At 39.7% G+C, this 72089-nt stretch overlaps 1 protein-coding gene and 2 pseudogenes across 2 annotated transcripts; 1 reads left to right on the forward strand and 2 right to left on the reverse strand.

Annotated features, from left to right (window-relative positions):
* The first annotated feature begins 3991 nt into the window (after window positions 1-3991).
* On the forward strand, window positions 3992-11919 carry LOC128577855 (WD repeat and SOCS box-containing protein 1-like). The gene is made up of 2 exons (XM_053580214.1): window positions 3992-4125; window positions 11580-11919. Exons 1-2 carry the CDS (start codon window positions 3992-3994, stop codon window positions 11917-11919), a joined length of 474 nt encoding a protein of 157 aa, XP_053436189.1.
* A 33332-nt stretch (window positions 11920-45251) lies between these two features.
* Window positions 45252-63089, reverse strand: LOC128578145 (histone-lysine N-methyltransferase SETDB2-like; annotated as a pseudogene).
* Window positions 63090-68176: 5087 nt separating this feature from the next.
* LOC128577635 (receptor of activated protein C kinase 1-like) lies at window positions 68177-69180 on the reverse strand (annotated as a pseudogene). Its single transcript, XR_008377604.1, has one exon. The product of XR_008377604.1 is annotated as a receptor of activated protein C kinase 1-like (transcript).
* Window positions 69181-72089: the final 2909 nt, after the last annotated feature.

Genomic DNA, 72089 nt, shown 5'->3' on the forward strand with positions numbered 1-72089 from the left:
CAGTGTATGCCACAAAGAAAAGACCAGTGGACAAAGGAACACAACCAGTGAATCTCAAGTTTCCATCTCATCTCCACTGTGGCCTTTACCAGGATGGTTTATCTCCGGACAACTGAGTGCCTGTTTAACCACTGGCTGTTGCTCTGAGGCTTCGGGCTACCAACTGGCAGACTCAGAGTGGCTGCTCTGATTGGATGTTCACATTGTCGTAGCATAAGGCGCACAAGGAAGTGATGAAGCTTTGGTTTTTCAAAAATTAAAGAATGTAGCAAGGAAAGAACCAGAAACAGAAAATTCAGAATGAGTTAGAGGAATAATCTTAGTTTCTGGGGAGTCTTAGATAAGTACTGGGCCATGAAAGGGCATATATGCAAAACTGCCATGAAATGCTGAAGAAGACAAGAAACCAAAGAATGAGGCAGACAAATCCAGTGTCAGTAAAATGGTAGCGTATTGGGGAACTTACAGATGAAAGAATAGACTTAGGCGACAGCAAGATAGGTTACTCCCCACTATAATTCCCTCCACATCTAGAGTAAACTGCCAAAGGGAAAGGGTGTGCATACATCTGGAGACACAATAAAAGGAAACCCCACAGACCAGGCAAAAACACTATGTGTATCTCAGCCTATAATTTGTGCAATGGCATCAAGGTTGATTTGATCTAAGGAAGAATTTATGGTGAATACATGTTCTTACACTAAGGACAATAAACAAAGTAGGAAACAGGAGGCATTCACTGGACTCTGGTTAATGGGAAGTTAGTGTGGCAGATTTATATCCAAGATGGAGTCACTTTTGTCTCCACAGCTATAATTTCTTGAACTTTTGGATTCAGTTATTTCTGTACTGTGTTTGAGTCCTCAATTATGATTTTAAATGAACTCTCCATAATGTAGGTAATGTTGAAAAACATTATGGAATGCTTAGAAATAAAACAGAAGAAGACATTAACGAATGGAAGAATATACCATGCTCTTGAGTGGGAAGAACCAACATTGTTAAAAGGCCCATACAATTTGAAGCAAAGTACAGATTTTATACAATCCCATTAATATAGCAATATCACTCTTTGAGAAAGTGGAAAAAATATTTCTTCACTTTGTAAGGAATCAGACAAAAAAAGAGAAAAAGAATAACCTATATACCCAAGACCACAATTTGTAATAAAAACAAAACCACAGGACCACATGAGCACCAAACTTAAAGTCTCTTCTCAGAGCCACAACACCAGTCCCTAAAGAGCTGTAGCCCACCTTAGCAAGATGGCTTGTAGGTGGCATGCTGCCGATTTGGGGGGCAGGTTGCAGGTAGTGTTCCACAAACTTGAGTGGTTTGTAGAAGCCTGATAGGATGGGAGGGAGGTGAGCTGTGACATCCTGCCTATCTTTTGAACTTTTGTGTTCAGATGACCTTTTGCTTGATGGAGCATCGTGGTCATATTCTCCAAGCCAGGCAACAGGAAGCTCATAGGTTGGCTGATGCTCATTGTGATTGGTGGATGTGATTCACACACCAGGAGGAGTATTCAATCACCTTGAAGACCCTGAGGTTCTCTGACAGGCTACCCTTGGAATGTTTCATCTCATTACAGGGTAAGTTGTCCAGAGACATTGGACAACGTGAGGACAAAATTATGTCCAAACACTCAAAGTGGCCATTTTCTTTTTTCTGTTCTTTCTGGCAGCTGTCCCTACCATGGCTGAGCCTTCCTTTGGGATGTCCTCTTATGCCACCTGCCCAGGTGCCAAGAAATCACAAGAGGCCGTATCATGGAAGAGCGAGAGGCAGAATCAGCCAAGACCCCACAGTCGTCACCCCAGCCAGGCATGGGACAGTTTTGACACCTACTTCCCCAGGGTCCTAAAAATGGAGGCTGTGAGCAGCATGGATTTGTTCAATTACAACATCTTGGAGTGAATCACTGAGGAGGCCTGTCACCTGGCCCACTATGCAAGTGCTGGACTATCATAACCTCAAGAGAGATCCAGTCTACCCCACGCCTGAGGCTGTCCAGGCACATTGGCCAGCACGCCACATCCACAGCCAATAAGGCCTTCACCCGGCACACCACCCACAAGTGAGCCAAGTGAGGAACAACTAAGACTGTAACCCAAAGGCTCTTTTCAGTGCCAGACACAGTTGTTCTGAACAAACGATAGCCTATCACTAGGTGATGGGGGCACAGAGTTGTGTTTTGGGCCAGTTTGCAGATAGCTTCCTCCCAAATTGGGGACCATGGAGCTAGTGCCAGCCTGCTCATGTATGATTGAATTGCTAAGTGTTACTTCATGTGTAATATAGCAACAGATAAAATGCACAAGCAGATATAAAAGTCAAGTATATCCTAAGCACATTTCCCCCACATTCCCAGTCTTTGAAATTTGTTTCAACTTGAAAATCAACATACAGACAGGGAAGAAAGAGCTAAATAATATTTTAAAAACATTATCTATGTCTCAAGCTCCCAAAAGTCTGAAGTTAATATCCTAATTCACTCTGATTGTTTAGATTCTTATCATTTCAAGCCTGAAATCTTTCCTCTTTAAAACAAAAACCTACTTGCCTTGCAATTATTTATGCATGGGGGAACTGTCCAATGAAAAGACCCCAAGTCCCAGGTTCCAGAGGCTCAGCCAGTGAGACAGTTGCAGCCTCTTGTTCCTGTTCATTTTCCCAAAGAGTGGGAAGGTTGCTTCTGCTAAAGCAGTAAGAAACTTGGCATGAAATTGAACCCAGAGGTTGTGGAGAAACAGTGACTTTTTTACACGTCCTGTTGGCATGTTGAATTTTTTTATCACAGTGATTTGAAAAGATGAATTGAGACCTGGAAGAGGGACATGACTCTTGTTCCTTGCATCAAATCAGAAGAAGAAGAAGGTCAGCGATTAAGAGAAATAGGGTGACTTGCATTTGCTCAAACAATTTAAATGTTAATGTTTATGTCACTGTTAATATATTGTAATTTCGGTCTTCATTGTTTCATTTGCCATTGACAGAGTTGAAGGTGCCGACTTGGTCCTTAGGTGGGAGGCAGGGTACAGGGTCTATTGTTTGTATCTGACTGTGTAGTTTGATACCAGGACTTCCAGAGCTTTCCTGGCTTAACAGGGAGAAGCTGCAGTGGCCATCCCCACTTTTCCCTCCATGCCCTGGCCAGGGAGGGATGGAGCCCACATCACGTCCTTCAGGGCTTGCCATTGTCTTCTCTGTCATTGTGTCCTCATCATGTCCCCATTTCAGATGGTGCCCCATATATGTCCAGCTTTCTCTCGAGGGTCACTAAGAAAGAGGTCGTGAGATTATGGACTATAGGTGAAGTTTTAGCTGCAGCAGCTCCTGTCGACAAGAAATATGGTCATGAAAATTGGAATGTTGCTTTTGCTCCAGATGGTCTATACTTTGCATGGTTGCAAAGACATCATACAGTAAAACTTGTTCCGTGGTCCCAGTGCCTTAAGAACTTTGTCTTGAATGGCACCAAGAATGTGACAAATTCAAGCAGTTTAAGATTCTCAAGGCAAAATAGTGATGGTGGTCAGAAAAATAAGACTTGTGAACATATTATAGACTGTGGAGATATAGTCTGGAGTCTTGCTTTAGGTTTTCAGTTCCAGAAAAACAGAATCACTGTTTAAATATAGATTGGCATTGATTCATTTTTGGACAAGATCAGCTACTCCTTGCCACAGAGTTAAACAATGGTTGTATCAAAATGTGGGATGTGTATATAGGAAAACTCCTCCTTAACCTGATAGAGGTTCATCACTTCATAATGATGTGGTCAGAGATTTAACTTTGCTCCAGATGGGAGCTTGATCCAGTGTCAGCTTCAAGAGACCAAACTCTTGGAGTATGGTATGAGAAAGATGATGGAAACATGATGACATTATTGAGGGGGCATCAGAAATAGGTGTACAACTGTGCATTCTCTCAAGACCTTTCTAAGCTGTGTTTAGTTGGAGCCAGTGAAACAGTTTTCCTCTGGAATATGGATAACTATACTATGATATGGCAACTAGAAGGACATCACTATGATGTAATAGTTTGTGACTTTTCTGCTGATGGAGCATTACTGGCTACTACATCTTATGATACCCAAATGTGTATTTGGGATCCTGTTATGCCCAGGAGTCTCTCAAAGACCACACCACCAGACAAGTCAAATTTAAATAGTAGTCCTTTTATTGAAGAGCCTGCTGGCAACTGCCTCAGTGTCCCAACTTCAGGTTTCTCAGAGCAGCCCAAGTTGTCTATGGCTCTGGTCTTTATAGGGCAAAACTTTTCCAGGGGGCAAGCAAGTGTTATTACAGAAGCAAAAATAGCAGTTTGGTTAGTCATTTTACACAATACTATGATCATAAGAGTGATCAGTAATTTTTTTCTTCCTTACAAAACATGTACAAACCCTAATGTCCTAAGGGGGAATTCGGGGAAGTGAACTTATAGGTAAGGGTCATAAAGGGCATGATCATAAAAAGCTATAATTACTAGGGCTACGTGGTCAGTAACTTACATTACTGACAATTTTAGCTAAAGGCCTTTACAGTTACAATGGAGGAACAAAGAAGAGGAACTAGTTTTGAAGGAAAAAAGGAGTAAATAGTAAAATAGAGTCATGCTTTTTTTTTAACATTTCAAGATTATATTCAGATAGTATGAAGACCACCATAACATAATTATAAGGGTTGTTGTAACAAGGGTAGTTAGTGACTTTCTACACAATACTAATAATTCTAACAGTTCTAACCAGGTACACTTAAAATACAATGCAATGGCTGGGGAGGCAATTGGAACCGGTTTAATTTTTTTTCTCTTTTTTTTTTTTATTATTGGGAGTACAATAAGCCAGGTTACACTGATTGCATTTGTTAGGTAAAGTCCCTCTTGCAATCGTGTCTTGCCCCCAGAAGGTGTGGCACACACCAAGGCCCCAACCCTCTCCCTCCTTTCCTCTCTCTGCTTTTCCTCCCCCATACTATGACCTTAACTGTCATTAATTGTCCTCATATCAAAATTGAGTACATAGGATTCATGCTTCTCCATTCTTGTGATGCTTTACTAAGAATAATGTCTTCCACTTCCATCCAGGTTAATACGAAGGATGTAAAGTCTCCATTTTTTTAATAGCTGAATAGTATTCCATGGTATACATATACCACAGCTTGTAATCCATTCCTAGGATGGTGGGCATTTAGGCTGTTTCCACATTTTGGCGATTGTAAATTGAGCTGCAATTAACAGTCTAGTACAAGTGTTCTTATGATAAAAGTATTTTTTTCCTTCTGGATAGATGCCCAGTAATGGGATTGCAGGATCAAATGGGAGGTCTAGCTTGAGTGCTTTGAGGTTTCTCCATACTTCCTTCCAGAAAGGTTGTACTAGTTTGCAGTCCCACCAGCAGTGTAAAATTGTTCCCTTCTCTCCACATCCACGCCAGCATCTGCAGTTTTGAGATTTTATGATGTGGGCCATTCTCACTGGGGTTAGATGGTATCTCAGGGTGGTTTTGATCTTCATTTCTCTAATAGATAGGGATGATGAACATTTTTTCATATGTTTGTTAGCCATTCGTCTGTCATTTTTAGAAAAGGTTCCATTCATGTCTCTTGCCCATTGATATATGGGATTGTTGGCTTTTTTCATGTGCATTAATTTGAGTTCTCTATAGATCCTAGTTATCAAGCTTTTGTCTGATTCAAAATATGCAAATATCCTTTCCCATTGTGTAGGTTGTCTCTTTGCTTTGGTTGTTGTCTCCTTAGCTGTACAGAAGCTTTTCAGTTTAATGAAGTCCCATTTGTTTATTTTTGTTGTTGTTGCAATTGCCATGGCAGTTTTCTTCATGAAGTCTTTCCCCAGGCCAGTATCTTCCAGTGTTTTTCCTGTGCTTTCTTTGAGGATTTTTATGGTTTCATGCCTTAAATTTAAGTCCTTCATAAATCTTGAATCGATTTTTGTGGGTGGGGAAAGGTGTGGGTGCAGTTTCAGCCTTTTACATGTGGCTATCCAGTTCTCCCAACACCATTTATTGAATAGAGAGTCTTTCCCCCAAGGTATGATGTTGTTTGGTTTATCGAAGATTAGGTTGTTGTAAGATGTTAGTTTCATTTCTTGGTTTTCTATTTGATTCCAAGTGTCTATGTCTCTATTTTTGTGCCCGTACCATGCTGTCTTGATCACTATGGCTTTGTAGTACAGACTAAAATCTGGTATGCTGATGTCCCCAGCTTTGTTTTTATTACTAAGAACTGGCTTAGCTATACGGGTTTTCTTCTGGTTCCATACAAAACGCAGAATCATTTTTTACAAATCTTGAAAGTACGATGTTGGGATTTTGATAGGAATGTCATTGAATAGGTAGATTGCTTTGGGAAGTATAGACATTTTAACAATGTTGATTCTGCCCATCCATGAGCATGGTGTGTTCTTCCATTTGTTAAAATCCTCTGCTATTTCTTTTCTGAGGATTTCATAATTTTCTTCATAGAGGTCCTTCACATCCTTCGTTAGGCATATTCCTAGGCATTTCATTTTCTTTGAAACTATGGTGAAGGGAGTTGTGTGCTTAATTAGCTTCTCATCTTGACTGTTTTTGGCATATACAAAGGCTACTGACTTGTGGACATTGACTTTATATCCTGAAACATTACTGTATTTTTTGATGACTTCTAGGAGTCTTGTGGTTGAGTCTTTGGGATTCTCTAAGTATGATATCATGTCATCAGCAAAGAGGGAGAGTTTGACCTCCTCTGCTCCCATTTGGATTCACTTTATTTCCTTGTCTTGCCTAATTGTATTGGCTAGAACTTCCAGCACTATGTTGAATAGTAAAGGTGACAGAGGACAACCTTGTCTGGTTTCAGTTTTAAGAGGAAAAGCTTTCAGTTTTACTCCATTCAGTAAAATATTAGCTGTGGGTTTGTCATAGATAGCTTCAATCAGTTTTAGAAATGTGCCACCTATGCCTATAGTATTCAGTGTTCTAATTAGAAAAGGATGCTGGATTTTATCAAATGCTTTTTCTGCATCTATTGAGAGGATCATATGATCTTTATTTTTGACTCTGTTAATATGGTGGATAACATTTATGGACTTGCATATGTTAAACCAGCCTTGCATCCCTGGGATGAAACATACTTGATCATGATGTATGACTTTTTTGATGATAAGCTGTAATCTATTGGCTAGAATTTTGTTGAGAATTTTTGCATCTATATTCATGAGTGAGATTGCTCTGAAATTCTCCTTTTTGTTTGGGTCTTTTCCTGGTTTTGGTATTAGGGTGATGTTGGCTTCATAGAATGTTTTGGGGAAGATTCCTTCTTCCTCGATTTTTTGGAATAATTTCTGCAGTACTGGAATAAACTCTTCCTTAAAGGTTTGATAGAATTCTGGTGTGAAGCCATCTGGACCAGGGCATATTTTGATTGGAAGATTTTTTCTTGTTTCTTTAATCTCAGTGCTTGAAATTGGTCTGTTCAGGAGCTCTATTTCTTCCTGGCTAAGTCTAGGGAGAGGGTGTGACTCTAAATATTGATCCATTTCCTTCACATTGTCAAATTTCTGGGCATAGAGTTTCTGGTAGTATTCAGAGATGATCTCTTGTATCTCTGTGGGATCAGTTGTTATTTCCCCTTTATCATTTCCGATTGAGGTTACTAGAGATTTTACTTTTCTATTTCTCATTAGTCTCACCAATGGTTTATCTATTTTATTATTTTTTTCAAAAACCAACTCCTTGTTTCATTAATTTTCTGAATGATTCTTTTGTTTTCAATTTCATCGATCTCTGATTTGATTTTGGAGATTTCTTTTCTTCCACTGACATTAGGCTTAGATTGTTCTTCTTTTTCCAACTCCAGAAGATGGTTTGTGAGTTTGTTGATGCGCTGTCTTTCTGTTTTTCGAATGTAGTCATCGAAAGTGATAAATTTTCCTTTCAAAACTGCTTTTGCAGTATCCCATAGATTTTGGTAGCTTGTGTCTTCATTGTTGTTATTCTCAAGGAAGTTAATAATTTCCTGTTTTATTTCTTCCTTCACCCATCTGTTATTCAACAGAAGATTGTTTAATTTCCATGTCTTTGTGTGGGGTCAAACATATTTGTCAGAGTTGAGTTCCACCCTTAGTACCTAATGGTCTGAGAAGATACAAGGTAAAATTTCAATTCTTTTGATTCCGTTGATATTTGTTTTGTGTCCCAGGATATGATCAATTTTGGAGAATGTTCCATGGGGTGATGAGTAGAATGTGTATTCTTTATCTTTTGGATGAAGTGTTCTATATGCGTCTATCAAGCACAGTTGTTCTAGGGTCCAATTTAAATCTCTTATATCTTTGTTTAATTTCTGTTTAGAGGATCTGTCCAGCTCTGTAAGAGGAGTGTTAAAGTCCCCTGTTATGATGGTATTATTGGCTATCATATTGCTCAGGCTGAGTAAGTTGTGTTTCAAGAATCTGGGAGCATTTAAATTGGGTGCATAAATATTTAGAATTGAAACGTCTTCTTGTTGTATTTTTCCCTTGACCAATATAAAGTGACCATCTTTGTCTTTTTTGACTTTAGTTGTTTTAAATCCACATGTATCTGAAAATAAGATCGCAACTCCTCTTTTCTTCTGAATTCCATTTGCCTGAAAAGTTGTCTTCCAACCATTGACTCGGAGCTTTAATTTGTCTTTTTAAGCCATGTGTGTTTCTTGCAGACAGCAAATGGATGGCTTGTGTTTTTTAATCCAGTCAGCCAATCTATGTCTCTTCAGTGGGGAATTCAAGCCATTAACATTTATTGAGATACTTGATAAGTGTGGTAGTGTTTTATTCATCTTATTTTGTGAGAGTCTATTGCTTATTTCATCTTTTGCATTAGTGTAGAGGTTAGGTTCTGCCCTTTAATTTCTGAGTTTTTACTTTGCTGCTGATCCATTGTGATGGTCAGTGTGTAGAACAGGTTGAAGTATTTCCTGTAGAGCTGGTCTTGTTGTGGCAAATTTCCTCAATGTTTGTATTTCCATAAACGATTTGATTTCTCCATCAGTTTTAAAGCTTAGCTTAGCACGGTACAAAATTCTGGGTTGGAAATTGTTCTGTTAAGTAGATTAAAGGTAGATGACAATTGTCTTCTTGCTTGGAAAGTTTCATTAGAGAAGTCTGTGGTCACTCTGATGGATTTGCCCCTGTAGTTCAACTCACACTTACTTTTGGCAGTTTTAGAATCTTTCCTTTTGTCTTGACTTTGGACAGGTTCATCACAATGTGTCTTGGAGAAGCTCGGTTAGAGTTGAGGTGACTTGGGGTCCGATATCCCTCTGAAAGCAGAGTGTCAGAATCCTTGGTGATATTTGGGAAATTTTCTTTTATAATATTCTCTAGTATGGCTTCCATTCCTCTGGGGCATTCTTCTTCCCCTTCTGGGATTCCTATAACTTGTATGTTGGAACGCTTCATAATGTCCACTAATTCTGACAGTGAACATTCTTCTTTCTCTCTCTTCTTTTCTGTCTCTTTTACTATCTGAGTTATCTCAAGAACTTTGTCTTCTACCTCTGAAATTCTTTCTTCTGCATGGTCTAAGCTGTTGCTCATACTTTCCATTGCATCTTTAAGTTCCCCAATTGACTGCTTCAGTTCCTTCAGCTCTGCTATATCCTTTCTATATTCTTCATATCATTCATCTCTTATTTGATTCTGTTTTTGGATTTCCTTTTGGTTATTTTCCACTTTATTAGCAGTTTCCTTCATTGTTTCTACCATTTCCTTCATTGTTTTCATCATGTGTATTCTAAATTCCCTTTCTTTCATTCCTAACATTTCTTTATTGGTGGAATCCTCTGCAGTAGCTTCCTCATGGTCCCTTGGCGGGGTTGCTCTGGACTGGTTCTTCATGTTGCCTGAAGTTTTCTGCTGATTCTTCCTCATGAGTGATTTCTTTTGTCTGTTTCCTTGCCCTAATTTTCCTTTCACTTCCTCATGCTCTTTAAGTTCCCGTGCCTGTGGACTAAGGTTTGGATGAGTCCTTTTGTTATAGGACCAGAAGGATGAAAAGGTTGAAAAGCAAGAGGGGATGAAAGAAAGAAGGAAATAATGAAAGGAAAATAGAGAAAGGAGAGCTGTTGGGTACAAGGAATATTGACAAAAAGAAGAGAGGCACAGAAAGAGGGATACAGAGGAACATAGGTGTACAGTAGGGTACTTTGACACAACCTTAAAAAACCCCAATCTTTGGGTGTGCTGGTTGAGTGGTTCCCTTGAGGTCAGCAACTCTTTGCTAACCTGACCAGACACAGTACCCCACCTCCACTAAGAGTAGAGGAAAGACAAAAATGCTATAAATCAAACCAAAACATGCAAACAAAAAACTTTATGGGATAAAATTTTGTGAAAAACCAAATAATACGGGTGGAAACACTAGCAAAAATGAAGTTCTAGTTATTGAAAAATGCAGCAATGGGAAATTGTATTTATACTAGAAAACTGGAGAAAGAGAAAAATCTGTATGGAAAAGGTTGGAATTAAAAAAGAAAACAACAACAACAGCATCAAAATAATCAAAAAACAAACAAACAAAACAAAATAAAATAAAAACAACCAAAAACAAAGCAGTAATATATCTTGTTGAATATTGTCTGGGCAACAGTTGGTCTTCTGGGGTATGAGATGTTAATTACAATGCTGATACGACTGGAGGACTCTGCTGATTTCTCAAACCCCAGAGGGTAGACACCTTAAGTCTCTCTTCAGCCCTCTTAGTAGGCATTTTAAGCTTCTAAACTTGCTAAGCAGAAGCTTTCCCAGGAAAGTGCTTGTCTCTGGAATCACTGGTGAAGTGGCTATCCATGTACCCAGTGTGCCAAAATTGGTCTCACTCTGCCCCTGAGGGTTAGGGCTGTAAGGCGGCTCAGACCCTACCTTTAGGCTGCTCAGTCACTAGGTTACTAGGTCCCGCCCGATCCTTGCTCTGAAACCCCTAGGGCAGACCTTGTTGGGGCAATTCTCTCACAATGGCTCTCTGCGGCCCACAGCCAAACACTATTAGCGTCATCCGTCCAGATCAGCGGCTCAGTCTGGGGTCCCAGACAATGCCCAAAGTTCTCCGCACTCCAGCTCAAGTTCTTCCCAAGGCAGTTCAACTGAGTGCCAAGTCCAAAAACACCAAAACAGTTTACAGGTAAGGCCTTTCTGGTTTGCAGTCTCGCTGCTACTGCACTTACAGCTGTCGGCGGGATTAGACTGATCGAGCACATGCGATTACTTGCCGGTTTTCCACTGTTTTTGTCCTCCTCTTGGGGTCCAGAAGTCTCTTGCTGGCTCCCTGTATCCTCAAAGGGGTGATTATAGGCAGATCCCACCAGCCAGAGATGCCTGGAGTCTTATCTCCCCAGACTCACTGTGCCCAGATGCAAAGAAACTGTTACTCAGCCACCATCTTGCTCTCCACCGGAACTGGTTTATTTTTTTTAAGCAATAAAATGTAACAAAACAACATAATGGAGTCAGGCCTGCTTTGCCTTCCCACTCATTCTCAGAAACAAGAATTATAACAAAATGTAGTTAGGCTTCCTTCTCTTTCACTTTAGCAATCCACATAATGGAGACATTCTGATGGAATTTGGTCACAAGTTTCTTCCGCCTACTCCAATATTTGCTGGAGGAACAAATGACCAATGTGTACAATCTGTATCTTTTAGTCATGATGGACAGCATATTGCAAGGCTTACTGATGACAAAATGGTGAGGTTCTGGAGAATTGATGAGGATTATCTGGTACAAGTTGCACTTTTGAGCAATTGTCTTTGCTGTGCCTTTGCTACTGATGGCAGTGTTTCAGCTGCTGGGACACAGGATGGAAGTGTCTATTTTGGGGCCAATGCAAGGCAAGTCCCTCGCCTTCAACATTTATGTGGAATGTCAATCTGAAGAGTGATGCCCACTCAGGACGTCCAAGAGCTGGCAATTCCTTCCATCATTTTGGAGTTTCTCTATTATATTTAGAAGACTCCACCTTCCCTATTAGTAGAGACTGACAGAATACACTTTACCCAAACCTCAAGCTTTATTGACTTCAAGTATCTGTTTTTAAAGGTTTAGAAGATTTATTAAATTTGATACATTCTCGTACTGCATTTTGATCAGTCGAGCTTTTAAAACATTATTTATAGACTAGGATTATAAAAATATTCTGAAAATATCAAATGCAAATTTCTTTAATATCTAACTGTGAAAACATAAACATACATGTATATTCTTAGATATAAGCTTCTAAATGTTGAATGGACACTTTTGCTTCTACTTTTTAGTTCTGGCATCTGTATATTGCTTTGGTAGAACCACAGTATATATCTTTGCTGTAAACTGAAAACAATTTTTTTATTCTAGGACACTGAGATGTTAAATACTGGCTTAAGTTAAATTGCCTCATGCAAGATGTACTAGAGTGGGAAGGGGGCATTTCAAACTGACCCACAAATGAAACACAGTTTTTGTGTAGGAAAAGGTGGAGTTTAAATTTTTAATGTGGCATTGTTTTTGCAGTTTTTGGCTGGGGCTGGGTTTGAACCCACCACCTCTGGCATATGGGGCCAGGGCCCTAACCCATTGAGCCACAGGTGCTGCCCTAATGGCATTGTTTTAAAGAAAAAAAAAAAAAAAAACTAGATACAGGATATAACTAGAGAAAAGATGCCTTTCTCCCCTCAATCCCTTCCTCTAAATACTGCTGTGGGCCTTAATTTTGAAAAGCAGCTTGCTACTTTACCTTTTGGTATAATGTATTATAAATTTTAGTGTTTTTGGAAAATCCATTTGCTGTGTTATTACTAAACATTTGTTTTTACTAAGGGACAATTATTTTAAGATCATGGATTTTTTTTTTTTTTTTTTTTTTTGTAGAGACTGAGTCTCACTTTATGGCCCTCGGTAGAGTGCCATGGCCTCACACAGCTCACAGCAACCTCCATCTCCTGGGCTTAAGCGATTCTCTTGCCTCAGCCTCCCGAGTAGCTGGGACTACAGGCGCCCGCCACAACACCCGGCTAAGGATCATGGATTTTTTAAAACACATATTATGTTTCTGCAGGGGATGATATTGGTGATTTTACAAACAGAAACAATACAGTATATCTGCTTTTGCCTTCTGTTATTTATCTTACCTGCAGATATTAAGAATGTACTCATTATGTAAAATGTTTGATTATATATTTTTTGTTAATTTTTTAATAAAAAGCTTACAAAAAAGTATATATTGCAAATAATGTCCTAAATGTGTTAGAGAGGTTAGTACATTTTTATTTATCTCCAGTGTGAGCTTAATGACACAAACAAAGTAAATTAAGGAAAAAAGGGTAATGAAGAAATAGCATGAGATTAAGGTTCTATTTTAACGTCAATTCAGTGCTTCATGAATGCACTATGAAAGCATAGTAAACATATAGAACAAAAGAAAATAGATACTCAGCAAAGGAAAAATGTCTTTTACAGGAAATAACAGACTTTTTTTCATAAGCCCATCTGGTTAAAGTAGATATAATAAAAATCTAGTGATCTGGGTCCTTCGAGAAGCAAAAAAAGTGAAACCTTTTTTAGTCACGTCTGATTTTAAAGACTTATTTCTTTCCATGGAAAGATTATTTGGTTCTTACAGTTGGATCTGTTAACAGATTTAAAAATTTAGAGGGGCGCAGGTTATAAATTTGAAAATGAGTAGAAAATGTGCCCAAATTACTTCTTAAGGATGACCTGTATTTTGCACAAAGCAGTGCAAAAGACATCTTATCTTTAAACTGCTTGTGACTTTCTTTTCGCATTTTACTATGTATTAATATCAGCTTAATAATTTTAAAAGAAGGTACTATTATTTCCTGCACCATTTAAATATTCACTCTCCCCATCAACATATCCAATCAAGTAAAAACAGCATTTTTGGAAGATAACATTCTCTGAGATGTCCACAAAGGTTTTCTGCCATTTCTGTAGAAACCATAGTGCCAATATGAAAGGAAGATTGCAGAGTATATCAAGTAGAAGCATGTTTGAGTTTTCAGTTTGTAAGAAAGAGCAGGATGATAATACTTCATGATGAAAGGAAAATAGAGAAATGTGACTGGATTATTGACTTGGGTCACATTATAGCTACACGATTTTAAAATGACAGTGCTTCTTTCTCTTTGCCACAAACATGTCTTCTGGAAGACTGGCAATAGCCTTGTTCAGATTTGATTTCCCGTTGTATCCCACAGGAGTGCATGTAAATGTAGGAAAATCTGTCACACTCAGGAGTCATGCTATCCTTTTACAATAGTGCAGTCATTTTAAGACCCATAATTCGATCGTAGGTTGTTAAATCTTAAATTCATGATCCTTGATATTCCCTGCCTGCTGTGATTAAGGTAAAGTTGTATTCAGTTGGTCTGCACTGCCCTTGAGGCAGCAAGACCAAAACAGGCTGAATTCTGCTGTGTTGTGCTTATGGGTTGAGGCAAGTGGCAGGGGACTTGGCTGTGAGCCAGCATAGGATTAAGGAAACAGAAAGCATACGTTCAACATTGTCTCACAAGCTAGAAATCATTGTTACATTGACTCCAACCTCCAGATACATCAGAATGAATTTTTTTTTTTTTTGAAACAGAGTCTCACGATGTTGCCCTAAGTAGAGTGTCATGGCCTTATAGCTCACAGCACAAAATGAAAGTTTGTGGATGATACAGCATTTTATACAAGTCATTCTTGGGAGATTCTGACCTATGTCAGAATCTATGCATTTTAACTGGTGAATGTACAGATGATAGAACATAAATAACTACAGTAGAGTTATATGTTGATTGGCTGTTGTATGTCAGTAATAAAATCAAAGTATGCACTGGCATATACTGGGTTTTTTGTTTTTAAATTCTTTCTCCCCAGAAATAAGAGCTGTTGGCAGCAAACAATAAAATGCAAACTAGATAAATGGTCATCATAACTTTGGCTTAGTTTATGTATGATGTTTGGGAAGAATTCACGTTAGTAGGTTATCTCTACCTGCCTTTTGCACTATAAAACTTTACCATGCTGGCACCTTGGTCTCAGACTTCCAACCTCCAGAACTCTGAGAAATAAGTTTCTGTTGTTCATAAGCCAAATACTCTATGGTACTTTGTTATGACTGCCCAAATGGACTGAGACATAATAGGACCGGCAGGAAAGACGTCTTCATTTGATACAAGCTCTACCAGAGCACACAGCTTTCCTATGTTCTTCATCCATCTCTACCATTGTTTAGCAGGAATCACATAGGTTTCAAGTTCTCTCTTGTTTGAATCCCACCGAGCTCAGAAGACAAAAATTACTGTGTAATATTTGTGTAATATGTTACAAGGGTCGGCATGGAGCACTTCGGAAGCTCCCACATCAAAGGTGTCCCCACCATCTCCTTTGTGACATGAGTGTGTTTAACTTGTTTTACTAAAGTTCTGGACACGTGCAAGAAATGTTTAATTTCAGAACAATTGGAGAGTCTCTGTTTTTAAAAAAAGTTTTCTTTCTTTTTCCTCAATGGAAAACAATATAAGCTATGAATGCATTTTTGGAATTTGTTATGGTTTGCTTTGAAGCCCAAGATTTGGTCAATTTTGTTAAGTGTTATATTTCCACTTTTCAAATAAGTTTAACTCTTTTATGTAGAAACCTGCATATGATATCATTACCAGCCAGTAATGAGACAAACAATGGACAATCTCCAAATGTCAAAAATTTTCTTTAGCACATAGAACCATGGTAAGAATTTCCAAGGGGAGACAAAAAGCACAGACTGTTTCACTTTTGCCAGAGCAGAAGGTGCTGAAGAGAAAGAAGGGGGACAGTACAGGATACTTGAGAGAGCTTCCCTGAGAAGTGCAGTAGGGAATGTCCCAGAGTGCTGATCAAGGAGAAAATAAAATTTTAGTTGTTTTAAAAACATGTTTCTTTCTCTTAATAATTTTTTATTAAATCTTAACTGTGTACATAAAGACATTTATGCAGTACAAAGTGCTGATTTTATATGCAATTTGGAATGCTTACATAATATTGGTTACCATAGCCTTCAACTCACTTAATTATTGTGTTAAGACATTTAAACTCTACTCTTAATAGATTTGACATGTACCCTTGCAATACATACTGTAGGTGAGGTCCCACTAATACCCTCCCTCCACCTCCTGGGCTCCTCCCTCTCCTCTCCTCACCCACCTTTTTCCTCTTTTATCCTGGTCGATGTTTAAGAACTCTGTTGGGTTGTTGTACCTCCAGAGTTCTCCCTGGTTTGTTATGGCCTGGATTTGGGACACATGAGCCCCTCATTGGATTTTTGCTATTTTGCTCTGTGACATTAAAAAACTCTTGTAAATGATGTTGAAAAAAAAAAAAAAGCTCTGCTGTACAAGAAGATGGAGAAAATCTATCATGAACTCATGAGTAACTATCACATCATGCCTCCAGATCGTTAACATATTGGGAACAAAATATGAAAAATAAAAGGCACTTTTCTAAGCTGTCAGGTTTTGTAGGGAAAGAAGTATGGACTAGTTTTATAAGAACACATTTCACTAAATAATTTAATTTAATCATGTTCAAAATGATAATGTGTCAAAATGCTTCTGGTTGCCAGTATGACATTCAAATGTTTTTTTCAGCCTTATTTATTTATTTATTTGGTAGAGACAGAGTCTCACTTTATGGCCCTCAGTAGAGTGCCATGGCATCACACAGCTCACAGAAACCTCCAACTCCTGGGCTTAAGTAATTCTCTTGCCTCAGCCTCCCGAGTAGCTGGGACTGCAGGCGCCTGCCATAATACCCGGCTATTTTTTTTTTTTTTTTTTTTTTTTGGTTGCAGTTCAGCCGGGGTCGGGTTTGAACCTGCCACCCTCCGTATATGGGGCCGGCGCCTTACCGACTGAGCCACAGGCACCACTCTCAGCCTTATTTTTACATATCAGTCTCATGCATATTGTATTATGTCAGATCTCACTTCAAAATAAAAATTCAGTAAAGACTTTCGTTGTGCAGTTTGCGTTGTAAATTCTGAGAGCAAATGAATACACTATAATAGCGTAGTGCAGCGAACTCTCCGAGAGCCCTGCTGGTTGGGATCAATGAGAGCAAAATGATGGTGTGCTGATGAAAAGAAAGGGAAAAGAATACAACAAATGTTTTCTTGACAGGTGAATGAGGAAGTAGATATAAGTGACCTCTCATTGCTTCATGTTGTGTACCCTGACAAAATGAACTTAGGGAAATGGCTTTGCTGCTCTAATATGAAATTCTGTGAATCAAAGTGGGGAAACATGTCTTAGTATAACAAATATACCACGTTCAATGTTTTCAAGCTGACCCATATTGAGGCTATCCATTGAACATTTTGAGAAACAATTCCTCTGTTAAGGTGCATAGAAACTAACATTCCTTTCCTGAGGCCTTGGGGTTTAGAAGATACTTCTTTTATACAGGCTAAAACATTTCATCTTAGAAAATGCAAAACTTTAGGACCTGTGAGTGTGCATCACTGAAATTGGGTAAGCATCCAATAAGAGGAGCCCAAGTTCCACTCACAGCTGGCTCAGCCAGTGAGGGACCTGCAGCCCATGAGTTACAGCGATTGGCCAAAAATGTGTTACATTGCCCAGGATGAGCCAGTAAGAGCCTTCTCACATACCCTGCCTTGAAGATTGAGTAGGAAATTGATGTGTCTCCTTTTCTGATGTTGGTTTCTTTTTAATAGGTTTTTTGATATTTGTTTATTGTTTGAGACATGGTATCACAATATCACCTGGGCTAGAGTGCAATGGTCTGACCATAGCTCACTGAAGTCTCAACATCCTGGGCCCAAGTGACCCTTTTTGCTTAGCCTCCCAATCAGCTAGGAGCACAGGCCTCAGCTCCAACATTGTTCTAATTTGTTGTTTTTTAGTTTTTGTAGATACTAGGTATTTCTGTATTGCCCAGACTTCTATTTGGTACTTTTTATTGTATAAATTGAAGGTTTACAATGGGACATTTTGATGTACATGTACATAGTTGAAAAATTACTACCAGGTGTGAAAATTAACATATCCATCACCTTCCATAGTTGTGGCCCATTACCTATGTTTTGGATATGTGATGAGAGTCCCTAAAAATCAGTCTTCCACCTTATATTTAACATACAGTGCAATACCTTTATGCTCCTCCTACTTTACCTTCTATGTCTAATCTTATTATATAACATAACTGCAGGTTAATACTTTTTAACCTACATCTTCCCATTTCCTCCCTTTTCCCCATACCCAGTAATCACCATTCTATACTATTTCTGCGTATTTCACTTTTTCTTAGGTTTACACATAAACGAGATCATATAAAAGTTTTCTTTCTGTGAAAGACTCATTTCACTTAGCGTCATATCTTCTAGGTTCATCCATGTTATCATAAGTGCCAGTATCTCCCCTTTGAAAACTGAATAGTATAATGGCCTGTGTTTATATACCTATGTCCACAGGTATACATAAATATACACATCAGAATTACTTCCTCAGTTCTTCTGTCTATGCATTCTGAGGTTGTTGTTTGAATAATGTACCAGTCAACATGGGAATGCAGATACCACTTTGTCGTACTGATTTCATTTCCTTCAGAATATACCCTAAAGTGGGATTACAGGTTAAGATCACACTTCTATATTTTTATTTTTTTGAGAAACCTCCATCCTCTTCTGCATAATGTCTATGGTAATTTATGCTTCCATAAACAGTGAACAAGAGTTTTTTTTTTCCTCTCCAAACTGTCACTAACAGCTGTTGTTGCTCAACTTTTAAATAATAGCGATCCTAACAGGTATGAGGTGAGATCCTATTGTGGGTTTGATGTACATTTCCTGATGATTAGAGATGTTGATTCATGCCTCAGTCCACTTTTCCTGCTATAAAAAAACACCACAAACTGGGTAACATATAAAAAATTGCAAATTATTTTTCACAGTTCTAGAAGCTGGATGTCCAACATTAAGTTGCTAACAGGCTCTGCATGTGATGCAGGCTCCTCTCTTCCTCCAAGGTGTTGCTTTGTTCCTGAATCTTCCAGAGGTAAATTGCTATATCTGCTTGTGGGAAAACAGACAGAAGGGCACAAGGGCATGGATGCTATGTGACGTATCTTTGTTAAGGGCCTTTTTCTTATTAACAAAAGAGGAACCCATTGGACCTGATCAACTTTTCATAGTGTGAACATTTCAAAACCCAGTCTCCCTGGCTGAAAAAAAAGGCCTGATAAATGGAGTCACAGAAGACTATGAAAAACACGGTTCAAAGGCATAAATGCCTGAAAACAAAAACTATCATAAAAGCCCACAAAACCCACAAACTTCCACAAAGGCTATCCTAACTGCCCACAAAATATACTTCTGTGTAGACATCTGCCCATCCACTGCAGAGCCCACGTTGGACTACTGTCACAAATGTTATTAACCCTTTTAGCCAAAGTTAATCATCTCAAAACAAACATCTCTAGTCCTCCTCATTTTTCCTTTAATATCCTTGGTTTTTTCTTTACCTCCCTGAACAAAGACATAGTTTCTTGGTACATGTAGTCCCATTAGTGTGCCTCATTCCAAAATACATATGGTTATTTCAGAGCCTCTCTATTTGTTATTTAGGTAATTTCCAATATCATTGCATTGGAAATTAAGCTTCAACATGAATTTCTCAAGGTATAAATATTCAAACCATAACAACCAATGTTTCATATACCTGATATTTGCAAATCTTTAGAAAAATATCTCTTTATGTCTGTTTTCACTATGATATTTCCTTTCTGGCTATACTGTATTGAGGATTAGTTGTACTTTGGGGATATTAATACTTTATCGGATATAAGGCTGATATATTGGTATTTATGTTGGGTACTTCCTCCTCCCAAAAGTTGCCTCTGCTTTTGGTTCCCTTTCTTTGCAGAACTTTTTTCTTTCTGTTTCTATTGTTTGGGATTCATTGAAGGTACACTGAATTAGGTTACACTGATTACATTTGTTAGGTAAAGTCCCACTTGTAATTGTGTCCAACCTCCAAGAGGTGTATGATGCACCGTGACCCCAATCATCCTCCCTCCTCCCCTCTCCCCAGTCTCATTCCCCTACACCCCACCTGGTAGTAGATCATCTACACCCTTCATATTGGAATTTAATACACTGGATTCTTGCTTCTCCATACTTATGATGCTTTAGGAACCACAATGTGTTTCAACTTGATCTAGGTTAATACAAAAGATGTAAAATCTCCTACTTTTTTAATGGCTGAATAGTATTCCATAGTATACTTATACCACAGCTTGTTTATCCATTCCTGGGTTTATTGGCATTTAGGTTGTTTCCACAGTTTGGCTATGGTCAATTGAGCTATAATAAACAGTCTAGTGCAAATGTCCTTATGAAAAAAATACCTTTTTATCTTCTGAGTAGATGCCTAGTAGTGAGATTGCAGGATCAAATGGGAGGTCTAATTTGAGTTCTTTGGCAAGTCTCTATACATCCTCCCCCAAAACTTGTATTACTTTGTAGTCCCACAGGCAGTGTAAAAATGTTCCCTTCTCTCCACATCCACGCCAACATCTATCGTTTTGAGACTCTGTCAGGTGGGCTATTCTCACTGGGGGTTAGGTGATATTTCAGGGTGGATTTGATTTGCATTTCTTGGATGATAAGGGATAAGCAGCATTTTTTCAAATGTTTGTTATCCATTCATCTATGTTCATCAGAGAAGGCTCTGTTCATATCTCTTGCCCAGATGTAGATGGGATTGTTCACTCTTTTTCTGTTGATTAATTTGAGTTCTCTGTAGATTCTATTTATCAAACCTTTTTCAGAGCAATACCCTGCTAACAACTTTTCCCATTGTGAAAGTTGTCATTTTGCTTTACTTGTTGTGTCCTTAGCTTTGCAGAAGATTTTCACCTTAATTAAGTCTCGTTTGTTAATTTGTCTTGTTATCGCAATGGCCACTGAAGTATTCTTCATAAAATCTTTCCCCAGTCCAACATCATTAAGAGTTTTCCCCACACTTTCTTTTATGATTTTTATCATTTCATGTCTCATATTTAAGTCTCTTATCCATTGTGAGTAAATTTTCATAAGGGATGAAATGTGTGGGTCAAGTTTCTGGCTTATGCATGTGGTTATCCAGTTCTCCCAGCAATATTTGTTGAATAGATTCTTTTATCCACTGTCCACCATTGCCAGTATCATTAAACATTGTTCAGGAAGTTCTAGCCAATACAATCAGGCAAGAGAAGGAAATGAAGGGTATCCTAATGGAGGCATAAGAGGTCACTCTCTTCCCTTTTCTGATGATATGATCTTATAGTTAGAAAAACCCAGAGATTGAGCCATGAAACTCCTAGAAGTGATCAGGAAACACAGTAATGTTTCAAGGTATAAAATCAATGTCCATGAATCAGTAGCCTCTGTATACACCAACAGCAGGCAAACTGAGAAGCAAATCAAGAACACAATTTCCTTCACAGTAGCTTCAAAGAAAATTAAATACTTAGGACTATACATGATAAAAGAGATGAAAGATCTTTTTAAAGAGAATTATGAAACTTAAGAAAAGAAACTTATGAAGACATTAACAAATGGAAGATCATACCATGCTCTTGGCTGGGAAGAATCAACATTGTCCAAATGTCTATTATACTCAAAGCAATCCATAGATTCAATGCAATTCCCATTAATACACCAACATAATACTTTCAAGACTTGGAAAAAATAATTTTTTTGTTTTGTATGGAACCAGAAAGAAACTCATATAGCTAAAGAAATTCTTATCAATGAAATCAAAGCCAAGGCATCAGCCTACCAGAATTTAGGTTGTACTACAAGGCCACAGTGATCAAAACAGCATGGTATTGGCACAAAAATAGAGACAAAGACATATGGAAATGAATAGAAAACCATGAGATGAAGCTAACATCTTTTAGCCACCTAATCTTTGATAAACCATATGTTGGGGGAACATACATTGGGGGAAATAACATACACTGGGGGAAAGAATTCCTATTCAATAAAGGGTGCTGGGAGAACTGGATATCTACATGTAAAAGACTGAAAACGAACCTGCGTTATTCTCCACACACAAAAATTAATTCAAGGTGGATAAAAGATCTAAATTTAAGGTATGAAGCAATAAAAATCCTCATAGAAAGCATGGGAAAAACACATGATGATATTGGCCTGGGGAAAGACTTTATGAAGAAGATTCGGTGATAATCGCAACAACAACAAAAATAAACAAATGAGACTTCATTAAACTGAAAAGCTTCTGTACAGCTAAGGAGACAACAACCAAATCAAATAGACAAGCTACACAATTGGAAAGGATATTTTTCTATTATGAATTAGACAAAAGGTTGATAACTAGGATGTACAGATAATACAATTAATCAACATAAATGAGCTAACAATCCCCTACATCACTTGGCAGGATAAATGTATAAAACCTTCTCTAAAGAAGATAGAAGAATGGCTAACAAACTTATGAAAAAATGCTCATTATCCTTAATTATCAGAGAAAAGCAAATCAAAACCACCCTGAGATATCACCTAACCACAGTGAGAATGTGTCACAACACAAAATCTCAAAACTGCAGTTGCTGGCGTGTATGTGGACAGAAGGTAACACTTCTACATGGCTGGTGGTACTGAAAAGTAATACAATCTTTTTGGAAGGAAGTATGGAGAATCCTCAAGGAACTCAAATTAGAATTCCCATTTGAACTTGTAATCCTATTACTGGGCATCTGCCCAGAAGAAACAAAAAATTCTTATCATAAGGTTGTTTCAGTAGACTTTTTATTCCAGGTCAATTTACAATCACCAGAATATGGAAATAGTCTAAGTGCCCACCAACTCAGGAATGCATTAACAAGCTGTGATATATGTATACCATGGGCTACTATTCAGCCATTAAATAAAATGGAGACTTCACATCTTTTGTATTAAAATGGATGGAAGTGGAACACATTATTCTTAGTAAAGCTTCATAAGAATGGAGAAGCAAGAATCAATTCTGATATGTACTCAATTCTGATATGAGGATTATTGATGACTTAGTACATGGTTTGGGGTGGGGAAGGGGTTGCAAAGAGAGTGAAGGAAGAAAGGGGGTGAGTGGTCATGGGGTGCGACACACCTCTTGGGGATGGATCACAATTACAAGAGGGACTTTACCTAACAAATGCGAACAGTGTAACCTGGATTTTTGCACACTCAAGGAATCCCCAACAGCAAAAAAAAAAAAAAAGATTTTAGATGTCCTTACCACACACATGCACAAACATGCATACACTCACACAAATGTAACTATGGCAAGTGATGCATATGCTGCATTGCTTACCTGTAATAATCATTCCATAATGTACTTGTACATCAAAACATCATGCGGTATACCTTAAATATATATGATTAAAGAACAAAAGGTAGGAAAAAAGCTAACAATAGACAAACACACCAGTTTTTTATTCAATCTGCAAGGGGCATTACACAAGGAAGCTTCTACTGGCTCATCTGCAGCCATCTCCATACACTGTGGGCCAGTGGCTGTTGCTTGGGAGATGCAAGTTCTTCACTAGCTGATTCTGTGGAGAGTGGAATTTGAGCTACTGTCACTGGATGCTTCCATCATCCCACTGATGGATATTCACACATCACAAAATTTCATGTTTTTCAAAATGAAAAATTATAGTCCATACAAGAATGGAATCAGCTAAATCTTATTTATATAAAACAGTATTCTCCGTTTCTAGGCCGCTAAAAATCAGTACCGTTTCTCAAAATATCTGATTTATGTATTTCTATATTGCGTTTGTTTCCTAGACTGTGTATTCAAGTGAGTTCCTTAATACAGATCAACAGGAAAGAAAAAACTGATCATACTACAAGGTGCCCAAAAAGTCACTCCCAAGGTTTCCATACATGGGGTAAATAGGAAATTGCAGCTAAATGTTCCTTTATTTACAAAATACTTATTACATCATTTTACAAAGAGATAGCCAACACATGCAGAATATTCTGCAAATATTTTGCAAAAATTTTTAATGAAGGGAGTGGCACCTGTGGCTCAAGGAGTAGGAAGCCAGCCCCATATACCAGGGGTGGTGGGTTCGAGCCCTGTCCTGGCCAAAACTGCAAAACAGCAACAACAACAAGAACAACAACAACAAAACACAATGTTTTTGAAATAAAAAAGACTCAAATTATGTTTAAAAAAATTAATAAATGTTTGTAAATAAGTGTACATTTAGCTTCAATTTCCCATTTTTCCTTTGTATGGGAACTTTAAGGGTGGCTTTTGGAATACCCTGTATGTTTGTTCTATTAACACTATTTCTTCCAATTTTATTCCTTAATTTGTTATGAACTATTTTCTCCACCTTTATTTTTATAGTTTGTTCTTTACAACAGTAAAGCCTCTTTTTTTTTTTTTTTTTTTTAAGAGACAGAGTCTCACTTTGTAGCCCTTGGTAGGGTGCCATGACATCACAGTTCACAGCAACCTCCAGCTCTTGGGTTTAGGTGATTCTCTTGCCTCAGCCTCCCAGGTAGCTGAGACTACGGTGCCCACCACAACATCTGGCTATCTTTTTTGTTTGGTTTGGCCGGGCCAGGGTTCGAACCTGCCACCCTCGGTATATGAGTCCAGCGCCCTACACACTGAATCACAGGTGCCGCCCCGTAAAGCCTCTTATCATAATTTTGTCAGTAAAACCCGCCATTAGATTGTGATATCTCACATAATAACCTATTTTTGTCATTCACCTGCAGCAAAGTGAATAATATAGTGTACTCTTTTCCTCTTCTGGTCTTCAGCATAACCCCCCCCCTTTCCTCTAATGAGTGCCAGTCAACCTTGCACTCCCAGAATTTATTGCAACACCTAATTATTGTGCACTTACAACATCATGCTTATGATACTTCCTTTTCCTTAATTAACTTACAAATGTAAGTGACAGTAAAAAGTTCCTATTTGATTTTTAAAATGATTGCTCACATAATTCAGTATGCATGAGACCAATATGCAGGAATAACTTCGTAAAAATATTTGTATGTCATGCTGAGCAATACGAAAAGTTGAAGCAGTAACAATGAGGATGATATAAATTAAGTAATGTCATGAAATGCAGTTTTTTTGACCTGATCCACAGTTCTTTCTCTACGGCAGCTTATGATTCTGAAAAGAGCCTTTGACTTCCTATATTTTGTTCTGAATGTGCAAAACAATCTGCAGGTACCCAGCAGGGTGTTTTACCTGCACGTGATTTCATGCAAGATATTTTAGATCCCTTTCTACAACAAGCTTTCTAATATTACAAAACATAACAATAGTAAACCTGAGGAGGGGTCTCATTTCCTTTAAATCCTGACTATAATGATTCCAAGAAGAGATCTGGAGGTACAATGACCCACTGGAGTACTTAGACATTGGACAAAAACGTCTAAACCTCCCCCCCAAAAACAAAACAACAGCAGTTTAAGAGCCCTCTTGCATCATCCATTGGCCCACTTCACTGTGGCACTACCCAGGGAAGCTCTCTCTAGCCTCTTGACCTGCCTCATTCTACCTCTTGAGCACCTGGTACTCTGGCTGAGGTGGAACTATCTGTGCTTATGGTTTCCCCTTGAAGGTTCTTACTGTACTCCTATCAGCTCAAGAAGAGTTTTGACTTTTGGAGATTACCCATTGTTTTTTGTATTTGTGCCTGATAACGACATCATATACAGGTTTCTACGTCCTCAGAAAAGGGTTAGTTAAAATTATTTTAAAGGTGAAGTTGGCATACTTAACAAAATTTACCAAATATTGGGTGTTAAAGCAAATCATAACAAATTCCAAGAATGCTTTCAAGGAAGTTAAGTTCTTTCCACAAATATAAAAATGTAGAAATCAACTTTATTAAAATGAAGAACATCTATTTTGAATTTAGCAGTATGTATATACATAAAATAAATATATATGTATGTATATATGTATATATATATAAATGCTCTCTCTCTCTCTCTCTCTCTCTCTATATATATATATATATATATATATATATATATATAAACAACCAACCTACAAATAAGTTAGGAACCCAAAGAAAACACAATGGTAATTAGAAAACATTAAGATGAATAGCAACATTCATATTGCTTGTGAGAAAAAGGATCATTCCATAATAGTTCCCTTTTGCTGACCTTCCTCCTCTTAAAATTTCATGAAACGTGCAAGAAGCATATGCTCCCAGCTCCGGATTCATTCTTTGAATAGCCGTGATTAAAAACGCACAAGCCAAGAATTCATGCTGTTTCTCCCCAGTCTCAAGGCTGAGCTTCATGCACAGGTTCTTATTACTTTATTCTCAGCAACTGTCCAGCACTTTGTGACACTAGCTGTGGCTCAGAGAATGCAGGTGTCTCATTGGCTAAGGCAGCACAGACTGGGGCTTGTGCTGTTCTCATTGGAAGGGCCCATCATTCATGTACAATTACACAACATATAGTTTTTGTTTTGAAAGTAAGATTATAAACTTGAAGAAACAAGAATCAGATGAATGAGATTAAAAACAAAAGGGGAATTTCAGACTCTGGGAAATCTGAAATACTAATTGTGTCATGAAAATTTGATTTAGTTATTTCTCAATAACAAGGTTTAATTGGGATTTCATAATTCTCATATGTGCTTTTGCACTTTATCTTTGCCATATTATCCCCCCCCTCCAAAAAAAAAAGAAACTATCTTTGGAAAACTCCACTGTATACATGTAGAAGATTGAGAGTAAGAAAGGTAACTGATGTTACTATCAAAACAATCACAACCTGAATGATTTTATTATTATTATTTTTATTGTTGGGGATTAATTGAGGGTATAATAAACCAGGTTACACTGATTGCATTTGTTAGGTAAAGTCCCTCTTGCAATAGTGTTTTGCCCCCCAAAAGATGCTGCATACACCAAGGACCTGAATGATTTTTTTAAAGGCTGACCTAGTAATACAACTGACAGAAATGATCATGTACAAAAGGGATTAAATGCCAAATCATTAAATGAAATTCCTTACTGTCTTTTGGAACAAATTGCACTCCAGATATAGAATAGTTTTGACATTGTAAAGTTCACAGTAAAAATGCCTCTGCAGGATGCCACATGCCACAATCCCCACAAAAGTGATGTGACACAACCTAAGAACCTATCCCTGAACTCCAGCAGATGCCCCATGGTGGGCAACAGCTCTTTGGGGGCAACTGTGCATAGCTCTAAAAAGAGACTTTGGGTCTCAGTGTTCAGGGATCCTGAGACGGCTCACTTGTTGGTTGTGCACTGGATGACTGCCTTGTTGGCCTGGGACATGGCATGCTTACCAATGTCCCTAGGCAGCATCAGGCATAGGGCTGTCTGCATCTCTCTGATGTTGATGGTGGAGCACTTGTGGTAGTGGATTAGGCAGCTGGCTTCCTAGGTGATTCGCTGGAAGATGTCATGAAAGAACAAATCCCTGATGCTCACAGCCTCCTGACACAGGCTGAGGCCCTGGTGGAGCCACTTCAGGACCCTGGGGTAGTAGGTGGCAAAACTGTCCCCAACCTGGCTGGAGTGGGGACTACAGCACCTTGGCTCTTTCTCATTTTTGGCGGTTGATGAATCTGCCTCTTGGGGCTCCTTGGCTCCTGGGCAGGCTGCATTAGACAACATCTCAGTGAAGGCAAAGCCATGGCTGAGACAGCTTGCAGGCGCTAGGGAGCATGCAAGATGGCGCCTTTGGGCATTTGGTGGCTGTTTAGTAGCTGCTGTGTTTCGAGACATCATGGGCCAGTTGTCTGTCTGATTGGATGACACATAATTAAAGGATCCTGTCGGTGAGCCTCATGACTTCAACATGAATGGACAGTGCCCCTGGCATTTGTCTCACATCCACCAATCACAGTGGGCATCTTCAGACCTGTGTGCTTCCTCTTGCCTCATCAGGGGAAGGTGGAAATACACAAAGGGAAGTGTGACTACACACTGCCTAGGCACAGCCTTGTGTCAGATCCCCTCCATCCGTGGTAAAAAGGTCTTCCCTGAAATCAATGCTTGGTATTAAGAAGCTTGGGGAAAACTTCCCTATTTAACCAGCAAGACAGGCTACCAGGAAGGCTCTTACTGATTCATCTGCCTGGGGTCACCTCCCTATATTGTTGGCCATTGACAATGGATGACGATCCATGTGTCCTTCATTGGCTGAACCAGTGGAGAATGAAGCTTAGGCTCTTCTCTTTGGATGTTGTGGTCAACACATAGGTATTGTTTCTTAAATGTTTTGATTTAGATATGTGTGTATTGTGATTGTGTCCTAAATTATGTGTCAAATGAATTCCTCAATAGGAATCACCTTGAAAACAATGGTTGGAGTATTTTTGTTCTCTTATCAGTATTATATGTATAACTTGTTATTGATAGCAGAAAAATCATGTCTCTTTGTTTTGTCAGAAAAACACGTCGTTAGATGATGATAGCTTACTTAATACCTGTTTTCCTCATTCACCCATCACCAAGTGAATAATCTGATGTACTCTGTTCCCCTTCTGACAAGTCAGTCTTGTGGTCCCAGAAATGTTTTCACAGCCCAATTATGCTCCAGTTTTATCATCCTTTCTGTAATGCTCCTTTTTCATTTCTGAAACAAACACAAGCAACAATGAAAAGGTCCTAATTGATTTGATTTCCTAAAATGACTTCTCACAACATATAAGGTGCCTTAGACTGGCATGCAAGATTAACATCCCCCAAATATTTGTTTCTCATATTGACAAATACTAGCATTTTGAAGCACCAACATGGAGCACAATATCATTAATGATTTAGTGAAATGCATTTTTCCCTCCCTGGCTCACTGTTCTTTCTCTTAACAGCTCATGACTCTAAAAAGAACCTTTGCTTTTCTACATGTTTTCCTGAATGTGTATAACCATCTGAAAACAGATTTCGGGAATGCATTCACCCGGTATATTCCCTTCCCACAGAGATAAAAATATCTAAATCAAATTTTAAATAGGGAATCTGTGATATATTCTACTACATTTATATAGTAAGAAACCAACAGAAAGAACTAGGGCCACAAAGAAAATACAATGGAAATTAGAAGGTATTAAAAGCAACATACATATGCACATTCAAATTACTTGAGCAAAAAGAAGGAATCACTTTACTTTACTTATGCGGAACCTTCCTCTGCCTTTGATTTCATACAAGGAAAAAGAGATATGTCTTGCTCTTAGTTGTGGATTCATATTTATAAACTGCCATGATTAAAAAGAAGCCCACAACCACAGGAAAAGAATTCCTCCCCGCCCCCACTTTTGTTATCAGTGTCAGGGCTGCATTTTACATGAAGGCTCTTACTGCTTTAGCCGAGCAATAGTCTTATACATTGGGACAAGGGCTGGGGCTCAGCAACCCTAAGTCAAAAGCCCTTACCAAAATCCAGTGTCGCTCCATGAATTTTCCAGTCTACAAAACAATGAGCTTAATAAACCTCTTTTCTTATCAATTATCCAGCCTTGGGTATTCTATTAGAGGATTATAACATGAACTAAGACACAGGTTGAGTCAAGAAAAGCCTTTCTGGGGAGTTAATCCTGGAAGATAGAGGAAGAAGCTAGAGTGTTAGAGGGCCTAACATGGCCCCACAAGATCCCTCCCTTACTCCCCTCTTCCTGTTCCTCTCTTCCTAACACAAACAACACAAAGGACCTAGTTAGACACTGCCCCAGGAAACTCATGCCAAAGAACTATAACTCACCAAAGAACTCTGAGCAAGCTGTGGAATTTGCCCACTCCCTCTGTCCTCATATAAAAGTGGTCTCTACCTGCCCTGGGCATAGTCCCAAGCTGTGCCCTGCCCAGGCAGGGCTCTGTCCCTTTCAATAAACCTGCCCTGAACTTCTCTGCTTGTGATCTCCTCTGTAGAATCAGCAGGATAGCTTTCATATGCTGCCGAACACCTGGGACTTGTGGCTGTATGGCAGGAGGTTGGCAGCCAAGGCTCATCTCATGGCTGGCCTCCCTACTCATCCTAGTTTCTACATAGCCTCTTCCCAGTCATGCCCATACCCAACTCCATAGACCCACATGTTGATGAATTCTAGAGTATTTCACCCGAAGTTCCATTTAAGGGTGAGTAGGGCCCTAAACACCCAAATAGAACCTCTGTTTCCTTTCCCTTGGTTCTGTCTGTGCCTTTAAGTCCTCACATACCCCCTAATTTCTTCATTCCTTTAATCATGTCTAACTAGGTGCAGGGAGAATGGGGACTGGAGACCTCATTCTTTGCAAAGAAAAGCACCCCCCAAAAAAAGAAAAAATAAAAAGTAAGCTGAGTGAATCAGAACAAAGAAAATTCAGCTAGTTTACATTTACGCTAGCCATTGCTAGTAAGCGTCCTGCCTTTTCTGAAATTCTAGCCTGTTTGGGTACAGCTTACAAACACCTCTAATGGGAGCACTCTGAGTACAAATGGTCATAGAAGAGGCTAATATGAGACCTGCAAAGATACTGGGTCATTTCCTGCCATGTAAACAGGCAAAGCATATACCCATTGTGGAAATTTACATTTGCCTGGGGGCAGAGATCAAGGTAGTACCCTCCTGCCCTGAGATATGGGCAGAAGAGCTTATATCCATTGTCTCACAGTAAGATCCTCTGTGGTGGTGATGGGAGGAAAATTCCTCCCTCCCACGGCTTCCTCAGAGGAGATTAAAGCTGGTGGCATTTTACACACCTCCTTAGAAATCTGTGTGTGTGATGTCAAGTGGGAAGCTCTCCCAATACAAGGCTCAGATTTCAGATTTCTCAAGACTAGCCTAAAGGTTAATAATAATAACAGTAGGATCTGATATGCTCACTCAGAAACTGCTGATGTCTTTGTTCCCCCCATCATCTTACACTCTGGGCAAATAGATTTCAATAAAAGAAAAGTGAAGCAAACATTTGGTGCCATTGCCAGAATCCCACAAATGGGCAATAGACTCCTGAGCACCCACTTTTCATTCTACTCTATGTCTCATGTCTCTTTCTTTACCATCATTTCTAACTATATTTCTTCAGCCAGTCGTTGCCAGTTTTCACAGGTCTTAGCCAACCCTGCCCCTGGGATGGGACCTCAACATTAGGGATTTTTTTTTTAATTTTCAATGCTGTGCACTCTTCTGGAGTCTCAAGTACCTCAAATCATTTCATTTTTTGCTTCAGGCCAAGTGATGGACTATAGTTCACACTTCTAAAACTTAAAAGGGCCTAAAGGCTCACAGGTGTAATTTTCACATGTGGGCACCATAGTCTTTTAATAAGCAAGATGGAGAAAGGATAGAGAAAGAGTAACTATGGGACTGTCAGCAGCCCTGAAAGCAGACATGTTTTTGATAATGACGGTTACTTTAAGCCTTCCCCAGAGATTGTAGTTCAAAAGGCCCATGCAAGAAGACCATCCACTTCTACAAAAAGGAGTAGGTTTCCACCACAACTGAAATAAAATGCTCCAATAGACATCATTCACTAGAATCCCAGAAACATGTCCTCATAGCAAAAGAGAAATGCACTAGAAGGAATATTATAATCACTTCAGAACAGGAGGTTACATTCACCTTGTGGACCTAGTGATGCCCTAAATCGACATTTGCTATACCCATGAACCCATGGGGACAGGTTCCATCTAACCAACACGTCTAACTTGAAAATGGGCTCAAATACCCCTGTAAGATGCACCACAGGTTTGCGAAACTTGGTAAATGTAGAATGTAAATGTTTTGGCACAGTAACTGAGATAACTCCGGAAAGGCTACGTTAACCATTGTGATAAAAATGTGTCAAATGGTCTATGAAGCGAGTGTATGATGCCCCATGATCATATCAATGTATACAGTTATGATTTAATAAAAAAAAGAAACCAACTGTTTTATTATTTGTGAAATGTAAGATTATAATAATAAAGAAAAATTATTTAAAAAAAAAATGGGCTCCACAATGTCACACCAGGATAATCTTAAATAACTTACTCTCTAACATCACACCAGGATGGCCTTAAATAACTTACTCTCTAACACATGTAAGCAAATAAATTCTAACACATTCTGGATCCATATCCTCTTCTGTTTAAATTTTAAAGGCTGTTATTTCTCTCTCTTATCTCCATCATTAAAATAACAAAATTAAAATAAAATCCACACCCCTCCCTTAAATGTTTTTCAGTTCTCTGGAAGATAAAGTTATCTTATTCTTCTGTTTATTTCTTTCTAATGCCCTCCCCAAGCATCTTACAGGCTTAAATCTAGTCATGGCAGAGGAAGGGGCCTTTGCATCTTTTACAGGAGACCTTCTGTTTCTAACCAACAAGTCTGGTCTGTTCTGAGAGGGCATCACTTATCTCTGGGAATAAGCTACCAAGCTGTGATTTCTAAATGAGAGATCCTGGTCTAACAGCCCCTGGGGATGCTGGATCTTACCCCTCATGGACCTCCTCTCTGCAATCCTCCTGTCATGAATGATTGCCCCATATGTCATGCAATTCCTGTCCTCATTTATTGAAGACAGGGGAAAAAGTGGCAACCATACTTGCAACCCAATTTCCACCACCCCCAAACCTTCACCCAGTGGACCCCAACCCACACAGCCCTACCAACACCTGACTCATCCGGCTATCTACAACTATGACCCTATTGAGCCAGATGCAATTTCAAAAGACTGGCCATTGTCCCCATCACCCCTTTTAACAAGAGCTGGAAATGTTGGGGGGCCTAATGTTGCCTCACACTGACTCTACTCCCTCCTCCTCCTCTGCTCCTAAGACAAAGAACACAAAAACTAGTTAGTCCCACACACTGGAGAAATTGACTGCCAAAGGACCCCAACCACCACAGAGCTCTGGGCAAGCTTTGGAATTTGCCCACCCCCTATTGCCCCAAATAAAGAGGTCTGTAACTGACCCTGGTGCAGAAATTATTTTTACCCTGCCCAGGCAGCTCACAGTCCCTTTCAAAACACCTGGCCTGAACTTATCCACTCCCAGTCTCATCTCTGTGTGGCCCCGCGACACCTTTCAGTTTGTTTATGTGAGGGGGTTGATCATATGTTTTATTGGTAGCAATTTAAGGATATTAACTCAAAGAATGTATTGGGCATGCATCCTGCCTCCTCAATCAAAATAAGAGAAGGATTCAATTACTGAAGTTTCAAGTAGGATGTGTGCATCTAGATTTATAGACAGGATTGCTAGTAAGTTTTAATATGTGCTTTCTTCACTGGAATTCTTATATTATATTCTTTTTTTTTTTTTTTGGTTTTTGGCCAGGGCTGGGTTTGAACCCGCCACCTCCAGCATATGGGACCGGCGCCCTACTCCTTGAGCCATAGGCGCCACCCTATATTCTTTTAAATAAAGAGAAACTGAGATCATTTTCCTAGTATTTATTGTTTCATTTTTATGAATGGTAGTATTGGCTTTGCCTTAAAGGTCTGAAAAGAAGAAGCCTAGTAAGAATGGCCATTTTAAAGGACAGCTAGTCAATGTACTTCATCACTTTAATTACATGTAATATTCAAATTCAAGTATATATATATATATATACACTTTTTTGTTGTTGTTGAATTTGTTGTTATTATTAGTTTGTCTGTTTATTTTTTCTTATCAAAAGAATTTTTAAATCTTTTTGTTTTTTTTTCAAAATTTCCTGCCCAGATTTTTCTGTCTTTCTTTCTTCATGTTTTTATGGAAATATATTTTTTCACTGTTCCCTTCTTTACTAATAAGGACTTCATTTTGGCTACTTTTTCTGCCCCGATATTTGTTTTTTCCCCCAATTTTATCTTTTAATGTTTTGTATGTTTGTTTGGTTTGGTTTATAGTATTTTTGTTTTCCTTCTCTATTTGATGGACATGGGGTCCTGTGTGTGCTTGTGTTAGCAAAGAGCTGCAGACACCAAGGGACCCACCCAACCCAATCCCCACAGATGTTGGGATTTGTGGGTGTGGGTCAAAGTACCCTACTGTACACTACTATTACTCCTGTCTCTCCCTTTCTGTTATTCTCTTCTGTTTTCAGTCTTCCCTTTTATTCACCCTCTTTCCTTTATCTTTTTTCTCTCTCTCTTTTTTTAATCTTTTATCCCTTCTTGCTCTTCAATCTTCTCATCCTTTTAGTCTTTTACCAAAAGGACACTTCAACACCTTAGGTAAGAGCAATAGGCAGTGAAAAAAAAAAGTAGATCAAGGAAACAGACATAAAGAAAATACTCATAAGGAAGAAACAGCAGAAAAATCCTGGCAACATGAAAAACAAGACCAGAGGAACCCCCGCAAGGGATCATGAGGTAGATACTGCAAAAGATTTCATCTATAAAGAAATGTTAGAAATGAAAGAAGGGGAATTTAAATTATGGATGGTAAAAACAATGAAGTAAATTGCTGACAAAGTGGAAAATAACCAAAACAAATCCAAAAACAGTATCAAATAAGAGATGAATGATACAAAGTATATACAAAGGATATAGTAGAAGTGAAGGAATTGAAGCAGTCAGTCAAGGAACTTAAAAATGCAGTAGAAAGTTTCAGTAACGGGGGGAGGAGCAAGATGGTAAATTAGGAAGACTGTTAGGCCATGCTCTCCTAGAGCAGCTGAGAAAAGAGTTAGGCAGCATTTGGTGAGGAAAGTTTGCCTGGATCTATGGCTCGGTGTGCGCTGTGAGGCGGTGGATTGCTGGTTGCTATATGTGAAATGGTGCACTGCATTATATTAAGACAAGGATTTCATTGACAATGATTCAGGGAGCATCTGTGTACCTTAATTTGCAAAAGAAATGTTTGCAATTCTTATTTCTATACTACCCTCACAAGATTTCTCATGAGCTTCAGGAGCACTCTTTAGGCAAGATCTGTGAATAATTCCTCTGGCCTAATGAATGCCGGTTCTGAAGTTCAGACTCTTTCATGGAACTGAAGCTGAAATTGCTGCACTTTAGGAGATTTCAGTGATGTTTTTCAATGTGCTCTTGGTGTGGCCTACACCAGCTCATGTGGTCAAATGACCCTTTGCTCTAGAGGGCATCTTTCTTTTTTTTTTTTTTGTAGAGACAGAGTCTCACTTCACTGCCCTCAGTAGAGTGCCGTGGCATCACACAACTCACAGCAACCTCTAGCTCTTGGGCTTACGCAGTTCTCTTGCCTCAGCCTCCCGAGCAGCTGGGACTACAGGTGCCCGCCACAATACCCGGCTAGAGGGCATCTTTCTACCTTTACCCTTATTAGGACAGAGGAAGCCCACAGCTCTGCAGATAACCACTGTGATTGATGGATGGGATTCACAACCCAGGGGAAGGATCCAATCACAGTCTGGGCTCATGTTGACACTCTCCCAACAATGTGTTTCACTCAGTCAGACAGTTAGCTTGCCTGTTTCTTCAGGAAAGGTCCCCAACAGGGACCCCAACTGCTCCAAGCCACCATCTTCTAGTGCCTTTGTTCTTTGTTGAGAAGATGTAGTACCAGGCTTCTAGTGAAAGATGCCTCTTTGGCCATTTCATTTTAAGGACCAAGAGGGCTTCACTCTATAGCAGGGCATGGTCTTCTTGCTTATGTCTTTTGAGTAATTATTGCTGGAGAAGTTTCCAAGTGGCAGCTGGTATTGAACAACTTTTGTTCTTCTGGGGCTGCTGTCAGTCCCATTTTCTCTATATCTCTACCCTTTCTCCAGCCAATGCTGGAGAGAGGAGGGAAGTTGGTGGGTGGGGAGGAGCCCACCACAGGGGTGGGAGGGAAGCCAGCAGCAGGGCATAGAAAAGTCCCTGAAGTTGGGGTGTGTGGGGGTGAGGTGGCTGCCAGGACTGTGAGCTCCCATGGGCCCTGCCCCTGCCTGATGCCCATGATTGTGTCTTCTGGGGTGTATGGAGGAGGATGGCTTCTAGCTTCACTAATGAGGGAGCCACAAAAGCTGCTGAGTCTGCATCCTGCTGGTTCTGAGTCTTGTGCCCACAAACCTGCCTGCAAAGTGGGGATGGGTATGTGGCTGTTGGTCATGGACAGAAGGCTGTGGGAATTCCAAGGATCTGAGGTCCCAGAGGCTTTTAAGAAGATGGAGGAGTGGTAGGAGTTGGAATAATCCCTGGTGGAGGGAAGATCATGAGGAATATGGGGAAGATAGAATGGGAGGTGTTCCCATGATGATATGTATAAGGAGGGGTGAAAGTAGAGGGAAGAAATGCCTAAAGATAGGAGATTTCATTTCATCTGCCATTTTCTTGGATAAAATTAGTTAAGTTCTTTAAGATGTTAAAATTCAAGGTCCATTTTCTAATTTATATTGAAGTTGAAGGAGACATCCTTTGGGTGTCTGTTGAGGGTTCTGTAAGGGCCAACTTTCATGCCTCATATGTCCTCCCCCTACCTGGGTGGAAAAGAAATCATAGCTGGTTTCCCAAGAACCAGGGCATAGAGGAGCAAGAAATGAAGAAAGACTGAGAAAGGTCACACATCCTTATTTTTTCTGATAAAGCTTGATGTCCCTGGGACCTGAAAAACCTAAATGCAGATCCAGCACTGGACTTGAAGTGACAAATGAAAAGCAAAACAATTTGAGGTCCCTGAGAACCCAGAAGAGAACTAGCGCTAGAACCTTCTAATTAGGGGTCAATGAACAAAGTGAGGGAAATGTGGGGACATAGAGGCATGAAGTGAGTCAAGGAGTGAACCAAAAGAGGTTCTGTTTAAAGCTCTTTAGGGACCCTACTCACCCTTTAATGACAGTTCAGGTGAGCTCCTCTAAGATTCTATGACAGGCAGGTGAGCAGAATCGGGTCTGGGCACAACTGGACTAGGTTCTGAGAAAACTGGGGGGACCAGGGAAGCTAGAAGCTAGCTGCCAGTCAGGTGCCTGTCCTGAGTTTCTGGCATCATATGAAAAGTTTAAGAGGTGGTGTCCAACATGAGACTTGTTGCTGTCCACTGGCCTAGTCAGACATGGAGTCAGATACTGCAGACAAAATGAATGATTTATTCAGGGATGGCTGGTGCTTGCTCAGGCACAGCAGCAATTGGCCATCTTTACTCACTTTCTTTTTTTTTTTATTAAATCATAACTGTATACATTGATATGATCATGGGGCATCATACACTCGTTTCATAAACCATTTGACACATTTTTATCACAGTGGTTAACATAGCCTTTCTGGCGTTATCTCAGTTACTGTGCCAAAACATTTACATTCTACATTTACCAAGTTTCGCAAATACCCCTGTAAGATGCACCACAGGTGTGATCCCACCAATCCCCCTCCCTCTACCCACCCCCCCTTCCCACTTCCCCCTATTGTTAAGTTGTAGCTGTGTTATAGCTTTCATGTGAGAGTCCCAAATTAGTTTCATAGTAGGGCTGTGTACATTGGGTACTTTTTCTTCCATTCTTGGGATACTTTACTAAGAAGAATATGTTCCAGCTCCATCCATGTAAACATGAAAGAGGTAAAGTCTCCATCTTTCTTTAAGGCTGCATAGTATTCCATGGTATACATATACCACAATTTATTAATCTATCTGTGGATCGATGGGCACTTGGGCTTTTTCCATGACTTAGCTATTATGAATTGGGCTGCAATAAACATTCTGGTACAAATATCTTTGTTATGTTGTGATTTTTGGTCTTCTGGGTATATGCCCAGCAGAGGAATTACAGCATTGAATGGCAGATCTATTTTTAGATCTCTGAGTGTTCTCCATATATCTTTCCAAAAGGAATGTATTAATTTGCATTCCCACCAGCAGTGCAGAAGTGTTCCCTTTTCTCCGCATCCACGCCAACATCTCTGGTCTTGAGATTTTGTGATATAGCTAGTCTCATTGGAGTTAGATGATATATCAAAGTAGTTATGATTTGCATTTCTCTGATGATTAAAGATGATGAGCATTTTTTCATATGACTGAAGGCCTTGCGCCTGTCTTCTTCAGAGAAGTTTCTCTTCAAATCCCTTGCCCAGCCTGCGATGGGATCCCTTGTTCTTTTCTTGCTGATGCGTTTGAGTTCTCTGTGGATTCTGGTTATTAAACCTTTGTCAGAGATATACCCTGCAAATATCTTCTCCCATTCTGAGGGCTGTCTGCTTGCTCTGCTTACTGTGTTCTTAGCTGTGCAGAAGCTTTTTAGTTTGATCAAGTCCCAGTAGTGTATTTTTGAAGCTGCTTCAATTGCCCGGGGGGTTCTCCTCATGAAATACTCACCCAGACCAATTTCTTCAAGGGTTTTCCCTGCATTCTCCTCTAGTATTTTTATAGTTTCATGTTTTAAGTTTAAATCTTTAATCCAATGAGAGTCTATCTTAGTTAATGGTGAAAGGTGTGGGTCCAATTTCAGTCTTCTGCAGGTTGCCAGCCAGTTCACCCAGCACCATTTGTTAAATAGGGAATCTTTTCCCCACTGAATGTTTTTAATTGGCTTGTCAAAAATCAAATAGCGGTAAGTAGCTGGATTCATCTCTTGGTTCTCTATTCTATTCCAGATATCTACTTCTCTGTTTTTGTGCCAATACCATGCTGTTTTGATCACTATCGATTTGTAGTAAAGTCTGAGGTCTGGTAGTGTGATTCCTCCTGTTTTGTTTTTATTTCTGAGTAATGTCTTGGCTATTCGAGGTTTTTTCTGATTCCATATAAAACGAAGTAATGTTTTTTCAAGATCTTTAAAATATGACAGTGGAGCTTTAATAGGGAGTGCGTTGAAATTATATATTGCTTTGGGTAGTAAGGACATTTTGATAATGTTGATTCTTCCCAGCCATGAGCATGGTATGTTTTTCCATTTGTTAACATTTTCAGCTATTACTTTTCTTAGAGTTTCATAGTTCTCTTTATAGAGATCTTTCACGTCTTTTGTTAGGTAAATTCCCAAATATTTCATCTTCTTTGGCACTACTGTGAATGGGATAGAGTCCCTAACTGCTTTTTCAATTTGACTGTTGTTGGTGTATATAAAGGCTACCGATTTATGAATGTTGATTTTGTAACCTGAGACGCTGCTGTATTCCTTGATCACTTCTAGGAGTTTTGTAGTAGAGTCCCTAGTGTTTTCCAGATACACAATCATATCATCTGCGAAGAGCGAGAGTTTGATCTCTTCTGAACCTGTATGGATACCCTTGATCGCCTTTTCTTCCCTAATTGCGGTGGCTAAAACTTCCATTACAATGTTGAAAAGCAATGGAGACAATGGGCAGCCTTGTCTGGTTCCTGATCTGAGTGGAAATGATTCCAATTTAACTCCATTCAATATGATATTGGCTGTGGGTTTGCTGTAGATAGCCTCTATCAGTTTAAGAAAAGTCCCTTCTAGACCAATTTTCTTGAGTGTTCTGATCATGAAGGGATGCTGGATATTATCAAAAGCTTTTTCTGCATCAATTGAGAGAATCATATGGTCTTTGTTTTTTAATTTCTTTATGTGCTGAATTACATTTATAGATTTACGTATATTGAACCAATCTTGAGACCCTGGGATAAAACCAACTTGGTCATGATGTATAATTTGTTTGATGTGTTGCTGGATTCTGTTTGTTAGGATCTTGTTGAATATTTTTGCATCTATATTCATTAGTGATATTGGTCTATAATTTTCTTTTCTTGTTGGGTCTTTTCCTGGTTTGGGGATCAGGGTGATGTTTGCTTCATAGAACGTGTTGGGTAGTCTTCCTTCTTTTTCTACCTTTTGGAACAGGTTGAGTAATGTAGGTACTAATTCCTCTTTAAAGGTTTGGGAGAATTCTGACATGAAACCATCTGGTCCCGGGCTTTTCTTTTTAGGGAGGTTTTGTATAGTTGATGCTATTTCTGAACTTGATATGGGTCTGTTCAACATTTCCACTTGATTCTGGTTAAGTCTTGGAAGGTGGCGTGCTTCCAAGTATCGGTCTATTTCCTTCAGATTTTCATATTTCTGAGAATAAAGTTTCTTGTAATATTCATTAAGGATTTTTTGGATTTCTGATGAGTCTGTGGTTATTCCGTCTTTGTTGTTTCTGATTGATGATATTAGAGATTTTACTCTTTTTTTCCTGATTAGGTTGGCCAGAGGTTTATCTATTTTATTGACCTTTTCAAAAAACCAACTTTTTGATTTATTGATCTGTTGTATTATTGTTTTGTTTTCAATTTCATTTAATTCTGCTCTAATTTTGGTTATTTCTTTTCTTCTACTGGGTTTGGGGTTGGAATGTTCTTCCTTTTCCAGTTGCGTGAGATGTCCCATTAAGTTGTTAACTTCCTCTCTTTCCGTTCTCTTGAGGAAGGCTTGCAGTGCTATAAATTTCCCTCTTAGAAGTGCCTTTGCAGTGTCCCAGAGGTTCTGATAGTTTGTGTCTTCATTGTCGTTTTGTTCCAAAAGATTGGCGATTTGTTTCTTAATCTCATCTCTGACCCAGCTATCATTCAGCATAGGGTTATTTAACTTCCATGTTTTTGTATGGGTATGCAGATTCCTGTTGTTACTCAATTCAAGTTTTATTCCATGATGGTCCGAGAAGATGCATGGAATAATTTCTATTCCTTTAAATTTACTGAGGTTAGACTTGTGACCTAAAATGTGGTCAATTTTGGAGTAAGTTCTGTGGGCTGATGAGAAGTATGTGTATTCAGTTTTCTTGGGATGAAATGTTCTGTAGATGTCTGCTAAATCTCAATATTGCATGGTTAGGTTTAAATCTAAGATTTCTTTGCTCAGCTTCTTTCTGGAGGATCGATCCAGCACTGCCAAGGGAGTGTTGAAATCTCCAACGATTATGGAGCTGGCGGAAATCAAGTTACTCATGTCTGTTAGAGTTTCTCTTATAAATTGAGGTGCATTCTGGTTGGGTGCATAGATATTAATAATTGAGATCTCGTCATATTGAGTATTACCCTTAACAAATATGAAGTGACCATTCTTGTCCTTCCTTACTTTTGATGGTTTAAAGCCTACTGTATCTGCAAATAAAATTGCAACACCTGCTTTTTTCTGATTACCATTTGCCTGAAATATGGATGACCACCCTTTCACCCTGAGTCTGTATTTGTCTTTTAAGTTGAGATGTGACTCTTGCATGCAACAAATATCTGGCTTGAGTTTTTGTATCCAGTCAGCTAACCTATGTCTCTTTAGAGGACAGTTTAAGCCATTCACATTGATGGAGAGTATTGATAAGTCTGGTGGAATTTTGGGTATTGAGTTTCTCAAAGGTCCAGTGGACATTTTTAATCCTTTCGCCAGTGTGGAAGTTGGAGTTTGATCCGAGGTTTCTGAGTGAGTTTACTTTTGTGGTATAGGATTGGGTTGATCCTTGTGGAGAATAGCTCTGAGAACATCCTGAAGAGCTGGTTTACTTATGGCAAATTTTTTCAACATATGAATGTCATTGAAGTATTTAATTTCTCCATCATAGATGAAACTCAGTTTAGCTGGATACAAGATCCTGGGTTGAAAGTTTTTTTGCTTTAGGAGATTAAAAGTTGATGACCAGCCTCTTCTGGCTTGAAAAGTTGCAGCAGCGAGATCTGCAGTTATTCTAATATTCTTACCTTTGTACGTTATAGTTTTCTTTCGCTGGGCTGCTTTGAGAATCTTCTCTTTCATGTTAACTTTAGTGAAGCTAATTATGATATGTCTGGGGGATGACTTATTGGGGTTGAATCGTGCTGGGGTTCTGAAGCTGTCTGCTATCTGAATTTCAGATTCTCTAGGCATGTCTGGAAAATTTTCTTTCATAATTTCATGCAGAAGGGCCTCTGTGCCCTCGGAGGCCACTTCATCGTTCTCAGAAATTCCTATAATCCTTATGTTGCTTTTTTCCCAATTATCTGAGAGTTCTCTGAGTGAGTGATCCGTTTTTGCTCTCCATTTCTCTTCCTCCTTGAGAGATTGGGAGCGTTCGAAGACTTTATCTTCAATGTCAGAAATCCTTTCTTCTGCTTGCTCCATTCTGTTACTGAGGGATTCTACTGTATTTTTCATATCTTTGAGGGCTGTATGTTCTTGCTTCAGTGTGTCTAAGTCTTTGGTGGTTTTGTCTTTAAATTCGTTAAATTCTTGAGACAACTTTTGAATTTCTCCTCGAATTCCTAATTCCATTTTATTAATCTTGTCTTCCATCCAAATTCTGAATTCGATTTCTGACATCTCAGCCAGTTGTTTATGAATGGGATCTTCAATCACATCTGCCGTATCTTTTCTTGGGTGGGTTGATCTATTCTGGTTATTCATGTTACCAGAGTTTTTCCACTGATTGCTCCCCATCGTTATTTTACTCCCTTTGGTTTTTCCCCTGGGGTTTTATCGAGGGCCCGTACAGTGTTGTGGCCTGAGAAACTGGGGCCCTGTCTGGTGTGGTGGAGCAAAGTGGTTCTGTCTTGCTTTCAGCTGGTTTCTGTTCGATCCTATTGCAACTTCTACTGTGGCTTGAAGTCTCAGCTGTGTGGAAAAATCAGCAATTAAGTCACCCCGCCTGCCCACCTCTGGCCCCAGTTGGAAAAGGAGAATCAAACCTTCCTACAATCGCACACCCAGGGCACCGCCTGAAAAGTCCTCAGTCTATTAGCCCAGTTGAAAAGGTCCAAATCAACTGTCTCAATCGTCACTTGTCTCGGGTGGGAGAGTTCAAGAGGTCTCTGGGAACTGGATCACAGGGGCCTGGTGACTCCTCTGACACGGCTCACCCCAGTGCAGCGTGGAGTCAGGAGGAGCCACCCAGCAAACAGAGCAGTCTAGGAAGGTTGACGTCTCCTTCCCCACTTTGCCCCTCCATCGGACCCAGTCACTGGTATCTCTGCAGATGGCTAACCCAGTTGCCTGCAGTGAACAGACACTCCAGGGGTTTGCACCTGCCTGAATCACAAGGAAGTCTGCCAGGCCCCCGCAGACTGCCGCTATCTAGCAGGAGGAGATGGGGCCTGATATCTTTGAGTGTTTGATGCAGGTGATGGGAAGGAGGTGTTCACTCAGGCTTAGCCCCGTCCCTGATGGATGCTGCTAACAGAACAGAACAGAACAGAACAGACAACTTTGCGGGGTTCTGTCTCTGTTCCTGTCGAAATCGCCTACAGAAGACGGGCTGTTTTGAGTTCAAACGTCTTTGCTGCTAGAGATTTGCGTTCGAACACCTCTCTGGGTTGGCCCCGCCCTGGAAGCTTCCCGGGTTTGTGAGCCGTGTCAGGAAATCCCCCGCTCACCGGTGGTCTCCTCTGGTTGCCCAGGGAGACAGGGGGTGTGGCCTCAGAATATCCAGAAGTGGGCGTTCTGCCGTTAAAGAAAAAAACGGCTGTTGATCTACCTCCAGGGAACTGCTGCTCTGGTGTGGGCACTCAGGCGACCCTTTTCTCCTCTGTTCCACACCTCAGAGTCAGCACTGAGCGGCCGCAGTTTGTGCTGGGTCCACACCCCTCAAAAGATCCCCCAAGAATCAGAACTCTTGGGGGATGGGCCCCCAGACCCCGGTTGGGAGTGGGGGGGGAAGCTAGAGTTTCATTCAGTTTTACACAACACTACGGCCTGGGGAGGGCTCCTGCACTGCACCGCAGGGAAGTGCCACCAAGGCTTGATTTCCCCTCAGCAGAGTGCCCTCTCCTTGCTCACGTGTCCCAGAGTCAGCGCTGACCTGACGCAGCTCAGGCACTGTGCACTCCATTTGAGAAATCACCCAAGGATCCGAACTCCTGGGGGATAGGCCCTCAGACCCCGAGTGAGAGTAGGGGCTCTCAGCTCTCAGCGGGGAAGCTAGAGTCTTATTCAGTCTTGTGCCTGCCCCGTAATGTTGCCCGGGGAGGGTTGCTGCACTGCACCGCAGGGAAGTGCCGCCAAGGCGTGACTCCCCTTCAGCCCGGTGCCCTCTCCTCACTCGCGCGCCTCAGAGTCAATGCTGACCAGTCGCAACTCGGGGACTGTCCACTCCCCTTGAGAAATCACCCAAGGATCCGCATTCCTGGGGGACAGGCCTCCAGACCTCAGTGGGCGGGAGGGGAGCGCCGGGGATTCAGGGTTGCCGGCAAAGGATTCCCAAAGTTTTATTCAGTTTTATGCCCGGCAGGAGAACACCACGGCACCCCAGTAGGGGAGGTAGGTCCAGTTTTTAGAAGGTCTCTCCCTGGAGTGTAGTGGGAGGGCCTTTAATTTCTGCCCGCTTGTTCAATTGTGGGGCTCTTGAGCCGGTCTCATGGGGGAGGGGGACTCCCGTCCGCTTGGTGGTGGATTTTGTACCTTTTGTTTGCGTCCTTGTGATCACAGCTTGCCTCAGCGGTGTTGATGTGCGTTCTTCAACCTTCTCTCTTGGTGAGGCTCAAGTCCACCAGGATACTTACTAAATTCCTGTCCCTTAACTCTCCTTCTGGATGGGAGCCTCTGTTGAAAGCTGGCTTCAGTCCGCCATCTTGTCTCCCTCTGCTGGCTAATATTTCTATTTTTTTTTTAGTAAAGATGGGGTCTTGCTCATGCTCAGGCTAGTCTCAAACCTGTGAGCTCAGGTAATCCACCTGCCTTGGTCTCCCTGAGTGCTAGGAATACTGGAGTGCTCCAATGCACCTGGCTTTATTTTTTTTTAAATCAACATAATTTAAGTGTGCTGTGGAAGTTTAACTATAGGTTCAAGTGTACTGTGAGATAAAAAAAAAAAAATAGGTTGAAAAATTGCCCTAGTGTTTATTCACAGAAGTGAAACTGAAGGTATGCTCGTTTTTAACTTTACTCTATAATGCTAATTTATTTCCATAATAGTTGTACATGTATAAATATGCACTGCCATGAGCAATATACAAGCATTCCAGTTGCTCCATTTCCTGTTTCATATTAATATTGTCAGACTTTTAAATTTTCTTCAGAGATACACACACACATATATATATTGAGTTCTGGTATGACATTTGTTATCACCTAATATATAGTTTACAAATAAATTATAAATTGTACAGTAGTGTTTCACATAAAATATATATTTTCTTCCTACTCATGTAAAGTTAAACAGGGGGAAGAACAAGAGATACCCTATGCATATATAAATGCCCCTTTTGTTACTAGCATTTTTAAGTCACATCTATAAAATTAATAACAAAATAGGAGTCCCCCTAGCAAGGGAAAGCTGAGAAGAATTACCTTGATGGATCTAAACCTAAATTACTTCCACTAGTGACTGAAGATTATTTTCCAATGTTCTAATCTCAGCCTAAAAAGTAACTTCATCAACAAGTATTAGCTGCATATTTACAATATTTTTCTACAGTTATTAACCCCACATTAGCAGAGGATTTCCTTCTCAGGCACAGTTCCAGATTCATAACCATAATCCGATGTTAGTTCTGTTTTTGCTTTCATGTACCTGTTGATGAAGAATGCTATCAATGGAAAATTCCAGTTGTGTGTTTCTACAAAAATGTTCTAGTCACAAGCACATAAATGATCACTCAGGACACCAATTGGGAGTATAATCTGCAAGAGTTGGGCTTCCCATAGGTGTAGGGCAAGCACCCAGCACTTCTTGCAGACTCCTTTTTTTTTGAGAAGATACATAATGGGCAGAAAGTTTACTAACCAAAGACATATATGGGCTGTGTGCTCAGGGAAATGATCTCATAGGTGCCAAGAGAGTATGTACTCAAGGAAATGATCTCCAAAGGTGCCAAGAGAGTATGTACTTAAGGAAATTATCTCCAAAAAGACTACATGCAATTTTTCTCCACTAATACCTCAAGGAACTGCCATAAAATGCTTAATGTTTAACATTAGCCTTACTACTACAGGACTGAACTTTGCTCTGGGATTACTGAGTTGGTGGCTTTCCTTCCAAGTCACAAGAGATTTCTAAGAATGCCAGGAAATCCTCTCATTCTCTGCAATTCCTCAGATTGGTGGCTATTTTAGAAAGTATGATTTTTAATCCTCTACACATTCTGTAGGAAGAGATTTTGGCAACAACTATGAATAAGGAAGTGGCCCACATTTCCTTCTTTTGTGGCATCCAGTAAAAACACATTCTCTTTACTGAACTTTCTTAGAGAATCAGATGAAGTGTTTTTAGTTTCCTTTGGCAACTCTTCATCACAAAAGATCTGCTGTTTTTGGTATGCTGAAGATTGTTCCTCTTGGGGATTTTATATTGGAATCTTAAATTCCTTTTTCACATTTTGATAATCCAACATGGTTGCATGGTTAAATCTGCCCCCTGGTGGAGTTTCTTCTCCATGTCTAATTACATTTCTCACGTTTGATTGAAACAGTACACTGTCTTCAGAATCTTCAACTTGGTTTGAACTTGAGTCCCTTTGTACTCTCTTGGCTTTAGAGCTCAGACATTCCCAGGTGGGTTGAAATCTATCATTATTTTCTGAGGTGACAGACTCCAAGGAAACAAACTGCATCTTTTTCCCATTGCATTGAAAATTTCTGTCCTGGATTTAGAATTTGTTAATAACTGAATGATACTCAATTCTAGAAATATTGTTATACTTCATTGCTGTGACAGGCTCTTTGGAATTGCTACTGAACTTTGGTGGTCAGTCCTCAGTTCCAGCATTTCTAGGATGTGTTTCTAGTTCTAATGGGTTAATTTCAACCTCAGAATCTGAACACACAACTTCTATTTTCCTCTTTTTTGAAAATGTATTTTTCATAGTATTCTTTTCTTTCCCATTATCATCAATAGCATTGGATTTCTCAGTGTTAGCTCTTATTCGTAGTCTTCCTGAATAGATACAAACAAATGTCTCTCGGTCAATTTCATCCAGGCAGTGTACCTCTCAGCTCTTTTTCTCAGTTTTGAACACCTGTAGTTTCACTTCAGGATGATGTTTGACAACTTGGTTTTGACACAATATTTGATTGCATTTGCACAACAGACTGCATTCATAAATACCAGTAGGCACTTATCTTTGTAGTGTTTTGTGTTTATATGCAGTAGGTACTTTATTACTTGAGCATGGAGAAGTTTTAGCATTGCCTGTTGTTAGTTGAAGACATGCACACTTTGCTATGTCAATGCAGCCCTCAGAAAAGTCACATGAATCAGTAAGAAGGAGAAGCCATTTAGATGGTATGCACATGGCCACATGTTCTTTCTGTACTTAAACTGTGGAAGCTTTCTACTATCAATTTCATCAGAAAAAAGAATGGGTATAGATTCCACTCCATTGCTAATGTCCACATCAGAAACAATTTTGTCTTGCTTTGGGTAGTTCTGAGTCAAGTGGAGTGCTAAAGAATGAGAATTTGTTTTTTCATGTCATCTCTGGGAGTGACATTTAATTAGTAGCTTCAGCGTTTTTGCTTCCTTGAAGGTTAGTGGCACTTTCATTAGACAGGCACCAGAGCAGGCATTCATTTGGTAAGATAAATTCAAAGATGATTCTTTTCAAGTTCTGGTAAGATGGTCAACTAGTAGAAAACCTCAGCAGAGGCTCCTGAGCAGAGGGAGAAAAACTGGATGGAATAGGACTCTATGAAGCTAAAGGTGGGGAGCTGAGCCAAGAAAGAAGTTCGGCAAGGTGTAACTCCAAGGAAGAACATTCAAGAAAACAAGTTACAGATACAAAGCCTAGAGGATGGGAGACCACTCCCCCAAGCAGGAAGCCTGCTGCAGGCTATCTGCAAAGGATCAGAGAACAAAAGATCTCTCATTTTACCATGCTGGAGAGAGCCGCTAAACTCCAGGAAGGTCCCACTTATGAACCTAGACACCAACCCACCAGGCATAAAATTGAACAGATATTTTCTCCTACAAGTCCAAACTCCCAGTCCACCCTTTCTCCCTCACATGGCAGTCTGAAGTTCTGCCCCCTGCCACGTATAGAGTGTTTGGTCTTTTTCCTGAGAGATCTGGGCGTAGTGTGGACCACCAACCATCAGGACAGAATCTGACTAATGGGGAAGAAAGAGGGTGTGAGAAGAAAGGGACACTCGGCGGGAGGAGGAGTAGTCACCTGGTTATGGCTATGCCTGGCCAGTGATGGTGTTGACCCTCAGTTTAGGCTGTGTCTGGCGGGATGGGGTGCAAAACACTCAGCTCTGAGGGCACCCAAATTGGGAGAGTCATTTCCCCATGTGGACTGAGCTTAGCAGACAGGGCTGGTCCCCAGCATCAGCTGGGCCTGCAAGCAAAGTTTTGCTAGGCAAGGACTGAGACCAGAAAGGATGGGTGTGGTCCCCTGATTCCAATAGAACCCTCAAGCAGTGGCTTACTTGTTGAGAACCAAGACATGAAGGCTAGGGCATGGTGCCCTGTCTCCAATGGGGCTGGTGAGCAGAGACTTATCAGGTGAGGTCTGAGACCTCAGGGATTGCGGCACCCTGACTCTAACAGAGCCTGTGAACAGAGGCTTGCCAGGCAGTGGACTGAGAATGGCAGGCAAGGGCATGGTCCCCTGTCTCCAACTGGTCTGGCAAACAGAGGCTACCTGGGTGTGGACTGAGACCAGTGGGTGGGGCATGGTCCCAGGCTCAAACTCAGCCTGTGAGCAGAGAAGTGTGGACTGAGTATGGCAGGTGTGAGTGTGGATCCATGGCTCAAATTGTGCTGTTAGAGACTCTTGAATCCTTCTTTGTTGAGCAGGGTTTGCACTGGCTGAGAAAGTTTAATTGGAACCCATGTCTGGGGCTGTCGACTCAGGGACATTGTGAGGTTGACCTTCAAAGTTCTATAGCAGAAAAGAACTGAAGGGTGGGGGCTGGGTACTGCAGCTTTTTGTATCTCTTCACAGTTGAGATTTAAACCTAATACTGTGGTTTCTTAGGATAGGATAGAGGTTGGATGATATCAAAACAGAGCTAGCTTGCACTATCTCACCAAGTAGGTACTCAGAGCCTCTGAAATAGGACTTTGTAAGGTTGTAGGAGATAAGCCACAATTACAAAGCCTAGTGCTTTGGTAAGTGGCTATATCTACTACCTGGAAACTTCAATTCAATCTCACCCTACCAGTTCTAATAACCAAATGGTGGAAAATAAACATGGTAGGGACCCAACAGAAAACCTCTGGCAACATGAGTAACCAGAGTAGATCAAAACCCCCAAGAAATGACAAAGGAGATGCAACTGAAGATGCCATGCATAGACAAATGGCAGAAATTTCAGAAATTGAATTCAGAATAAAGATGGGAAATACGATAAATACAATGGAAGAAAAGATAGAAATTGAATCCCAAAGAGTAGTTCTAAACTTGTCTCAAGAAATTAATGATTTCAAAGCCCAAGTCACCAAAGATATTGACATAATGAGAAAAGAGATAGCAGAGGTCAAGGAAAGGAAAAAGTTAGCTGAGGAGCTCCAAAATACAGTAGAATCTCTCAGTGATAGAGTTAACTAGGCAGAAGGAAGGATCTCTGAAAGTGAATACAAAGGTTTTGAACATTCCCAAATGCTCAAAGAGGCAAATGGAAAGCAAAAACTGATCATTCCCTGTGAGAGCTGTAGGATCACTCCAAAAGATCAAACATTAGTCCTATAGGAATTCCTGAAGGAGAAGAGGATGGTCCTAAAGGTATAGAAGCTCTACTGCAAGATATTTTGGAGGAGAATTTCTCAAGAATTGAAAGAGATATGAAACTTCAATTAGTAGACAGTTGCAGAACTTCAGCAAGATGCAATCCATATGAAGCACCTCCTAGACACATTGTGATTAACTTTGCCAAAGTTACGACAAAGGAGAAAATTCTGCAAGCAGCCAGATATAAGGAAAGCATCACCTACAAAGGGAGAAATATCAGAATGACTGCATATCTCTCAGCCAAAACTTTTCAACCCAGAAGAGGATGGTCATTGACCTTCAATCTCCTTAAGAAAAACAACTTCAAGCCCAGGATCCTGTATCCAGCTAAATTGAGTTTCAATCTTAATGTAAAAATCAAATGCTTTCATGACATACACATGTTGAAGAAATTTGCCTTAAGTAAACCAGCTCTCCAGGATATTCTCAGACTCACACTCCACAACGACCACTGCAATGCTCTACCTCCAAAGTAAACTCACCCAGAAATTTTTGACCAAAACCCAACTTCCAAAGTGGTGAAAGGATTAAAAATATCCACTGAACATCCAAAAATCATGACACCCAAAACACAAGCAGGCTTATCAATTCTCTCAATTAATGTGAATGGTTTAAATTGTCCTCTAAAGAGGCACAGGCTGGCTGACTGGATACATAAACTCAGACCAGATATCTGCTGTATACAAGAATCTCATCTTACCTTAATAGATAAAAAAAGTCTCAGGGTGAAGGGATGGACGTGTATAATACAGGCAAAAGGAAACCAGAAAAAAGCAGGAGTTACAAATTTAGTTGCAGATGCAGTTGGCTACACACCAGCAAAGAAAAAGAAAGATAAGGATGGTCACTACATATTTGTGAAGAGAAACACCCAATATGAAGAGATTTCAATAATTAACATTTAGGAACCCCACCAGAATGCTCCTCAATTCATAAAACAGACACTAATGAATATGAACATCTTGATATCTTCCTGCACTAAAACAGTTGGGGATTTTAACACCCCTTTGACAGTTTTGGATAGATCCACCAAGAAGAAACTAAACAAAGGAATATTAGACTTAAACCAGATCCTACAACAAATGTACTTTACAGACTTTTACAGAAAACTTCACCCTAACAAAACTGAATATACATTTTTCCCATCAGCCCACAGGTCATCCTCCAAAATAGATCATATCCTAGGACACAAGGCTAAACTCAGCAAATTTGAAAGTGTAGCAATTATTCCTTGTTTCTTCTTGGACCACTATGGAATAAAATTAGAACTCAATATCAACAGAAATCTGCATAATCAAAAAAAGTCATGGAAACTAAATAATCTTAGGCTGAATGATGTCTGGGTCAAAGACGAGATTCAGAAGGAAATGACCAAATTTTTGGAACAAAATGACAACATAGGTACAAATTATCAGAACCTGTGGGATACTGCAAAGGCAGTCCTAACAGGGAAATTTATAGCATTGGAAGCCTTCATCAGGAAAACAGAAAGAGAGGAAGCCAACAACTTATAGGATCATCTCAAGCAACTGGAAAAGGAAGAATATTGCAACCCCAAACCTAGCAGAAGAAAAGAAATAACCAAAATTAAGGCAGAATTAAATGAAATTGAAAACAATCATTCAGAAGAGAAACAAAACAAAAAGATTTTTTTTGAAAAGATTAATAAAATTGGTAAACCTTTGGCCAACCTAACCAGAAACAAAAAACTAAAATCTCTAATATCGCTTATCAGAATCAATAAAGCACAAATAACAACAGACACTTCAGAAATTCAAAAAATCCTCAATGATTACTACAAGAATGTCTATTTGCAGGAATATGTAAATCTGAATGAAATGAACCAATACCTAGAAGCACGCCACCTTCCTAGAGTCAACCATAAAGAATTAGAAATCTTGAATAGACCTACCTCAATCACTGAAATAGCATTAACAATATGAAATCTCCCAAAAAAGAAAATTCCAGGTATAATGGGGGGCGAAGCATAATGGCGGACAGGACGGACGTGTAGCCCACCTCTCCAAAGCTATCAGGTGAGAGGAAAGGGGGTCTGGACCTTCCCTGTGTGTGGATTATTGGAGTGGACAGACAGCTGGAGACGTTCAGCGAACTGGCGGATTGCTATATATGAGGGGTAATTTAAAACCACAGACTCTGTTGTAGAGATTCTTCCCTGCTCGGCCGTGCTGGTCAGCAGGCCCCTCCCCTACAGAGGTCAGCATCTTGTAAATGCCGAAAAAACCCAATTGACAAATATTTATTCCTGAGCTGATGGAGGCATCCTAAAGGAGAGCCACTCAAAACCACTGGGAGCTGGACAACCTGTTGGACAATTGAAGGGAAAGGATCCCACCTGGGAAACAGACATTTTAAACAACCCAAAATGGCGGGCACCTTTCCCCCAGGTGTTGGAGGGGACTGGCGGTTCAGGCTGCGCAGAAAACTGGCGAGTGCCAATCCAAAAGGGAAACTCTGAACCATAAAACTCAGAATAAGGTCCCTGGACGCTCCAATCACGGGAATGGGCTACAGCCGCTGAAGCCGCAGACCCGGTTTCAGCCCCAGGAATCAGCTACAGCCGCTAAAGCCGCAAACCCGCCAGCAACTGCGCAAACCCAGAACCACTCTCCCCACAGCCCATTGCAGTCGCCAGTTTGTAGGAGAACCTGGGAACAGAGTGGAAAGACTTAAGAAGCATGGGCACCTGCACTGAGTGGGAAGGTCGGTCGCAAGTGCTGTCTGGAAAAGAACAGCCAAGGTTACACAATTCTTAGGCAACAAACTCAAACTTTTACAGAAATTCCAAAATGGCAATCGGCCATGGAAGGTGGTTACCATGGTAACAGCCTAAACTGTAAATCAGGTATAAGCCTCTGAACCACTCACAGCGCCAGCTGGTGTCCAGAAAGTATATTGCAGTATGAATATATTCCTACGAAAGTTGATCCCTACAGCAGACATATAGCTGTATATAGGTATATTTCTACACGCAAGAATATTTTTGTAGTTGGTGCCTTTTTGTTTTGTTTTGTTTTGTTCTGTTTTTTCCTCACGATTTTCTTGGAGGAGCTTTCGATAATTTTTTATTATTACTTTTTATATAACTATATTTTTTATTTCTATGTTTTCTACTTTTAATTTCTTTTTTCGTCTCTTTTAACATTTCTACTAACACCACTTTTTTCTCTCTTTTTTCTTTCAATTATTTTACGATTATCACTATTTTTATTGCAGTTGTTTTTATATTGCTGTTGTCGTGGGTGTTGTCTGTATGTCTATGTGTTTTCATATGTTTCTGTATCTATGGGTCCGTGTGCCTGGTAACCTTTGTATCTGTTTATTTTCTCATTTGGTCTCAGTGAGCTTGGTGTTATGACCTGCTTCTCTGAGCTCCCAGCACTCCCCTCCACTCTCACTCTGTGATCTGGAGACCTGCCCTCCCAGGAGTCCAGATTCTTGGGTGAACTCTCTAAAGGTGTAGACAGGACCTGGACTGCAGATGGCCAGTGCTGATTCTGCAGCACAGGAGTGAGAAGACGATGGTTGGCTAAGAGGGAATCACATTGGAGTGGTGGTGCCCCAAGGTGCAGAGCAACAGCCGTCTTCAGCAATAACAAGGCCCACCCCCAGATATCCCATAGCCACTCCTCCTGTCTCCCTGGGCAACCAGATGAGGCTGAGCATCTTCTCAGATGGCAACCACCATGAAGCAGACCTGGGACTGAAACACAGGCCCTGTGAGTAAAGGTTTTGCCTGAGGTGGTACTGACCTGGGTGGAACATGGGGACTAGAAAACACACCCACAGAGCCAGGAAATTCCCAGGGTGGGGCTGATGCAGAGGACTACTTTACTGAGCCTAAGACGCACCTGGCCCTCAGGGGATCACCAGCCTATAGACAAAGGAGGCCAAGAGGCTACAGCTGACATCTAATCGTGCTGCAAATACAAACCTACAGGAGTAAAGACAAAGCCTGAGGCACAGGTTCTGGGAACTCAAATCAGCCTCTCCTCTGCAGAGTAATTTAGCAGGGTCAGAAACAAACTCCCACAGGGTTGTTCTGTTCACCCAGTAACATAAACTAAAGGTGGGGCTGCAACTGAGTGAACCCCTCCAGCCTTCATCAAGTGCCCGAGGTTGACAGGCCACACCACCCCCTGCTGGATAAAGACAGAGAGCAGCGGCCTAGACGAGCAGACACAGACTACCCTGTGACTTAGGCAGGTGAAAACCTCTGGAGTATCTGCTTACTGCAGACAACTGACTGGGTCACACCCCTGTGGGGCTAGCAGTGACTGGGTATGACAGAGCTGCAAGGTGGTGAAGGAGGCATCAACCTTCCCAGACTGATCTATTTACTGGGTGGCTACTCCTGACTCCACACAGCACTGGAGCAAGCCATTTTTAGAGCAATCCCAGGCCCCTGTGATCCAGTTCCCAGGGACCTCTTGAACTCTCCCACCCGATACAGCTGCTGACTGAGACAATTGATTTGGACATTTTGAACTGAGCCACTCACCTGGGGACTATCCAGGTGGTGCCCTGGGTGTGTGGTTGTAAGAAGGTTTGATTTTCCTTTTCCATTTATTCCCTGTGGTGGGTGGGGGACTTAATTGCTGGTATTTCTCCACAGCTGAGACTTCAACCCAGAGTAACTGTTTCACTAGGGTCAAATAGAAACCATCTGAAAACAAGACAGAACCACTTAGCCCCTCTACAACAAACAAGGCCCAGTTTCTCAGGCCATAGCACTGTATGGGTCCTCGACAAAGCACCAGGGGAGAAATCAAAGGGAGTAAAACAATCATGGGGTGGAATCAGCAGAAAAACTCTGGTAACATGAATAACCAGAATAGATCAACCCCACCAGGGAAAGATATGGCAGATGTAATTGAATATCCCGTTCACAAACAACTGGCTGAGATATTAGAAATCGAATTCAGAATTTGGATGGCAAACAAGATTAACAAAATGGAACTAGGAATTCGAGGAGAAATTCAAAAGCTGTCTCAAGAATTTAACAAATTTAAAGACAAAACCACCAAAGACTTAGACACACTGAAGCAAGAATTTGCAGCCCTCAAAGATATGAAAAATACAGTAGAATCCCTTAGCAACAGATGGACCAAGCAGAAGAAAGGATTTCTGACATTGAAGATAAAGCCTTTGAATGCTCCCAAACTCTCAAAGAGGAAGAGAAATGGAGAGCAAAAATGGATGATTCTCTCAGAGAGCTCTGGGATAACTCAAAGAAGGCAAATATCCAACTCATAGGAATTCCTGAAACCGATGAAGTGGCCTCACTGGCCACAGAGGCCCTTCTGCATGAAATTATGAAAGAGAATTTTCCAGACATGCCTAGAGAACCTGAAATTCAGATAGCAGATAGCTTCAGAACCCCAGCACGATTCAACCCCAATAAGAAATCCCCCAGGCATATCATAATTAACTTCACTAAAGTTAATATGAAGGAGAAAATTCTCAAAGCGGCAGGCGAAAGAAAACTATTACCTTCAAACGGAAGAACATTAGAATGACTGCAGATTCCACTGCTGAAAGTTTTCAAGCCAGAAGAGGGTGGTCATCGATGTTTAATCTCCTAAAGCAAAATAATATTCAACCCCGGATCTTGTATCCAGCTAAACTGAGTTTCATTTACGATGGAGAAATTAAAAACTTTAATGACATTCATATGCTGAAAAAATTTGCCATAACCAAACCAGCTCTTCAGGATATTCTCAGACTTATCCTCCATAATGACCAACCCAATCCTCTACTACAAAATTAAACTCACTCAGAAACTTTTCTGATCAAACTCCAACTTCCACAATTGTGAAAGGATTAAAAATTTCCACTGGACTTTTGAAAAACTCGATACCGAAAATTTCACCAAACTTATCAATACTCTCCATTAATATGAATGGCTTAAACTGCCCTCTAAAGAGACATAGGTTAGCTGACTGGATATAAAAACTCAGGCCAGATATTTGTTGCATACAAGAGTCACATCTTAACTTAAAAGACAAATACAGACTCAGGGTGAAAGGATGGTCATCCATATTTCAGGCAAACAGTAACCAGAAAAAAGCAGGTGTTGCAATTTTATTTGCGGATATAATAGGCTTTAAACCAACAAAAGTATGGAAGGACAAGAATGGTCACTTCATATTTGTTAAGGGTAAGACTCAATATGATGAGATTTCAATTATTAATATCTATGCACCCAACATGATTGCACCTCAATTTATAAGAGAAACTCTAACAGACATGAGCAACTTGATTTCTCCAACTCCATAATAATCGGAGATTTTAACACTCCTTTGGCAGTGATGGATCGATCCTCCAACAAAAAGCTAAGTAAAGAAATTCTGGATTTAAATCTAACCATCCAGCATTTAGATTTAGCAGACATCTACAGAACATTTCATCCTAACAAAACTGAATATGCATACTTCTCATCAGCCCACGGAACTTACTCCAAAATCGATCACATCTTAGTTCACAAGTCTAACCTCAGTAAATTTCAAGGAATATAAATTATTCCATGCATCTTCTCAGACCATCATGGAATAAAACTTGAGCTGAGTAAAGACAGGAATCTGCATAGTCATACAAAAACATGGAAGTTAAATAACCTTATGCTGAATGATAGCTGGGTCAGAGATGAGATCAAGAAGGAAATTGCCAAATTTTTAAAACAAAACGACAATGAAGACACGAACTATTAGAACCTCTGGGACACTGCAAAGGCATTTCTAAGAGGGAAATTTATAGCACGGCAAGTCTTCCTCGAGAGAACGAAAAGAGAAGAAGTAAGCAACTTAATGGGACATTTCAAGCAACTGAAAATGGAAGAACACTCCAAGCCCAAATCCAGTAGAAGAAAAGAAATAACCAAAATCAGAGCAGAACTAAATGAAATTGAAAACAAAAGAATAATACAACAGATCAATAAATGAAAAAGCTGTTTTTTTGTAAAGGTCAAGAAAACAGATAAACCTTTGGCCAACCTAATCAGCAAAAAAAGAGTAAAATCTCTAATCTCATCAATCAGAAATGACAAAAACAAAATAACAAAAGACTCCTCAGAAATCCAAAAAAATTCTTAATGAATATTACAAGAATCTTTACTCTCAGAAATATGAAAATCTGAAGGAAATTGACCATTACTTGGAAGCACGTCACTTTCCAAGACTTAACCAGAATCAAGTGGAAATGTTCAACAGGCCCATATAAAGTTCAGAAATAACATCAAACATACAAAATCTCCCTAAAAAGAAAAGCCCGGGACCAGATGGTTTTATGTCAGAATTCTACCAAACCTTTAAAGAGGAATTAGTACCTATATTACTCAACCTGTTCCAAAAGGTAGAAAAAGAAGGAAGACTGCCCAACATGTTCTATGAAGCAAACATTACCCTGATCCCCAAACCAGGAAAAGACCCAACAAGAAAAGAAAATTATAGACCAATATCACTAATGAATACAGATGCAAAAATATTCAACAAGATCCTAACAAATAGAATCCAGCAATATATCAAACAAATCATACATCATGATGAAGTCAGTTTTATCCCAGGGTCTCAAGGCTGGTTCAATATACGTAAATCTATAAATGTAATTCAGAACATAAACAAATTAAAAAACAAAGACGATATTATTCTCTCAATCGATGCAGAAAAAGCTTTTGATAACATCTAACATCCCTTCATGATCAGAACACTTAAGAAAATTGGTATAGAAGGGACATTTCTTAAAATGATAGAGGCCATCTACAGCAAACCCACAGCCAATATCATATTGAATGGAGTTAAATTGGAATCATTTCCACTCAGATCAGGAACCAGACAAGGCTGCCCATTGTCTCCATTGCTTTTTAACATTGTAATGGAAATTTTAGCCACCACAATTAGGGAAGAAAAGGCGATCCAGGGTATCCACATAGGGTCAGAAGAGATCAAACTTTCGCTCTTCGCAGATGATATGATCGTATATCTGGAAAACACTAGGGACTCTACTACAAAACTCTTAGAAGTGATCAAGGAATACAGCATCGTCTCAGGTTACAAAATCAACATTCATAAATCAGTAGCCTTTATATATACCAACAATAGTCAAGTTGAAAAAACAATTAAGGACTCTATCCCATTCACAAAAGTGCCAAAGAAGATGAAATATTTGGGAGTTTATCTAACAAAGGACGTGAAAGTTCTATATAAAGAGAACTATGGAACTTTAAGAAAAGAGATAGCTGAAAATGTTTACAAATGGAAAAATATACCATGCTCTTGGCTGGGAAGAATCAACATTGTTAAAATGTCCATACTACGCAAAGCAATATATAATTTTAATGCAGTCCCCACTAAAGCTCCACTGTCATACCTTAAACATCTTGAAAAAACACTACTTCATTTTATATGGAATCAGAAAAAACCTTGAATAGCCAAGACATTACTCAAAAATAAAAACAAAGCAGGAGGAAGCATGCTACCAGACCTCAGACTATACTACAAATCGATAGTGATCAAAACAACATGGTACTGGCATAAAAACAGAGAAGTAGATGTCTGGAGCAGAATAGAGAACCAAGAGATGAATCCAGCTACTTACGATTATTTAATCTTTGACAAGCCAATTAAAAACATTCAATGGGGAAAAGATTCCCTATTTAACAAATGGTGCTGGGTGAACTGGCTGGCAACCTGTAGAAGACTGAAACTGGACCCACACCTTTCACCATTAACCAAGATAGACTCTCACTGGATTAGGGATTTAAACCTAAGACATGAAACTAAAAATACTAGAGGAGAGTTCAGGGAAAACTCTTGAAGAAATTGGGTCGTGTGAGTTTTTTATGAGAAGGACCCCCAGGGCAATTGAAGCAGCTTCAAAAATACACTACTGTGACTTGATCAAACTAAAAAGCTTCTGCACAGCCAAGAACAGAGTAAGTAAATCAGGCAGGCAGCCCTCAGAATGGGAGAAGATATTTGCAGGTTATGTCTCCGACAAAGGTTTAATAACCAGAATCCACAGAGAACTCATACACATTAGCAAGAAGAGAACAAGGGATCCCATCGCAGGCTGGGCAAGAGACTTGAAGAGAAACTTCTCTGAAGAAGACAGGCATGCGGCCTTCAGACATATGAAAAAAATGCTCATCATCTTTAATCATCAGAGAAATGAAAATCAAAGCTAATTTGAGATATCATCTAACTCCAGTGAGACTAGCCTATGACACAAAATCCCAAGACCAGAGATGTTGGCATGGATGTGGAGAAAAGCCAACACTTTTGCGCTGCTGGTGGGATTGCAAATTAATACAATCCTTTTGGAAATATATATGGAGAACACTTAGAGATCTAAAAATAGCTCTGCCATTCAATCCTGTAATCCCTCTACTGGGTATATACCCAGAAGACCAAAAATCAAATCTTAATAAAGATATTTGTACCAGAATGTTTATTGCAGCCCTATTCATAATTGCTAAGTCATGGAATAAGCCCAAATGCCCATTGATCCAGGAATGGATTAATAAATTGTGGTGTATGTACACCATGGAATACTATGCAGCCTTAAAGAAAGATGGAGACTTTACCTCTTTCATGTTTACATGGATGGAGCTGGAACATATTCTTCTTAGTAAAGTGTCTCAAGAATGGAAGAAAAAGTACCCAATGCACTCACCCTTATTATGAAACTAATCTAGGACCTTCACATGAAAGGTATAACCCAGTTACAACCTAAGAATAGGGAGAAGGTGGAAAGGGAGGGGGGGAGGGAGGGCGAGGGAGGGGGATTAATGGGATTACACCTGCGGTGCATCTTACAAGTGTATATGTGAATCTTAGTAAATGTGGAATGTAAATGTAAATGTAACAAAATAACTAAGAAAATGCCAGGAAGGCTATATTAACTAGTGTGATGAAAATGTGTCAAACTGTCTATGAACCAAGTGTATGGTGCCCCATGATCATACTAATGTACACAGCTATGATGTAATAAAATAAAAAATAAATAAAATAAATAATAAATAATAATAATAATAATAAAATAATAATAATAATAAAAAAGTCCAGGACCAGATGGCTTCACATCTGAACTCTGTCAAACCTTTCAAGAGGAACTAGTACCTATATTATGCAACATTTTCCAAAGCGTAGAAAAACAAGGAATACTTCCCAACATATTCTATGAAGCAAACATCACCATGATACACAAACCAGGAAAGGATCCAATAAAGAAAGAAAATTATAGACCAATATCATTAATGAATATCGATGCAAAAATATTCAATAAGATCTTAGCAAACAGAATTTAACAACACATAAAAAAAAATTATACACCATGATCATGTTGGTTTTATTCCAGGGTTACAGGTTTGGTTCAATTTATGTAAATCTATAAATATAATACATCACAACAATAAAATAAAAAATGAACACCATATAATTCTCTCAATTGGTGCAGAAAAAACCTTTGATAATATCCAGCATCCTTTCATTATTGAACGTTTAAGAAAATAGACATAAGAGGGACATTTATTTTCTTTCTTTCTTTTTTCTTTTCTTTCTTTTTTTTTGCAGTTTTTGGCAGGGGCTGGGTTTGAACCCACCACCTCCGTCATATGGGGCTGGCACCCTACTCCTTTGAGCCACAGGCGCCGCCCAGAGGGACATTTCTTAAACTAATAGAGGGCATTACAGCAAACCCATAGCCAATATCATATTGAATGGTGTAAAATTGAAAACATTTCCACTCAGATCAGGAACGAGGCAAGGATGCCCACTGTCTCCACTGCTATTTAGCATAGCAATGAAAGTCTTAGCTATCACAATCAGGCAAAAGAAGGCAATCAAAGGTATCCAAATAGAGTGAGAGGAGATCAAACTCATACTCTTCACTGACGATATGATTCTATACCTTGAAAATCCCAGGGAATCAACTTCAAAACTCTTAGAAGTGATCAAGGAATGCAGCAACATCTCAGGATACAAAATAAATACTCACAAGTCAGTAGCTTTTATATATGCCAACAATAGTCAAGCTGAAAATATAGTGAAGGACTCTATTCCTTTTACAATATTGCCAAATTAGATGAAATATCTGTAAATTTACCTAACAAAGGACGCGAAGGGTCTCTATAAGGAGAACTAAGAAACTCTGAGAAAAGAAATGGCTGAAGAAGTTAACAAATGGAAAAACATACAATGCTCATGGCTGGGAAGAATCAACATTGTTAAAATGTCCATACTACCCAAAGAAATCTAAGGATTTAATGCAATCCCTATTATAGCACCATTGTTATACTTTGAAGATCTTGAAAAAATAGTACTTCGTTTTATGTGGAATCAGAAAAAAAAACTCAAATTTCAAATACATTACTCAGAAATAAGAAGAAATCAGGAGGTATTACCTTACCAGACTTCAGGCTATACTATAAATCTATAGTGATCAAAACAGCATGGTACTAGTACAAAAACAGAGTGACAGATTTATGGAACAGAATAGAGAACCAAGAGATGAACCCAGCTACTTTTCATCATTTGATCTTCGACAAGCGTATCAAAAATATTCAGTGGTGGAAAGACTCCCTATTTAACAAATGGTGCTGTGTGAACTGGCTGGCACCCTGTAGAAGACTGAAACTGGATCCCAACCTTTCACCATTAAAAAAAAATTGATTCTCACTGGAAAAAGATTTAAACTAAGACATGAAACGATAAAAATGTTAGAAGAGAGTGCAGGGTAAACACTTGAAGAAATTGGCCTAGGAGAATATTTTATGAGGATGTCTCCCTCGGCAATTGAAGCAACACCAAAAGTACATTACTGGGATCTGATCAAACTAAAAAGCTTTTGCATAGCCAAGAGCACAGTAAGTAAGGCAAGCAGACAACGTTCAGAATGGGAGAAAATTTTTGGCAGGTTATGCTTCCGACAAAGGCCTGATATCTAGAATCTACAGAGAACTCAATCTAATCAATAAGAAAAGAATAAATAACCCCATTTCTATGTGAGCAAGAGACTTGAAGAGAAACTTCTCTGATGAAGACAGGTGCAGAGCCTACAAACGTATGAAAAAATGCTCATCATCTTTAATCATCAGAGAAATGCAAATTAAAACCACTTGGAGATATCATCTAACTCCAGTAAGATTAGCCCACATCAGAAAATCTCAAAACTACAGATGTTGGCGTGGATGCAGAGAGAAGGGAACGCTTCTACACTGCTGGTGGGAATGCAAGCTAATATGACCTTTTTGGAAAGAAGTTTGGAGAACACTCAAGGAAGTAAAAGTAGACCTACCGTTTGATCCTGCAATTCCTCTACTAGGTATATACCCAGATAATCAAAAATTATTTTAATTTTTTTTTTTTTTTTTGTAGAGACAGAGTCTCACTTTATGGCCCTCGGTAGAGTGCCGTGGCCTCACACAGCTCACAGCAACCTCCAACTCCTGGGCTTAAGTGATTCTCTTTCCTCAGCCTCCCGAGTAGCTGGGACTACAGGCGCCCGCCACAACGCCCGGCTATTTTTTGGTTGCAGTTTGGCCGGGGCCAGGTTTGAACCTGCCACCCTGGGTATATGGGGCCGGCGCCTTACTGACTGAGCCACAGGCACCGCCCTCAAAAATTATTTTACAACAAAAACATTTGTACCAGAATGTTCATTGCAGCCCAATTCATAATAGCCAAGACATGGAAAAAGGAAAAGTGTCCATCGACACATGAATGGATTAACAAATTGTGGTATGTGTACACCATTCAATACTATGCACCCATAAAAAAGATGGAGACTACATATCTTTTATGTTTACCTAGATGGAGCTGGTACATATTCTTCTTAGAAAAGTATCTCAAGAATGGAAAAAAAGTATCCAATGTACTCAATAGTACTATGAAATTAGTATATGACCACTTACACACTCATACAATTGGCAAAACTTAACTATTGTCCAGAAAGTAGAAGGGAAGAGGAGAGAAACGAGAGGGGAGGGGGGATATGGGTGGAGGGAGGGTATTTGGCGAGACATCACCTAAAGTGCATGATGCAATGGTACATTTCAAAACTATTAAGAAATGAGTATTATTGTGATAGATGTGTAACTTAGTTCAATGTAAGCATTTCACATTGTATATCGAAGCAGTACCCTGAACCCAATAAATGCATCAATGTACAAGGTTATGATTTATGGAACAGAATAGGGAACTTTCCTCTAAACTCTACAACTTTATATTTCAGAGAAAGAATTTCTTCATTTTCTGTAGATAGAAGTGCACAGTCTTTGGAAAGTTTTCATGTGATGTAGAAGGAAATGTATTTGATGGTGGTTTTCCTGTTTGTTCTGAGTCACAGGTATATGATCCTTTATCAAAGCTGAATTGTTACTTATAGTTGCTTCACTCACTAGAATCATTGCTTGGATATATTCTTTATTTGTAGAAGACTCATCTTTATTCTTTTGTTTCAGTGACCATAGCACATTTTGCACTTGTTCAAATATGAAGTCCATTTTTCCATCATCTTCTAGCTCCATCCAGAATGTTATTGCATCATCATTTTTTCTTCCATCTTTTGGTGTTCATAAATATAAGACACCTTGACATTAGGTTTATCAGAGAACAGAATGGTATGAATCTCTATGATTGGAAAGATCGTGGTCCAATTGTGGTCTTTATGAAGACTGCAGTCCTCAGACAAAATACATCATTATATCATTCTAACCTCAATATCCTTTGATACTTTGATTTTCAAATTAGAAACTGTAGTTGAAGACACTTTCAGAAATGACTAATTGTCCAATTAAATGACAAGTCCATGCATCTTCAAGTGAATATTTATACTTGTATCAGATCACTGACAGTAACTTTTTAAAAATAAAAACGAACTATCTTTGGTCCACAAATGTATAAAACATTTGCACCGCAGCAGTGCCCTGGCATGCCAACTCCTGATTGGCTACCAGTGCTCTTGACTTCGTTCAATATACTATCAAGCTTAAATTTATATTTCTCTGATTCCCAGATTGAGCAATAGTCTCATAGGCTTATTTGCCATCTGTGTTTCTCTTTCTTTTATGAAAGGCTTATGCAAATTTGTCACCCATGTTTTTCTATCAGTCTGTTTTCTTCTTATTTTAGGAACTCTTTATGTATTTTGGATACTAGTCTTTTGTCATTTATTTGAAAATATATTCCTTCAGTTTTTGGCTTGTCCTTTCAAAATTTCCATAATGCCTTTGGAAGAACAGAAGATCTTTTTTTTTTTTTTCAGAAGACTCTCACTCTGGCACCCTGAGTAGAGTTCTATGGCATCATAGCTTACAGCAACCTCAAGCTCTTGAGCTGAAGAGATCGTCTTGCCTCAGTTTTTCAATTTTTAGTAGAGATGGCGTCTCTTGCTCAGCCTGGTCTATAGCTCCTGCACTCAACTGATCCACCCACCTCAGCCTCCCAGAGTGCTAGGATTACAGGTATGAGCCACTTCCCCGAGCTGTATGAGTTTTTTCATAATGTCCTTTTATTACCAGTTTAATTTCTACATCACATGTTCAGGCTACTTTTTATTTTTAATATTGTTCATGGTTTTCGTCTTCTTTCTTAATCAATCTGGCTAAAGTTTACACATTCTATCAATGTTTTCTTTTTCTTTTCTCTTTCTTTCTTTCTTTCTTTCTTTCTTTCTTTCTTTCTTTCTTTCTTTCTTTCTTTCTTTCTTTCTTTCCTTTTTTTTTTTTTTTAGATAGATTCTAACTCTGTCATCCTGGCATTAAATGCCGAGGTGTCATCATAGCTCACAGTAACTTCACTCTCTTGCAGTCCTCATGCCTCAGCTTCCCCAGGAGCTGGGACTGCTGGTGTCTATTACAACATTTAGTTAATTTTTCTATTTTTAATAGAAATGGGGTCTAGCTCTTTCTCAGGCTGGTCTTGAACTCCTGAGCTCAACATACTAGGTTTATATTCAAAAGACCAAAAATCACTTTACAACAAAGATATTTGCGCCATATTGCACATTGCAACTCAATTCATAACAGCCTAGTAATGGAAGAATTCCAAGTGCCCATCGACCCATGAACGGCTTAATAAATTGTGGTATATGTATATCATGAAATATTATGCAGTCTTAAAAAAGATGGAGACTTTACTTCTTTTATGTTTACATGGATGGAGCTGGAACTTATCCTACTTAGTAAAGTATCTCAAGAATGGATGAAAAAGTATCCAATGGCCAGCGCTGCCCAATGAGCGGCTGCACAGTGACCGGAGGACGCTCCGGAGCAGTGGACGCACTCGGCAGGCCTGGCGCTCTTCTCTGCCCCAGTCATGGAAACGCTTGTACCCCATGTGTTTGTGCTCTTTCTACTTGGGGCCTGGGCCCTGGCACTGGGTAGCGCCTTCTCCGTGGCACTGCCGCTGGTCAACGAGGGAGAGAAGCGCCCAGTGGATCTGAGCAGCCATCTGGCCAAGGTTTGCCCTGACGTACCTGGGCAGTGGTTCCATGTCCCGGGCCTGAAAAAAAATAAAAAGTATCTAATGTACTAAGTACTATTATGAAACCAATTTATAATTACTCATACTTTCACGTGAAAGATAAATCACAACTATAGCTGAGGATGAAGGAAGGAATAGGAGGAGGATGGGAGGGGAAGGGGAAGGTTTGATGGAGGGAGCATAAATGGTGGGATTACACCTATGGTGCATATTGTAAGGGTACATGTCCAATCTATAAGTATAGAGTATAAATATCCCAACACAATAATTAAGTAAATGAGGTGAATGATATATTAACTAGTTCAATGTAAGCATTACAAATTGTATACAAAATCAGCACATTGTACCCCATAAATGCATTAATGTAAAAAAAAAATCCACCTGCCTTGGCGTCCCTGAATGGTAGGATTACAGGCAGGAGACACCTTGCCCAGTATCCTTAATGTTTTCAATGAACCAAATTTTGGTTTGTTTATCTACTGTGATCCTTATTTCATTACCTCCTGCTTTATTATTTTCCTCTTTTTTTTATTGAATCATAGCTGTGTACATTGATATGATCATGGGGCACCATAAACTAGTTTCATAGACCGTTTGACACATTTTTATCACAATGGTTAACATAGCCTTCCTGGCATTTTCTTAGTTATTTTGTTAAGACATTTACATTCCACATTTACTAAGTTTCACATATAACCTTGTAAAATGCACCACAGGTGTAATCCCACCAATCCCCCTCTCTCTACCCACCTGCCCCCTCACTCCCCTCCCTTTCCCTCTTCCCCCGATCTTAGATTGTAACTGGGTTATAGCTTTCATGTGAAAGCCCTAAATTAGTTTCAAAGTAGGGCTGAGTACATTGGGTACTTTTTCTTCCATTCTTGAGATACTTTACTAAAAAGAATACTTTCCAGCTCCATCCATGTAAACATGAAAGAGGTAAAGTCTCCATCTTTCTTTAAGGCTGCATAATATTCCATGGTGTACATATACCATAATTTGTTAATCCATTCGTGGATCGATGGGCACTTGGGCTTTTTCCATGACTTAGCAATTATGAATAGGGCTGCAATAAACATTCTGGTACAAATATCTTTGTTATGATGTGATTTTTGGTCTTCTGGGTGTATGCCCAGCAGAGGGATTACAGGATTGAATGGCAAATCTATTTTTAGATCTCTAAGTGTTCTCCATATATATTTCCAAAAGGAATGTATTAATTTGCATTCCCATCAGCAGTTCAAAAGTGTTCCCTTTTCTCCACATCCATACCATCATCAATCAGAAACAACAAAGACAAAATATTATTTTCCTCTTTTCCAGTTATCATATTTTTTAATTTAAAAAAGCAGATGCTTAGCTCATTAGTATTCAGCCATTCTTTTCTTGCACAAATTTTATGGCCAATGGTTTAGCATTTTACCACAAGTTATGATTCATGGTGTGTATGTTTATGATTGTTCAAGTAGGGAAAATACTTAATCACAATGGATTCAAGAAAGAATGAGAGTACAGGCAGTGAAGACAGAACGTAACGAATGCGTTTTGAAGATTTTATGGAATGGAGAGAAGAAAAATGTGGCAATAGCTGTAGAGAATGATGTTTAATCAAGGGACAATGATTAGCCAAATCTATTAAATATTAATGAGATGCAAACTATTCAGTTACACATGAATCTGTGTAGAATTAGCAGGAATTTTGCTTAGAATAAATGAAACCTCCTTTTGTATATATTGAAGGTGTTGATCATTTAGTGCCTCACTGCATATCCAGCTCAAGTTATAGGCAACAGGTGAAATTCATATTTGGGGCAAGCTTTTGTGTTTGGCACACTGCTTGGTCAGGAAGATAGCTCAAATTTACTGGCATCTTTAGACACTGTCAAAATATGTGTGCGTGTGTATATAAACAAAATGTGCACTTGTATGCTTGTGGGAACACAAGTTGGGGGTGGTATTGAGTAGTAAGAGATGTGGCTAGCCAAAAATCAGATCACAGTCATTCACTAAGGGAGCTGGATTTATCCAGCATTTGACAGAGGCAGTCTTAACATTGAGAGAAAAGATTCTAAGCTAGATTCTTGATAAGCTCACTAAGGTCCAGCAGCAAGTAAGGCTTAACTCACTCGGTCATGTAAAAGGCATCTTGGAAAGGGAAATAAAGGCATTCTCAAAGGTTTTCCTCATCTTTCATCAGAAGACCTATTAAAGAATGACTAAAGGAAGTTCTCTAATGATAAAGGAAACTATGACCTAAGGATGCTGGAACCCTAAGAAGAGAGAAAGAGCAGTTGAATGGGTATGAAAGAGGTAAACATAGTAGACTAGGCTTCTCATGATTTTTAAAGATAGTATGAGGTTTGTAGTCCAAATTGTACACGTGTACCATGGCATTCAATGTATATAGAGAAAGTACTTAATACATTTCTATTTTAACATGTAGAGAGGGTGAAGAGAATTTTCTGTACCTTATTTGAAGTGGTAAAATGTTGATTACTAGTTAGATATTTATAGTCTAACACTTAGAGCAAGTCCTAAGGAAAATGAAATTATAATTGCCTTTTACTTCCTTAATTATCATTACTTTTTTTTTTTTTTTTGGGTGAGACAGAGTCTCACCCAGTTAGGTGCCCTTGGAAGAATGTTGTGGCATTGTAGCACACAGCAACCTCAAGCTGTTGGTCTTAAGTGATCGTCTTGCCTCAGCCGCCTCACAGGTAGTGTGGACTACAGGTGCCTCCCACAATGCCTGGTGTTTTTTTTTTTTTTTTTTTTTTTAAGAGATGGGGTCTCCCTTTTATTCAGGTGGTCTGGAACTCCTAAGCTCAAGCAATCCACCAGCCATTACAGATGTGAGCTACCATACCCCATCTATCATTTTCACTTTAAAGTTTTTTTCTTTCTTTTTCTTTTTTTCTTACATTCTTTTCTGTTCTTCTCTCTCTTTTTTTTTTTTTTCTTTTTTTTGCCTTGCTATATTACCCAGGCTGGACTCATACTCCTGGATTCAACTGATTCTTTTCACCTCAATCTCCCTGGTAGCTGGGACTATAGGAATGAGCCAACATGTAGAATTTTTTCCAGACAAACCAGTGTTTTATTTTTTATTTGTGCCATAATTTCTAGTGAGTGCCAATGATCACCTGCCGCACTCACACCAGGTTGTCTGTGTAGCCAGCAAACTGAGACTGACCATCAGCAGACCATGCCAGAGAGGTACACTGAGGTGGCTCTGCCTTGCAGCCTGTACTGATTACTTCTTCCTTCAGCTCATCTACAATGATCTTGCCCTCTAAGTCTCAAATCTTGATGCTGGGGCCTGTGGCAGCACAAAGCCAGTAGTGGTTGGGGCTGAAGCACAGGGCATCGATGATGTCCCCACCATCTAGCGTATAAAGGTACTTGTCTTCATTGAGGTCCCAGAGCATGACCTGGCCATCCTTGCCTCTGGAATAACAGAGGGACCCATCTGGCGAAACAGTCACCATGCTCAGATAGCCAGTGCGGCCAATGTGATTGGTCTTCAGCTTGCAATTAGCCAGATTGCACACCTTGACCAGCTTGTCCCAGCCACAAGAGACAATAGGGTTGCTGCTGTTGGGTGAGAAGCAGACACAAGACATCCATTCTGGGTGGCTCTCATCCTGCACAGTGTATTTGCACGACGTGTTGCAAACCATCAAGAGTGTTCCACAACTTGATGTTTTTATCTCAGGATCCAGAGACAATCTGTCGGTTGTTAGAGGAGAAGGCCACATTCAGCATGTCCTTTGTATGGCCTACAAATCATCTTGTGATGGTGCCCGTTGTGAGGCAGAGGCACAGGGTTCCATCCCAGGAGCCTGTGAGTGCAAACTGGCCATCCGAGGAGATGACCACATCACTAACAGAAGTGGGAGTGGCCCCAGAGAGAGCATGCTATGGGATGCCATAGTTGGTCTCATTTCTGGTCAGCTTCCACATGATAATGGTCTTATCTCGAGAGGTGGACAGCATCATGTCCGGGAATTGCAGGGTAGTAGCGATCTGGGTTACCCACCCACTGTGGCCCTTGAGGGTGCCACAAAGTGTCATCTGCTCAGTCATGGTGGCGGTGGGTGCGAGTGTCGTGGCAGCGATGAGAATGGCACCAGACAGCTCAAAGAGACAAGCACCACAACCATTCTAGCAGTGGCCCTACCAACATGTAGAATTTTTAACAATGTTCAAGTAGCTCACAAAAACATAAGAGGCAGGGAAGAGAAGGACAAAAAGTGGAATAAGTAAACAAAAACTAAGTAATTAAATGGCACACTTAATGCCCTATCAAGAATTATTTTCACCAGGCTTGGTGCCTCATGCTTGTAATCCTAGCACACTGGGAACTCAACGTGGGTAGACTGATTGAGCTTAGGAGTTCTAAATAAGCCTGAGCAAGATTGAGATTTGGTCTCTACTAAAATTAGAAATATTAGCTGAGCATTGTGGCTGGTGCCTACATTCCAGCTACTTGGGAGGCTGTGTGGCTGGTGCCTACATTCCAGCTACTTGGGAGGCTGAGGCAAAAGGAACTTTTTTTTTTTTGTCTGAAACAGAATCTCACTATGCAGCCCTCGGTAGAGTGCTTTGGCATCATAGCTCACAGCAACCTCAAACTCTTGGGCTTAAGAGATTCTCTTGCCTCAGCCTCTCAAGTAGCTGGGACTACAGGCGCCCACCACAACCGCCACAATGCCCAGCTATTTTTCTGTTGCAGTTTTTATTGTTGTTTGGCTGGCCTAGTCTGGGTTTGAACCCACCAGCCTCAGTGTATGTGGCTGACACAGTAACCAATGTGCTATGGGCACCAAGCCAACACAGCAAGAACTCTTGAGCTCAAGAGTGAGTTTGCTGTGAGCTATGACGCCACAATACTCTACCCACACAACAGAGTGAGACTCTGAAAACAACAACAATAAAAGAATTACATTTAATGTATATAATGAAAATATTAAAATACATACTGATAGAGTTGATAAAAATACATGATCAACTATAAGCAATCTATATGAAACTCACTTAAACTATAGTGACATGGACATGTTGAAAATAAAAGAATGGAGAATGACAATCATACAAACATTAAGAAGTAAGAATGGTTAGGCTATACTAATATCACATAAAGTAGACTACAGAGCAAAGAAAGTTATTAGGGACAAAGAGTGACATTATATAATGACAAAAGGATCAATTAGTCAAAAAGACATGGTAATACACACTACATAAGTATGCACCAAAAAACACAGTTCCAAAATACGTAAATCAAAATCAAATGTTTGAGTTGGAAAGAGAAATATTAATATTGTATCTAATTCTGCAATGGTAGTTTCTTAAGGTTAGCAGCCTTTTTTGTTGTCCTGGGAAGATGCTAAACAAAAAAAGAAGAAAACAAATCCAAATCAAGCAGAAAGCAGGAAATAGTAAAGATAAAATCACAAATTAATAACATCGTAAACAGAAAGAATAGAGAAACAAATATGCCCAGTAAAGATGGCTCTAGCCTGTAATACCAGCACACTGGGAGGCCGAGATGGGTGGATTGCTGGAGGTCAGGAGTTCGAGACCAGCCTGAGCAAGAGCAAGACCCTCTCTCTAAACAAAAATAAACAGCCCGGGGTTGTAGCTGTAGCCCAAGCTACTTTGGGTGGCTAAGTAAAGAGGATAATTTGAGCCCAGGAGTTAAATGTTGCTGTGAGCTATGACATCAAGGCACTCTACCAAGGGCAACATAGGGAGACTCCATCTCAAGCAAAGAATAAATTAAGGCTCGGTGTCCATAGCACAGTGGTTATCACTCTAGCCACAGACACCGAGGCTGGTGGGTTCGAATCTGGCCCAGGACCAGCTAAAACGACAATGACAACTGCAACAAAATACCTGGGCATTGTGGTGGGCACCTGTAGTCCCAGCTACTTGTGAGTCTTAGGTAAGAGAATCGCTTAAACCCAAGGGATAGAGATTGCTGTGAGCTGTAATGCCATAACACTCTATTGAGGGTGACATAGTGAGACTCTGTCTCAAAAATAATAATAATAATAATTAATTTACAAAAGAAACATAAAGGTTGTTCTTCAAAAAAATAGCAATGAAACTGATAAACTTCTAGCAGAACTGACAATTTTTTTTTAGATACAGTTTCACTTTGTTGCCATTGGTAGAGTGCTGTGGCATCACAGCTCACATTCACACAGCTCAAATTCTCAGGCACAAGTCATCTTCTTGCCTTAGACTCTTGAGTAGCTGGGATACAAGCCCCTTCCACAATAACTGGCTATTTTTAGAGAGGGGGTCTTGCGGTTGCTTGGGATACTCTCAAACTCCTGAGTTCAGGAGATCCACCTGCCTTGGCCACCCAGAATGCTAGGATTCCAGGCGTAAGCTACCACACCCAATAAGACTGACAAATATTAAAAGAGAAAAGAAAAAAGCATTACTACCAGTAATGAAACGGAAGATATTAATATATATCTTCTAGCTATTAAAAATATGATTAAGGAAATATTGCCAACAACTTCATTAATTTATTTATTTTTGGAGACAGAGTCTTACTCTGTCACCCAGGGCCTGAGTGCTATGGTGTCACATCTCACCACAACCTCAAACTCTTAGGCTCAAGTGATTCTCTTGCCTCAGCCTCCTGTGTAGCTGGGAGTACAAGCGCCTGCCACAACGCCTGGCTATTTTTAAAGACAGGGTCTCCTTGTTGCTCAGGCTTGTCTTTAAACTACTGAACTCAACCAATTCACCTCCCCCTGCCTCAGCCTCCCAAATTTCTAGGATTAAAGACATGAGCCACCACACGCGGCCTGACAACTTTATGTTCACAAATTCAGCACCTTAGAAGAAGTGAACAAATTCCTCAAAATTCTAAAATCACCAAAGCACAATCAAGATAAAATAATCGTTATAGTCCTATAACCATTAAAGAAATTGAATTTGTAATTACTGGATCCCCCCAAAATATCTCTAGGCCTAAATAATTTACTGGAAAATTCTACTAAATATTTAAATAATAAAAATTAACATCAATTTTGAACTTAGATGTA

Source organism: Nycticebus coucang, chromosome X (genome assembly GCF_027406575.1).
Source record: "Nycticebus coucang isolate mNycCou1 chromosome X, mNycCou1.pri, whole genome shotgun sequence".
Taxonomy (NCBI): domain Eukaryota; kingdom Metazoa; phylum Chordata; class Mammalia; order Primates; family Lorisidae; genus Nycticebus; species Nycticebus coucang.

Excerpts from the sequence above, each read along its gene's own strand:
- LOC128577855 (XM_053580214.1), top strand. The coding sequence starts at position 3,992 with ATGGATAACTATACTATGATATGGCAACTAGAAGGACATCACTATGAT. Across the intron at positions 4,126-11,579 it reads TGTATTTGGGATCCTGTTAT|CAATCCACATAATGGAGACA; the intron begins GCCCAGGAGTCT and ends CTTTCACTTTAG.